The sequence below is a fragment of the Musa acuminata genome, chromosome BXJ1-3 (assembly GCF_036884655.1).
Source record: "Musa acuminata AAA Group cultivar baxijiao chromosome BXJ1-3, Cavendish_Baxijiao_AAA, whole genome shotgun sequence".
Lineage (NCBI taxonomy): Eukaryota > Viridiplantae > Streptophyta > Magnoliopsida > Zingiberales > Musaceae > Musa > Musa acuminata.
The window spans coordinates 33,245,861-33,302,309 of NC_088329.1; the positions used below are offsets into that span (position 1 = coordinate 33,245,861).

General features: G+C 40.1%; 6 protein-coding genes and 1 long non-coding RNA gene across 16 annotated transcripts; 4 read left to right on the top strand and 3 right to left on the bottom strand.

Annotated features, from left to right (window-relative positions):
- Positions 1 to 7,596: 7,596 nt before the first annotated feature.
- On the bottom strand, positions 7,597 to 9,315 carry LOC135638651 (uncharacterized). Its single transcript, XM_065151900.1, has 4 exons — positions 9,040 to 9,315; positions 8,403 to 8,808; positions 8,082 to 8,346; positions 7,597 to 7,987 (listed from the first exon to the last, which is right to left on the bottom strand). The coding sequence occupies exons 1-4, from the start codon at positions 9,313 to 9,315 to the stop codon at positions 7,597 to 7,599; spliced, it is 1,338 nt and encodes a 445-aa protein (XP_065007972.1).
- A 1,909-nt stretch (positions 9,316 to 11,224) lies between these two features.
- LOC135625085 (probable serine acetyltransferase 1) lies at positions 11,225 to 12,505 on the top strand. Its single transcript, XM_065129400.1, has one exon. It carries the CDS (start codon positions 11,338 to 11,340, stop codon positions 12,235 to 12,237), a length of 900 nt encoding a protein of 299 aa, XP_064985472.1. The 5' UTR covers positions 11,225 to 11,337; the 3' UTR covers positions 12,238 to 12,505.
- A 5,650-nt stretch (positions 12,506 to 18,155) lies between these two features.
- LOC135625062 (hexokinase-2-like) lies at positions 18,156 to 24,322 on the top strand. Its single transcript, XM_065129352.1, has 9 exons — positions 18,156 to 18,724; positions 20,626 to 20,776; positions 20,859 to 21,041; positions 21,804 to 21,878; positions 22,008 to 22,163; positions 22,279 to 22,377; positions 22,458 to 22,588; positions 23,489 to 23,570; positions 23,660 to 24,322. Exons 1-9 carry the CDS (start codon positions 18,453 to 18,455, stop codon positions 24,011 to 24,013), a joined length of 1,503 nt encoding a protein of 500 aa, XP_064985424.1. The 5' UTR covers positions 18,156 to 18,452; the 3' UTR covers positions 24,014 to 24,322.
- A 414-nt stretch (positions 24,323 to 24,736) lies between these two features.
- On the top strand, positions 24,737 to 36,912 carry LOC108952382 (uncharacterized). Of its 6 annotated transcripts, none has more exons than XR_010491900.1 (5): positions 24,737 to 27,361; positions 31,175 to 33,352; positions 33,539 to 33,655; positions 34,255 to 34,932; positions 36,682 to 36,912. It is a non-coding gene; the product is annotated as an uncharacterized LOC108952382 (long non-coding RNA). The 6 variants fall into 6 exon arrangements; XR_001977226.2 differs by lacking the exons at positions 34,255 to 34,932; positions 36,682 to 36,912 and having other exon boundaries at positions 24,747 to 25,558; positions 26,363 to 26,419; positions 27,298 to 27,361; positions 33,539 to 33,816; XR_010491897.1 differs by lacking the exons at positions 34,255 to 34,932; positions 36,682 to 36,912 and having other exon boundaries at positions 24,748 to 26,419; positions 27,298 to 27,361; positions 33,539 to 33,816.
- LOC135625078 (auxin-responsive protein IAA6-like) lies at positions 28,790 to 32,636 on the bottom strand. 2 transcript variants are annotated; one of them, XM_065129384.1, is made up of 6 exons: positions 32,330 to 32,636; positions 32,081 to 32,246; positions 30,967 to 31,229; positions 30,577 to 30,715; positions 29,274 to 29,337; positions 28,790 to 29,040 (listed from the first exon to the last, which is right to left on the bottom strand). In XM_065129384.1, exons 1-6 carry the CDS (start codon positions 32,634 to 32,636, stop codon positions 28,999 to 29,001), a joined length of 981 nt encoding a protein of 326 aa, XP_064985456.1. In that variant the 3' UTR covers positions 28,790 to 28,998. The 2 variants fall into 2 exon arrangements, with proteins under 2 accessions (XP_064985456.1, XP_064985465.1); XM_065129393.1 differs by lacking the exon at positions 29,274 to 29,337.
- On the bottom strand, positions 36,364 to 44,984 carry LOC135625067 (tryptophan--tRNA ligase, chloroplastic/mitochondrial-like). Of its 3 annotated transcripts, XM_065129359.1 has the most exons (15): positions 44,872 to 44,984; positions 44,629 to 44,769; positions 43,064 to 43,151; positions 42,488 to 42,529; positions 42,183 to 42,272; positions 41,970 to 42,092; positions 40,713 to 40,784; positions 40,369 to 40,481; positions 40,242 to 40,263; positions 40,065 to 40,130; positions 39,801 to 39,857; positions 39,011 to 39,057; positions 37,381 to 37,462; positions 37,145 to 37,234; positions 36,364 to 36,911 (listed from the first exon to the last, which is right to left on the bottom strand). In XM_065129359.1, exons 1-15 carry the CDS (start codon positions 44,940 to 44,942, stop codon positions 36,777 to 36,779), a joined length of 1,239 nt encoding a protein of 412 aa, XP_064985431.1. In that variant the 5' UTR covers positions 44,943 to 44,984; the 3' UTR covers positions 36,364 to 36,776. The 3 variants fall into 3 exon arrangements, with proteins under 3 accessions (XP_064985431.1, XP_064985438.1, XP_064985445.1); XM_065129366.1 differs by lacking the exon at positions 39,801 to 39,857; XM_065129373.1 differs by lacking the exons at positions 36,364 to 36,911; positions 37,145 to 37,234; positions 37,381 to 37,462; positions 39,011 to 39,057 and adding an exon at positions 39,108 to 39,691.
- Positions 44,985 to 45,231: 247 nt separating this feature from the next.
- LOC103978453 (probable inactive ATP-dependent zinc metalloprotease FTSHI 2, chloroplastic) lies at positions 45,232 to 55,263 on the top strand. Of its 2 annotated transcripts, XM_009394245.2 has the most exons (12): positions 45,232 to 46,632; positions 48,419 to 48,591; positions 48,880 to 48,981; positions 49,083 to 49,247; positions 49,908 to 50,048; positions 51,043 to 51,201; positions 51,530 to 51,615; positions 51,797 to 51,875; positions 53,503 to 53,625; positions 53,701 to 53,757; positions 53,842 to 54,080; positions 54,696 to 55,263. In XM_009394245.2, the coding sequence occupies exons 1-11, from the start codon at positions 45,309 to 45,311 to the stop codon at positions 54,055 to 54,057; spliced, it is 2,625 nt and encodes an 874-aa protein (XP_009392520.2). In that variant the 5' UTR covers positions 45,232 to 45,308; the 3' UTR covers positions 54,058 to 54,080; positions 54,696 to 55,263. The 2 variants fall into 2 exon arrangements, 1 of the variants encoding a protein (XP_009392520.2); XR_010491903.1 differs by lacking the exons at positions 53,842 to 54,080; positions 54,696 to 55,263 and adding an exon at positions 52,589 to 52,713 and having other exon boundaries at positions 45,243 to 46,632; positions 53,701 to 53,754.
- Positions 55,264 to 56,449: the final 1,186 nt, after the last annotated feature.

Consider the following 56,449-nt stretch of genomic DNA (forward strand, 5'->3'; position numbering starts at 1 on the left):
CAAGTAGGTTCGCATCACTTCCACTTTCGATTGGTATTTTGTTGGGAAATGAAGCGGATAATCTACTCTCAGTATCACTGATCACTATTGGTGAGGATTTGACAACTATTGTCTTCCATTATCTTTGAAGGGTCTTTGAACATGTGCAGAGGTCTACTGCTGGATGGATAAGAAAATTGGGGTACTCGGTTTCGCCCAATCTCTTAAGAGTTGAAAAGGCAAAGGTTACTTGATTTCGCCCGCCTCCTCGAGGCTGTACTCCATTCATCGAGCTGGTCACTGGCCTTCGCCTGCTCTTTGCTCACACTTCTAAAGCACTTGAAGTGTTTGCACTCCTTGCATTGAGTTAGTTACTGTGATTCACCTTCTCAATGCCATCGAATTTCTGGAATGCAGAAAGTTTTCACCCCAACTTGGAGTGATTCTCTCATAGGTTTGGTCGCCTCTGGGATTGTACCGTCTTCTCCATCAACCCTGCCGCCTACTCCACTGAGTAGCAAAGGTACAGCGCCGCATACTGCCTGCTTCGTTCCTTGGTGATGCACTCTTGCCTGACCCGAAGTCTTGATGAGAAGCTCGTTGACACCGGTCTTACGAAGATCCTTGGCCTCTGCCCTTCAGCCTTGTCTCGGTACTTGGAGTTTGCCTCTGCATGCTCCACCTCCTCGGCCCCTTTCACGACCAAGCGCTCTCCCTCCATGAGAGCAAGGGATTAATGACTTTCACGGAAGTCCCGCCTCTGCGGTACCATGGCGCTGCCATGCCCATGGCCCTACTATCCGCCGCCTCGCATCTGCATCCCTTTTCTTCACGATCAGTAGATATATCTTTGTGGCACTCCTATGAGTCCACCTCCATTCTAACTGATGCTTGATTTTGGGTAGCTAAGTCCCTCTGGACTCGTCGTCGCTTCCTCGCCTCTTTCGACCCCCTACTTCAACACCTCTGTGTTCTCCAAGCAGCTCCCTTTGGTCGATGGAAAGACAGACTGTAACTCCCATGCATGGCCTCTGCCATCGCATTATAGGGTTTGCATCGATTTTGTTCTCCTTAGCTTCCTTGGTAGCAACGTTCGCTTACTCGACCTTATCCTCTGACATGCCGGGCTCCCTTAAGTGAATATAAGCTCTGGAGCAGTCCAACACTCCAGCTGCTTCGATCATACCTCTATATGATCAAGTCCCTCCCATGGGACTCACTAGTACTTGCATTTGAACTTTTCCCTTGGTGGAACACAACCCCCATATACTGATGACCAAAGCTTTCATCCGATGCAAAATTCGATGCACGCACAGAAGACCCGCCTCTGCGGTACCATGGCCTTCACTCCTTGAATCCATAGCCCTACTTGCCGTCGTGTTGTTCACCAAAGTGGAGCTTCCAGTAGCTTCCGATCATACCTCTGTATGATCTAGTCCCTCACGGGACTATGTCGTGTGTATCGCATTGCCACGAACTGTTCCACCACGATCCGCTACACCATGTCGCCTCCTGGTGACATCTCTATTGCATTCTGATCCTTGTGGGATGAACTCGAATTGTGAACCCTTCATGTGTGGCCTCTGCCAATACATCGTAGGGTCTCTTCCACCTTCAATTTTGTTCGCTCCTTTGGCAATCGACCTTCATCCACCCACTCTTGGGTCACACCTAGATGAAGCACCACTCTATGACAGTTCGTCGCCTAGTAGCTCCCGAAGTCTCCCCAACTTCGCTGCAATTAGTGCCCCATTGTCTGGATCCTAGGCCTTTGCCCCTACCAGCACAATCTCTGCTGCGCACCGCTTCCTGCCTAGCAACTTGATTTACAACACTGTGGCATATTCTTCAAGAGTACCAACCTCTGCGTCCTCTTGCCCCGTGTTAAGGCCTTCTGAACCCAACTTCGCCTCCACAAATTGAGTTGCCTTAGTTCCTCCATCAAATGCTTTTCCGAGATAAGGTGCATGTGCCCAGAAGCTCCCTTCGTCTTTGGCACCATGCAAGATAAGTTCGCTCTGTCAGAATGAAGGACCCATGGAACAACATGATCCTACTCTTGCCTCTACAAGAGTTCATGTCCTTGACCTTTGTTTAAGGAAAGCACTGTGCCTCTGCTCCATGTTCCAACTTCTATGCTGGCTCCCTTCATGCGGCTTGGGTACTTCGCCAAGTTACACCCAAGTTACTCCGCTCCTCGTTTTTGCATTGAGTCGATGGTAGCCCTCGCGCCCACCATTCCACAGGTTAGCCCTCCCTTGAGTCCGATCTCCATATCGACTCCAAGTGTGCCTTCATTTGAGTTGTTTTGGGTTGCTCCCCCACTTGATCTCGCAATGCATCCATCAATGCATTCTCTCAAGCGAGATCATGCGATGACTCCTCGCCGCTTGCTCGGACCATTGAGCTTCATGGAGTTATTGTTTGTTGAGGTACTCCTCATCAACATGTGTAATCTATTGCACATGATTCTCCCTCTAGAGAGCCGAGACTTATCCCTCATGGATAACTGTCCCGTTGGAGCAACATCTCTCTTCGTTTCGGAGACCACCATCCCCTTGGACTACTCCGATCTGCTGAACAAACTGTGCATTGTTCTGCCTCCTGCAACTTGCTAGATTGCGACTCCATGTCAATACAGCCCCCGCTGCATCACTCAAGGCCTAGCAACATGCTGAACTCGTTGCACCCTTCAGCCTCCTATGGACGTATCCTTCACATGCCGAAGAGAAAGATTCAATGCTCCATGGCGCTGAGTTTCGATCGCCTTGGGATGGCCACGAACATTCCATCGTCCGCATACAAGCCCATGCATAAGTACCAAATTCTTTGAGTTAGCAATTCCCCTCACCTCTGTGAGCTTTGCACAACTCTTTCAGTCGCTGAACAACTCATTCCACCTTGCATGGTCTCATCCTTTACCAAGCGCCTCGCTTGTCTTGAGCACCATCAAGTATAGTTGTTAACGTTGAGCCGTAGCTCAAACTCAGCCATCCCAACCTTTGTGCACTCTGCATTCTTCCAAGCTTGCATATTCTCGTGGTGCCTCTTGCGCGAAGGGTTGGCCATTCCTCTGAATGTCAATGTCAGATGCCCGCTCCTTCGAGCGACTCCTTTTCCCTACATCTCCATGCCCGTTTTCCCCCAAATGGTCGCGCATGTGCTGACTGCCCTCAACGCAGCCCCGCTAGGTCCCCCACGTTTGCATGCTAAGTGTTTCTATAAGTGCTTGTCCCGCTCTGATACCATCTGTCACGGACTTAGCTGGTTTTGCCTAAGTCGTGCGGCACCCTTGCGTGTCTGTCCACAAAGGTCAACCTCCCCAAAGCCTCCCATTGTCCCTTAGGACCAACAAAAGAGAGAACGGGTTACAGAGAATGCCTCACTCGGGATCCACAAGTAAACATCTCCGAAAACACTTCATAGACAATGCAAATTACAAACAGACTTTACAAGCTCTGAATAGTTACACAACAAAGGGTAAAATGGTCCATTACAGACCGACAATCTCTCACACGTGTCCACATGACACAACCTTTATTTACAAGCCTAAAGCGGCCACCAACCTAACTAAAATGGGACTATTAAGCCTTCGACCGTCCCTCTACATGCTGTATAAAGCATGAACATACCAAAAGATATGGACATACATAAGCATTACATCAAACATCCTGTTTAGAAGTTTGTCCATGACATAGTGGAGCTTTTATTGGATTAGATGCATGTTATTTTGTTCCTTCTATTATCAAAAACATTATCTCCATTTCATGTTTGATAGTTAGTTGATATAAATTAGTTTTTGAGAATAATGGTTGTTCGATATTATTAGATGATAAGATCATCACGAAAGGAACATTGCATAATAGTTTATTTATGCTAGCGACTACTCCGCATATCATGAATATAAGTATGTCTAAGAGGAAACGAGATGAGGTGAACAGTACATACTTGTGGCATTGTAGGCTAGGTTACATCCATGAGGGAAGGATTTAAAAGTTGCTAAATGATGGATATTTAGATCCATTCGACTATGAGTCATATGCAACTTGCGAGCCTTGCCTTCGTGAAAAACTGACCTACTCTCTATTTGGTGAAACTGGAGAGAGAGCCACTGAGATGCTGGAACTCATACATAGTGATGTATATGGACCCATATCAACTCATGCCATTAATGGTTACTCCTACTTCATTACATTTACTAATGATTTCTCAAGGTATGGATATATGTACTTAATGAAGTATAAGTCTAAAGCTTTTGTGAAATTCAAATTATAAGAATGAAGCGGAGAACCAGATTGGAAAGAGTATCAAGACTCTTCAATCAAATCAAGGAGGTGAGTACTTAAAGTATAGAGTTTACTCAATTCCTCAAAGACCATGGGATATTATCCCAATGGACACATCCTTATACATCCAGCTCAATGGTGTCTCTAAAAGGAGAAATCGTACGCTATTAGACATGGTACGATCCATGATGAGTTTCACTGACCTACCCATCTCATTCTGGGGATATGCCCTAGAGACCGCAGCTTACCTTCTGAATAGAATTCCAACTAAGTTGGTAGTGTCAACACCATATGAGATATAGAAAGGGAAGAAGCCCAATCTTAAGGTTGTTAAGATTTGGGGCTGCCTTGCCCATGTTAAAAGACACAACCCCGATAAGTTAGAATCGAGGACAGAGCAGTGTAAGTTCGTGGGATACCCTAAGGAAATTTGTGGGTATTATTTCTATCATCTCGAGGACCAAAAGGTCTTTGTATCTAATCGAGTAGTGTTCCTTGAGAAAGAACACATTCTTGGCAAAGATAGTGGGAGTATGATAGAGTTGAGTGAGGTTGGAGAACCAAGCTCAAGCACCGCTCGATAGCTAGAGTTTGTTCAGGTACCTAACACACAATATTCAATTTTATGTAGATCTGACAGATAGATGTGAAAACTGCATTCCTCAATGGGAACATTGAGGAGGAGGTGTATATGATATAACCTGATGGATTTGTGTCCAAGAACTGCCTAGATAAGGTGTACAGGTTGCTTAGATCCATTTATGGACTAAAGCAAGCTTCCCGAAGTTAGAACATAAGATTTGATGAGGCAATCAGATCTTATGACTTCGTTAAGAACGAAGATGAGCCTTGTGTGTACAGGAAGGTAAGTGGGAGCGCTATCATCTTTTTAGTGTTATATGTGGATGACATCCTGATTATTGGGAATGACGTAGGAATGCCATCCACAGTAAAGGCTTGGTTATTTAGACACTTCTCTATGAAGGACTTAGGGGATGTATCATATATCTTAGGGATTCAGATCTATAGAGACAGATCCAAGAGAATGCTTGGCTTGTCCCATTCCAAGTACATAAAAACCATTATCAAAAGGTTTGGCATGAAAAATTCCAAGAGATGACTCATACCGATGAGACATGGGATATCGCTTTCTAGGAGTATGTCCCCAAGGACTCCAGAAGAAAGGGTGAACATAGATATGATATCTTATGGCTTAGCGAGAGGGTCTATCATGTATGTCATGCTATGTACTAGGCCTGATATAGCGCATGCTCTGAGTGTCATGGGCAGGTATCATGTGGATCCAGGCTTGGAGCACTGGAAAGTAGTAAAGTGTATCCTTAAGTACTTGAGAAGGACTAAGGATCTTTTACTAGTATATGAAGATAGTAGCCTCAGGGTTGAAGGCTACACGGACTCAAGTTTTCAGTCTGATGTCGATGATAGCAAGTCAAATTCAGGGTATGTGTACACCTTGAATGGAGGAGTAGTATGCTGGAAGAGTTCTAAGCAAGATACTACTACTAACTCGACCACAGAGGCGGAGTACATTGCTGTAGCAGATGCAGCAAAGGAGGGAGTCTGGTGAAGAAGTTCATCACAGATCTGGGAGTCGTGCCGGGTAGCGAGGAGCCGATTTCCTTATATTGCAACAACAACGAGGTGATTGCTCAAGCGAAGGAACCCAGGTCTCATCAGAAATCTAAACATGTTCTGAGGAGGTTCCACCTGATCAGAGAGATCGTAACCCGAGGAGATGTAGCAGTGGAAAGAGTTCCATCCGAAGATAACATTGTAGATCCACTGATAAAGTCGTTGTCTCAGATTATCTTTGAGCGTCACAGGGGTTTGATGGGGATCAGACACATAGATAATTGGCTTTAGGTCAAGTGGGAGATTGCTAGTCATAGATGCCTAACAAGTCAATCACGTGAGTGATGGCACGTGTAACTTGACACGAAATCTTTTTACTTATTATATTTTGACATTTATCACTTTATATTAACTATTGCATGTATATATTGTGATGTCCTTGGATCTGTGCAATAGGAATCGGATCGTGATGAGATCACAATAATGAGATCAATTCACCTTTAAACACAGATCCTAAATAATCCTGGTCATAGGTTACTCGAGAGGGACATCATGATAACCGGATAAACTGGTATGCTATATACCCATCCATATGATGGATACAGTTGGTCTCATAGCTACTCGTGTAGGGACACTAGAGATACAGTACAGGTGCTCATTGGAGAATAAGTTTACCGATTGATCCGTTTACGGAATGCTGGATGGTTGATGATGCCTTATTGTCAGACAACGATTCCGTAGTCCTAGTGGTGTATCTGGTCTTTAGACTTGAGACACAAAGGATATCCTGTATGAGTGATCCACTATTTGATACCAGATTTATAGGTTTGGATGTCCCAGATCTAGTACAGCTGGTCATTGGGAGAAGAATGCATCCATAAATGTAAGAAGTTCTCCTACAGTGGCATCGACCAACTGGTCGATTCTCGGGAGTAAATAGCAGTCTTTGGGGCATGCCCGGTTGAGATCGGTGTAATCAACACACATCCTCCAGCTTCCATTTGGTTTCTTAACGAGGACTATATTTGACAGCCACCGAGGGTATTTTACCTCGGTAATAAACCCTACCTCTTTAAGGTGGTCGACCTCATCACCGATCGCCTTCTATCAGTCAGGGGCGAACTTCCTTGGCCTTTGCTTCACTGGCCTAGCCTCGGGGTCGATGTTGAGCTGGTGCTAGGTCACGTCTAGGCCGATCCTGGGTATCTCCTTGGAGGACCATGCAAATACATCGGCATTCTCTCTCAGGAAGTCTATGAGCTAGAGTTGATTTGCTTTAGGGAGTGCCATCCTGATTTTTACGATCAAATCGGGGCGGTTCCTTTTCAAGAGTACCTCGGTGAGTTGCTCGGGAGGCTTAGACGCCTCGACGCTATAGCTCCTTCTCGGGGATCTGGGACTTGACGGGGGCGTGACTTCTCCGGGAGAGTAACCACTGTAAGATAGCATCGCCTCGATTCTCCTAGGTCGCTTCGGGACTCCCCGATCCCTACCGAAGTTGGAAACTTAATGGCCCGGTGGTAGGTGGACACCACTACTTTCAACTTGTTGAGTGTTGGTCGGCCGAGGATGATGTTATAGGCCAAGGGCAGATCGACTATCATGAAGGTGGTCATTATTGTCTTGGCTCTCGGCTCTTCCCCGATGGTGATAGGGATGATGGTGGTTCCGAGCAGGGAGATAGAATCCCCGATGAACCCGGTAAGTGTCGACGCTATGGGGGTGAGGTCCTCATTGGTTAAGCCGAGCTTCTTGAAGGCGTCAAGGTGTCGGCCATTACTCTTTTGACCCAAGCGTTGGCCATCCGGATGGAGATCGCTAGAGCATCATTGTGATGGGAGCGCTCAACCTCTTCAGTTCTGAAAGTGATTTCGGGCTCGAGCTCGGGTCGGGGACATTTCTCGACCGTGCTCCAAGCATAGGCCTTCCTTGCCGTGGAGTTGCTGCCGTCGGTAGCCGGTCCTCCAGAGATGATGTCGATCTGCCTTTCGACAGGTCCCCTAGGGCGCGGAGTTGCTTCCCGAGGTTCCTTGAGATAACACCTGAGGTGACCTCTTCGGATCAGGTCCTCGGTTTGATTCTGGAGGTCACGACAGTCTTCCATGTCATGGTTGTAGTCTCGGTGGAACCTGTAATATTTGGACCAATTTTTGTGAGTAGCTTTCATGGGGTTGGGCTATCGCAAGAGGCCCTTCTCCCTGATTTGGAGGAAGATCTTGGTACGAGATGCATTTAGAGGGAGAGGCGAGGGCCTCGGGAGTAGCAACTCTTGTCGGTTGGGCCTCTGGCGGGGTTGCCCTGGGGCTACTGAGGTCGTTCCTCGGGATTATTCTGCCCTTGGCCTCTTCTCGCCCATGCGCTTTCCCGCTACCAGAGCTTCGGCGGCGATGTACTGGTTGGCGCGCTAGAGCATCTCGGGGATGGTTGATGGCGGCTTCTTGATCAATGGCTAGAAGAACCTTGAAGGCTTCAAACCCATCAGAAATGCCTACATGATTAAAGAAGGATGAGCATCCGGGAATCCTAGGATTTTAGTAGCGAAACGTGCCACGAACTGAGAGAGCGACTTATTTTCGCACTGGGATAACACGAGCAAAGTGGCCATGGAAGGTCTGGGATGCATGCTGGCAAGGAAATTCTGCTCGAACTCCTTGGCGAGCTGGTCGAAAGACAAGATCGAGGACGGGAGTAGCCAGTTGAACCACGCTCGTGCCGGTCCCCTAAAGGTGGTCGGCAATGCCCGACACATCAGTGCATCGGAGGTGCCATAGAGGGCCATCTGAGCCCAAAACACGGCGATGTGCTCTGCGGGATCGGAGCCACCGTCGTACGTCTCCAGTCCTTGCAGCCTGAAGTTGAGGGGTATAGGCTTGTCCTGTATTTCCGGAGTAAAAGGGGATCCGCCTGAGCTACCTTCGCCCGTCTCGCCCCGTGACTTCTGGAACTCGCACTAGAACTCGTCCAGGCATTAGTTGACCCAGGATAACTGGATCCATCAGGGTGCGGGTATGCTCTGCTCGGGCAAGCCTCTCGGGTCTATTATATGCTCTCGGGCTTCTCCCGTCCCAACTTGCTCCCTGCTCGATCTTTGTCATATCGGGTCAATCGGGGGAGCCGCTAGTCGGATGATCTGAGGAATGAGTGGGACGATCATCTACATCATTCCCGCCATCACATGCACTTGCTTGGTTAGGCCGAGGAATGCTTCGGGCGAGACGACCGAGGGTCCCATGGTAAGCCCGGGGGGTGACAACTCTGGGTCATTGAATAGGTGCCAGTAGCGATATGGCATCGAGGCCGGGATTCTCTCGTCTCTGAGGATGGGGAGGGGTTGATCTCCAGGCCCGACAGAGGGGTGACCGGTTGATGGTTCTTCCTCTGGGAGGGATCCTGCGTGATTCTCCTGCAACATGTCCCTCTTTCTAGTGCCAAAAATATTGGTGAACTGATAAGCCATGGCTGATGAGTCAGCACAGCCTGGTCCACGGGGCGATGTCGGGAGTCTTCGGTCAGCTTATCTGGATGCCGAAGCCAGTCAAGCCCTTCAATTGGTGTGTTGGCATCGCAATATTGACGTTTCTTCGTCGGGATGTTGATTGGCGCGTTGGTATGAAGGACGCCTATATTGATCGGGATGGCCTCGCCTCGGACGTTGCCATTTTCCTACACAAAAGGCCCCGTTGGGTCATTATCGATTGTGGCCCCTCGACAGGTAAGCCAGTGTGGGGTTCTGCTTTCTGCCTCCTTTTTTTTCTCCTTTGGCCGGATGCCGACCAAGGGCTTTTATACTACTATACGAGGGTCGGTCGTATGCGAGTTTGACATGACAGTCGATCATTGAGGGATGAGATGGTACCTTTGTGCGGCCGTCATCCTGGGACGTGCAGAACGACGCCATGCGGCACCGTCCCGGGCTTACCGGGATGGGACATACTGAGTAGTATCTTGATACGATTGTTGGCTCGGCGCGTGGGGGTGCTTCTCTTACTGACTTGGCTATGATGTGGCGTGACATCGATTGTGACTGACCGAGGCCCAAAGTATACCTTATAACTACGTATTATTCATATCACAAACTAATTGAATTTTGAGACAAAATTAAGATGATTGATCAGAATTACATAATTAAATTATATGGAATTGAAAACCTTTTATGCACATGTGATTGGTGGCAAACAGCTTAACTAATTTGCCATGTTTATATATTTAAAAAATACATAATATAATTTACTTTTGGTTTCACTCATATCTAACTGCCTAATAATCTGTCATAAACTTTATGGCTAGCACAATATAAATTTTGGTAATTGCAATCGCCCAACTAATCCATAAAAGAAATTAACGAGAGAAATTTTTTTAAAGTGATTTTCTATAAAAAAAAATCATTTTTTTCTTAATTATTTTTTGAGAGAGGGATGTCTGTTTTCAAATTTTTTACGGAGTACGTCAACCTTTTCAAGTACCCTCTCGGCATGATTTATCTCGTAAAATGGATTTATCTAATTTTTTAGGTATAAGATTTATATTATTAATTATAATATTTTAACCAAAAATACTATATTTTAAAACATTGTAGCTGAGACAAATTGATCGAAAATTCAATAGAAACTAAGTTATATATATATATATATATAAAAGATTTCAAATAATTATCTCTATCAGTTTAATAACAAGAATGACCAAATAAAAAGACTTATATTTCAATTATAGTGTTTTTAAATATATTTATATTATCTTAGTACCTCTGCTAGGACACAGTAAACTTATTCAAAAATATTATTACTAACGTAAATGGACTCAAAACCTAATAGCAATCAACCTATATGCAAAATGAAGTCTCAAATAACTATCCTTATTGATTTAGGAATAAGAACAAACAAATACATAGACTTCTATATTAATTATAATATTATGATATTTTTATTAAAATATTATAAATATATTCAAAAATATTATAACTGAAATAAATGGACTCAAAATTTAGTATAAACCACCTTATATAAAAATTATAATTTTAGATATGTATCATTATTATTTTAGAACCAGAACAAGACTTTCATATTAATTATAATATTTTTAAAGATATTTATAATATTTTTTTAAAAAAAATATTATAAACAAAAATATTGTCAAAATCCATGGACCCATTTATTCATTTAAAAAAAAAGAGATATTCCGATATTAAGAAAAGGTGATGCACCCCTTTGAAAAATCCGGAAAATGGGTTAATAAAAAGACTTTTCTCGCCCATTTTCTGAATTGTTCAACAAAAGGCTTCCTACCATTTCACGAAAGTGTGTTGCGTATTTATTATTATTTTATAAATGTAGATTTTTATATTACCTGTTATCGTTCCAGAGACTGCCACGACACAACTTGAAGGTCATACACGCACATTTGTCCTCTGCCGCCGCCGCCGCCTTCTCCTCCTCTGGCTTTGCCATCACGATACTCGCATAGAGAGAAGAGAGAGAGAGAGATGCCGGCGGGCCAGGTGAACCACAACGGCGTTGGCCCTACGGCCGCGATGGTGCCGACGTACCCACCGCCGGAGTCGGAGACGGAGGAGTCGTGGGTGTGGGCGCAGATCAAGGCGGAGGCGCACCGGGACGCGGATTCGGAGCCAGCGCTAGCGAGCTTCCTGTACGCGACGGTGCTGTCGCACCCCTCCCTGGCCCGCTCCCTCGCCTTCCACCTCGCCAACAAGCTCTGCTCCTCCACCCTCCTCTCCACCCTCCTCTACGACCTCTTCCTCCACTCCTTCTCCTCCTCTCCCTCCCTCATCTCCGCTGTTGTCGCCGACCTCCTCGCCGTCCGTCACCGCGACCCCGCCTGCGCCTCCTTCTCCCACTGCCTCCTCAACTACAAGGGTTTCCTCGCCGTCCAGGCTCACCGCGTGTCCCACCACCTCTGGACCCAGAACCGCCGCCCCCTCGCCCTCGCCCTCCAGTCCCGCATCGCCGACGTCTTCGCCGTCGACATCCACCCCGCCGCCCGCATCGGCAAGGGCATCCTCCTCGACCACGCCACCGGCGTCGTCGTCGGCGAGACCGCCGTCATCGGCAACAACGTTTCCATCCTCCACCACGTCACCCTCGGCGGCACCGGCAAGGCCGTCGGGGACCGCCACCCCAAGATCGGGGACGGCGTCCTCATCGGTGCTGGCGCCACCATCCTCGGGAACATCCGCATCGGCGAGGGGGCCAAGATCGGGGCCGGATCCGTCGTGCTGATCGACGTGCCCCCCAGGACCACCGCCGTTGGGAACCCCGCCCGACTCGTCGGGGGGAAGGACAAGCCCGCCAGGCACGACGACCTGCCCAGCGAATCCATGGATCACACATCCTTCATCCAGGAGTGGTCCGACTACATCATCTGACCTCCTTGGTTGTGCCCCGTCTCTCTTCTCTCACCTTCATCTTGTTGCTTCTGATGCTACATCGTAACAAGTAACTGGCTCTCTTCCAGCTATCATCCGCTTCTGTTTCTTCTTCTTATCTACATATGCTGTCAGACTGCCATGAATTACTTATATGAGGACCTGTACTAGGTCAAAAGTAATACATTAGATCGTTGTATCTTCTTATTGTGTTTTGCTCTTATCTGGGCTGGATAACTATAACATAATTAAGTGATCTTTTGTATCAGGAATATGTTTAAGCTTGTTTTTTTTCTTTGAGAAATTGTGTTTCTGATCGCGTAGAGCATGCAGCTATGGTCTTTTTCTTCAATTTTGTTGTGTTTTCTTCCTGCAACTGCAATGTTGAGAATTTATTTGGCTTAACAGTGATGTAGATGTATTAGGGTTTATTAGATATATCCTCCAGAATCGACTAGCTTTTACATTTGAGATTTTGCGTTTTTGCTATGTTAGACTGTTCTTTTTTTTGTTTCTTTTCTTTACCTTTTGCCAGTGAAAAGTAGGTAACTGATAAAAATACTCACGAAAATTAGAGTTTCTGTTTTCTTAATTTAGATTTTGCTTGTCTCTAAAGAATTGGGAATCATGACATGGTCGAGAAGGAGAGCTACTTGTGCTGAACACCTTTAAGAAATTATCATGTGTAATTCAAAGTATTAGTTCAACATAATTTTGCATTTGATGAAAATTGGTCTCAAGTAGAATGCAGGCGGATGATAGAAATAACAATTGATGCTAAGGAGATTCATATCGAACTGGCTATGACAAGGCAACGTCTGACAAATAGATTATTAATTTTGGCGTTTAACCGACTAGAATAGGGCACACGACGAGGCAAAATCTTTAACATAGATGAGAAATAGGTTACTGACGGTCCGCTTTATTACCTATAATAATGGTTACACTTTGAGAATGACTCAGCTGCACCGAGGCCTTTGATCCTCAATATGGAAGAATGGTTCCTACAAGAAGATGTAAACAAGTGTCACACTTTTTCATTTGCCTGTACTCTTTAGTCGCTCATCCCCTCTTATTTTCTGTGATTACATCCTACGCAAAGCAAAACCTTCTTTTAATCAAGAATGACTTTAGTAGTAATTTGATGCATCAGTAACTTCTCAGTTATTATCTTTGTTAAAGCATGTAAACCCTTGTAGATTTTTGCTCCTTTAATTTAGATCTGAATGTCCATAACATTCCAATGGCTAGGCAATGTCCAACAAGATTCCTTTCTGATTAACTATCCCAAGCTATATGCAACATCACGAGCCTTCCTTTATTGCAGTAATTCTCCACTATTTGATCTCACAGACACCATTGCAGTAATTGGCTTCAAGAATCATGTAACAACAGGAATTTACATGCTATACGTCTATCTTCAAACATCCAACACATAGGAAAAATCGAGAATGATCATGGCATCGCGCTAAAATTAGTCAAGCTCATTTTCTGATTCTCCTCCCATTTTCGTTCACTTTACTACCTGTTGTATTAGTTCTATGGTTTCTTCTTTTGTCTTCTCTAGTTTAACATTTTTCATCTCAGCTAATACTCATGGTTAGTTTGTGAACATGTGATTTTTTTCACTGGCACCTCATAGCAAATTCATAAGCCATTTTCCTGTGGCATGTTAGGAAAGATGACTCAGGGCCCGAGTAAACATAGGGTAGAACTTTTTTTTTATCTCTACTGCATGTCGTGATGTTTGTGTTTTACATGGTATCAATATTTTCTTCTGGTGATCTATTAAGTTGTCATGAACATCTTGATGTTTCTTGTGTTGACATACGGAAGAAGGAAGAAGGATAAACACATGCTTATCTATAGTTGGTGTCCCAGCAAGGGTTAACATCCATGATTCATTTTTTTTTGCATTAGACCGAAGCTTATTTTTTGCTGTCTTTGCTTAATTTCAAGAAAAAATTTCTTGTGTCTTTAGCATCTATTAAAGCATTTAATCCGTCTATCGATGTTTTTTCATCCTCTGTTTATCCATTTGTTGGTGAATGCTCATCCTCCCCTCTTATAACAACAAATTGGCTTATACTTTAAAATTCAAGGGTTGCTATTTCATCAGTATGTACACATCGGCAAAGACATATTAGCTTAAAATTTCTGGTAATACCTGTCAGTTGCCTTCAAAAACATGCAACCAATTTTGCTGTATTTGCTTGTGTATTTGCTCCCTCATGCATGCCTTATCATTGAGCATAGATCTTTTTTCTGGTATTATTTAATCAAATTACTATGTAAATGTTTTAACATGCATGCATTACCATCAAGTACAGTACATTTTTTGTATTCAGTATGGAATGAAAGGGGAGTGTTCATTTAAGTTTATTGTTGTCAACTCCATTCGTTTAGTTACAGCTTGCTGATTGAAGCATTGCTCAATATAATGGAAAACTATTGTCATCACCTGAAAGGAGAGTGCTTTGGTTTGCTTCAAATGTGTTGGTGTTTTACCACCTTAACTGAAGAACTTAGTACACAGGGGAGAAAAGATGCAAGGGGTTTCAGGGAAGCCAATAAGCCGCCATTGCGCCAGAATAATTAGAAATCTGGCATCATGAGTAATGATTTCCTTCAGTCCTAGTTCTTTCCTACATTGCTTCTATCGTGTGATCAGAATATTCTAGGTATGCTTGTAACGATGAAAATATTCTGTCAAAGTGAATCCTACTTTAGATGATTGACCACTCACTATAACTCTAGCTGTTTCATCAGCTTAGCATTATGAAGAATCAACAGTTCACCCTTCTTGTTTGGAATGGTAGATTGGAGGTTGTGTAGAAATGGCAAAAGTTAGAGATATTGAAATCAAGGTCTGTCATATTGAAACGTACCGCCCGTACCGGGCAGTATGTACCGGTCCGACAGGTTACCGGTACGTAGACCGTCCGATATCGCTACAGTGCTACAGTACTATATTGTAGTACTGCTATAGTATTAAAAAAATAAAAAATTGTTCGATACACCAGGATGTATCGCTCAGTACGCTCTGATGTACCGTCCAGTACACCGGTACCGTACCATACCGAGCCCGGGTCGAAACGTCGGTATGGTACGGTATAACGAATCTTGATTGAAATTGTAAATGACACTAGTACCCTTGTCAGTTTAATGTTATGATGGTAAGAATATAAAAAGATTTTTTTTATATGTTTATACATCTTTTAATTCAAACATGATAGTAACTTTCCATTCTCCACTCTTGCTATAATTTACCAGTGAGATGCTGTGTAAATAATTCCTTGGCCAATCTTACATCTGTGTGAGCCTTCTTTCTCTCCTGAAGCAGCTACTCTGCTTGTGTTCTACTTCACCAAACCACATGCTACCCAGGAAATAATTCCTAATTGGATAACTTAGTTCTATTAAAGCATACTTTGAGTTCTTTGTTCTGCTGTTCAAACAGGAACAACAACAAAAATGTCCAAATCAAGCAATGCTTTAAACTGAAAGCCAATTCAAACAATGGCTGGCCCACTGCTTTCGGTGTAGCTCTGTGTTTGAGAGGCATGAGGTGTCTGCACACAAAAGGTGACTTCCTGTGCCATCGGCAGACACTTGTGCAGGTGGGTCTCTTTTCGCATGCACATCTCACCTTCACCTCGGTCAGGTAAGTCTCCGCTCCATCCAATCTTCTAGACAGCGATATCTATGCAAAGTCCAGTTGCATCAATCACTTGTTGCTTTCACAGTGGCATCATCTATCGAGGGGTTTAAGTTACTGCACATCTTTTACCATAAATGATATCTATGGGTTGTCTCAAATTCCCCAAATCTTTGATTTAAGCTTAATCTGTTTATGTTACAAATCAATCATTTAGGAGCAAAGTGACTTTATTTCAGTCTCATGTTCTTTTGCTGATTTTAATTTGTATCTTGGGATATGGTGTTCTTGATTGAGATTACTCTGAAGACCGAGAATATCCAAACTTTATTTGAATCTTTCCGCTCATACTTAATTTGATGAAGAACGTATGTTATTTATTTTTGCTCCAACAGATATAAAGATAAATTGTTTATGTTAGGAATCAGTATATAATCTCTAACATATATATCTCTCTCTGCAGCAGTCTCCTTTTCCAATATTCTCAAGGACGACAAAGGGGGTATGATAAAGTGGATTCAATCCATATCGGTGCTCGAACCTGTCGATGGATTGTGTGGCCCGAAAACAATAATATAAAGGGCCGAACTTTGAGTCTGGCACGGCTCAATCCGCCGCAAAAGATTCGTCGAGCAATCCTACCCATTCCATGGCGTCAGCCGCATCGCGTGTCTCTCTTCCATGTCAATGCACGTCGTTGTGGAATCGTATCCTTTCCGAGGCCCAAACGGCTGCCAACATTTCTCCCTCATCTTTGCCTCACACTCACTTTGTTCTCTTTCGGACACTTGCAGGGTTGAGGACACACCAACTTTTGTGCTGGTCTCCCTCTCCATCCCTCATCCGTGACCCAAGTGGATATCTGTAGTTTCGTCGAACACGTCGTGGGGAATCAAGATAAGGTTCGGTCTAATCATGGCCTAATGCATTGAGCACCCACACAAAAAGAGGTCTTCTTGCGTGTAGCCTAACTTTTCCCCTTGTTACTTACGGATGATAAGATAAAATACAATTATGTCTAAAGCCACGAGGTCAACAAGTAAATTATGGTATTTAAAAAAAATAAAATATTAATTCTTTTCGTTTATATCAATATGATTTTCTCTTGTTAGAAATCAACTAATAACGGAACAAAATGTTTCTACATGTCTATCCTTATATATTTTGAAGATAATTTATTAATTATTATAAATTTTAAAACAATATATTTGTTTGCCCTTCCAAACATTATCAGTCGTCGTTTCGATTTCATTTACACATCAAACCTAAACCGATTTGATTTGTTCATGACAGGTGATTGTGAAGTATCGATATTGATGTAGCGGATGAGGTGTGTGATGATGAGGCGCCATCGAGGTGTACAGGTGGTGCTGATATGGCATATATATATAATTAAATAATGGTTATAAGAATCCTATTCTCGCATTAAAAAAAAAGAGGAAAAAAAAGAGGGGGGGCATCAGCGGTTTTCCCAACTACGTGTTGGCTGGCTATGTGGACCGAGTCACGTGCCTGTAAGCGCGACTTCAGTTCTTGAACCGATATCCAGTCACGTGACCAAGACCACCGTCTTGGCTTCGCCCGCCGTCGAAGTCACCACCGAAGCTATGCGGCCACGCGCCAACTGCCATCCCGCCAGATCAACTGCACAAATTTCTATGACCAAAATGCCCCCCCCCCCCCCCCACCCATCATCTCCAAGCAATTAGTATCATCTTAATATAATACTTTATATCAAATTAAAAATTAAAAAAAAATTAGCCTTGTATTATTTCCTTATAATCTTAATATTTTTATGATGATTTCGAGGAACTAGCTAAATTGAATGATTTTATAAAAAAATGATGTCTTTGCGAATACATTATTGTGGCTAGTTTTAATTTATAAAAAAGTGTTACTTGGATTTATTCAGAGGAGTTTAAAGAAAATGTCAACTACTATATTACATAATAGAGCTTAAACAGATGTTGCAATCTTTCTTGTTCTAAGTTTGGGAACTCGGTCGGTCATAACATTAAAAATGTAGAGTGAACAAATATGAATACGAGTATCATATAAATGTCCTGATATTACATGCAACTGCTCGTATGCTTTCATGTGATTTTATTTCCCTTCCGGTTGATCGACGGCTAAGATTGCACGTGTCTTGATTTGAGGCCATTATGGTAAAATCGGAGGATTTATTTATTTATTTTTGAGATAAAAGAGTATTTTAATGCGCCCAACGAATGCTAATACAACGAGCTATAAATCTCTGTTAATATGCGGCTTTATCTTCCTCCCGCTATATTCTCCGTCATCCTCCAGGAGAAATGGCTGATCCTATGTGAGTCTGGCGCCGGCCTCCAAGATCCCTCCTTGCCTCCCCTTAATCGATCCCAACCAGGGTAAGGCAGCTGCCGATCGCTTCAAAATCCTGTCTTGGTCTCGTGATCTCGATCGTTTTTGACGCCCAAAAGAAGGATTTTGGAAGACGGGGCTCGGAGTCCTAGGTTGTTGGATCGATTGGGAAGGGCGGGGGATCGGCTTGGGGCCCTACTAGCTCGTTCGCGGGGGCATGGGGAAGGCGGCAGTGACGACGGCGGTGGTGTGCGCCGCGGCGGCATGCGCGGTGGCGGCGCTGGTCGTGCGGTACCGGATGCGGAGCTCCGGTAGGTGGGCGCGGGTCGCCGCCCTGCTGAAGGAGCTTGAGGAGCGGTGCGCCACGCCCGTTGGGAAGCTGCGACAGGTGGCGGACGCGATGGCGGTGGAGATGCACGCCGGGCTCGCCTCCGAGGGCGGGAGCAAGCTTAAGATGCTAATCAGCTACGTCAACAACCTCCCGACCGGGTAGGGGTTTTCTTGATGCGAGATCAGCTCCACCTTTTAATGGATTGTTGAAATTTTTGGCGTGTTATTTGGTCCCATTTTTTTCGATTTAATTTATCTATATTTATACCAAATTTTGGGTGTTGGGGTGGTGGTCTTCATTTCACTATGTTTGAGAATAGATTCTGTACTTCCTTCGTATAATCTTTTTCTCGCTTGTTTTATGAAAGATTCGATTTTGATTACAGTTTTCTTTTCTTTACATCTCTTCTTCATCTTGCAACCATCCTGTGTCGTTGTTAATCTATTTTGCTATGGTCTTCCTTTTCTTGAAGAGCTCCTTGGAACCTTTTGTGACCACTAGAATTCTTTGTATAACCCACTTGCTTTCTCCCGGTGAAATGAAAATAAGTATTCATTACACTATTTTTGTATTAGATTTTTATTTTTTATTTTTTAATAATATTTTTTCGATTGATGGATTGTGCTGTCGAGGGAACTTCTGTGGTGGTGGGCGATGCCTTGGGAGCCCACATCACCTGTAGAGGATCATGGTCATGCATCTGTACATGTGATGTGCGTCTTATCTGACAAGGACATGGGCGATTTAGGTAGGGATAGATTAATGACTAGGCTGGACTTTGATCAATATGTGATTGATCCCATAGTGGAAGATGCTATTGGAATAGCAGGATAATGTTTTTCAAAATTTTTCATTCCGTAGCTCATTTTATTTTGCATCAGTTGACTTTGGCTCAAGCAAGGTGTTTGCATTTTTTTTATAGCCTGTTCTTTGTTGGAAATATAAATAGTAGGATTATTGGGCCAAACATTGGTTCTATCTTTGCTTTAGAGGCATTCGGAAATTAGTGCAGTGTAAGTTTAAGCCGATAAAATGTTTCGATTGTTACTCATGTCATGTATTTTGATTTGAAAGATAACTGCCTTAAGAGCAACACATGCAGTGTAAGTGTGCACAAGCGTCGGCATAGGAATTTTGGTTAAAATGGTAACTGCATTAGAGCAACACATGCAGTGTGTTGGAGGGGAAAAAGTTCAACTTTATTCTGGGATTCAGCAATATAGATTTTAGTCAGTATCTATCTAGAGCTCTGACATGTGTATACATATTATTGTGCGTATATGCAAGTGTAGGCAAATAATTCTTAGTGACGACATTTCAGATGGATGCTTACTTACTAAAAAAGGTTAAAGTCTTTGAAAACCAGTAATTTTTATTTTAGTTTGTTTACTTTTATTTTATTTGTTGTCTTTCTTGTCTCATTTCACTTATTTCCTTATTTGTTTTAACTATGTATTTGTTTGACAAAAAAATTGAGTTTTTTGTGGGGGATTGTTGGAACCTAAAGTAGAAAAAACTTAGATTCCCTTTAGTCATTTCCAGCTTAGAGCTTTCTCGCTTTAATCTCTCATATATTCACTAGACCTGTGACGGACATGGTAGAGGGTTGAAGAGAATTTTATTATCTCTTTTCCTCTGAAGATTTTTTTTTTTGTTACTGCATGGATCGTCTTCGACATCCCCACGTTTGTGCATGCAGGAGGATGACTCTCAATCGTAACTTGGGGCAGATTGACTGCCAGTTGTATTGGGGCGGATTTCTTGATTTCAACCTGCACGAGGGTTGAGAAATAGCCTTAGGAATTTTGAAGTATGTCGGAAGAGAAATATGTTCTATGGGCTATTAGGCATTACAACAGAATGGCCATTTGGACTTTAAGATTTGCGGTTTATATAGTTACATGTAAAAGTTATTTTCATTTGACAATCAGTCGACACAAAACACACACCTTAAGGATGGAAATTTGACCTGTTGCTGTATATTACTAGATATACAACTTTGAGTTTTCATCTATGGTCTAGAGTTACATTTTGATTTCCTCAAATACTACTTTCACAGGGAGGAGACAGGGTTGTTTTATGCTTTAGACCTTGGCGGAACCAACTTCCGCGTCCTACGTGTGCAACTGGGGGGTAAGGAGAGGCATGTACTAAAGCAAGAATTTGAGGAGGTCTCCATTCCACCGCTTCTAATGGTTGGAGGCTCAGATGTAAGTAAAATGATTGACTGTCATGTTCTTTATCGATATTATGTATGTGGGGCATCTAAGGTGATTATTTCTCTGTTTTCAGGAACTTTTTGATTTCATTGCTTCAGCTTTAGCAAAGTTTGTTGCTTCTGAAGGTGAAGATTTTCACCTTCCTGTTGGTAGGCAGAGGGAAATTGGATTTACCTTTTCTTTTCCTGTGAGACAAATCTCTATAGCATCAGGCACCTTAATTAAATGGACGAAAGGTTTCAATATTGATGAGACGGTAATTTCTCAGCTTTTTTTTTCTCTTGAGAAGATGTATTTGATTTTGTTGTGTGCTGATTAGCTTTCTCCAAAGCTGTCATAGTAGTCACAAATAGATGTAGTTTTGTTGTTTATGTTTTTTGCATATGATGTTACATAATGGAACAATTATTGTTATATTTTTGAGGTAAGTTTTAGGGAGAAAAAAAAAGCTTTCTTCCCCCTACCGATGCTTAGTCTTCTATGTTTTAGGCTATAATTGTGACGACAACAACAAAAATTCCTTCTTATTTTGGTTTCTGTCAGGTAGGTGCTTTGCAATTGTCTATGGTTATGTGTAATCTTAACTTATTTTAAAATAATAGTTGGTAAAGAAAAAAAAAGTAATAGTAAAGACACTACTAGATTGTGTTGATAGCAAAACAAACTCCCTTATTAACCGAGTCCCATCCTTCAATGCATATTTAGGTTTCACATTTATCTCTTTATCTTGAAGCTAATAACTTTGCATGCCTATAGTGTCAAATTTCTTTAAGGACTTCTTTCTTGTATTAAAATGTCTTAAACGCAAAACTTCAGACAAGGTCATGCTAGTGTGAAAAAAATTATACTTAAATGTTAATTGCCAGTAAATGTTGATGCTCCATGGCATGTCAAGCAATTCAGACATGGTCGTTTCTTTTGATGGTTCATCAGGTTATCATGTAGTTAGTTTGAAAATGAATTTTATGTTATGTGAAAGGAAGTTTGGGACCTCATGGCTTGTTGTTGCTTAAGGCAGGTTGGGGAAGATGTGGTGGCTGAATTGACTAGGGCCATAGAAAGACAAGGTCTTGATATGCGAGTATCAGCTTTGGTATGCTCCTCTTTGCATTTCCCATCTTCCAGTTCAAAGCATAACTTTATCCATAAATGTTAATGAATGATAATTTTTTTAATGGATTCAATTATCTGGATGAGATGGACATATATATCTATGATGTAGATTAATGATACCGTTGGAACATTAGCTGGGGGGAGATATCATGATAATGATGTAGTTGCTGCCGTGATATTGGGCACCGGCACAAATGCAGCCTATGTAGAGCGTGCCCACGCAATACCTAAGTGGCACGGTCTCTTGCCAAAATCAGGAGAGATGGTAAGAAACCCTATTCTTATTTCTAATTTTTTTTTTTTCCAACTTCCTGGTTTATGCCTGTTGCCAAAGCTTGTTGACATCGTATAAATTGTTAGTGAATTGTATTGTTATTTAGGTTATCAACATGGAGTGGGGAAACTTTAGGTCATCCCATCTTCCTTTAACAGACTATGATCAAGCATTAGATAATGAGAGTTTGAACCCTAGTGAACAGGTGATGTATACATGGCTAGACATCTTTTCATCATGAACATCTGTGGGGATGCTATATATTCAAATAGTTTGTCATGACAGATTTTTGAAAAGTTGATCTCTGGAATGTACCTGGGAGAAATTTTACGACGAGTCCTTTTGCGGTTGGCTAAGGAAGCTTCCCTTTTCGGAGACAGTGTTCCTCCAAAACTTGAAATTCCGTTCATGCTACGGTAAGTTTCAAACTGCTATCACAGAAATAGTATTTTTATTTTGCATACAGATCTGGTTAATTTATTCTCGAGGTTAATGTACTACAATTGATTGACCATGTAATTATTCTCAACATTTTGTTGTTGGAACCGAAAAAAATTATCGTGTCAAGTTCCTTCAAGGATTATATGGACTAAGTGAGCGATCGAATATTCTAAAAAATTAACAACTCCTCCAGATTGGTTTGTTCTATTCTAGGCCTATCTCATTACAAGGTGCCGTCAGGGCCCTGATTTGTAAGGATTAATCACTCAGTATAACTCAAACTTTGGAATATATTAACTCTTCCTAATTTATGTAATTTTATTTCTTTTCATGATTATTATATCGGTGGAGGCTTTCTTACAATTTATCATATTTCGGTATCCTGTTGCCCTCTGTTTTTTCATCTCCCAGCCTCCAATAGCAGACATCAAACTGCTCTTCTTACCGACAAAACCCTTACTAACTTGTCTTGTAGATTGTGGCACTTTTATATTTTGTTTGAGAATATTAAGTTGCTAGTTGAAATTATTTATTCTTCCTTCTTTTTTTAATCTTTCAACATGATAGAAGAAAAAAAAACCTAAACTGACTTGGGGAGTGAATGAAATGGAAGATAAAACTAGAACTCGAAGCTATGTTTCTCATACACCGATTTTGAAATATCAAGTGTTTTGGTGTCCAATGAATATATAGCATGAATTCATTCGAAAATTTCATTGATCTTTCTGGACAGAGGATCTTAGTTGAATTTGTGATGATCAGCAGCTTGACACCATTATTCTCGAGCTTGAATTGGATGTATCTATGTTTCTCTTCCAGATTATTGCAACTCAGTGTTCATTCTAACACAAACTTATCCAATGTGAGATTTGCAGGACTCCAGTCATGTCAGCCATGCATCACGACACCTCGCCTGATCTTAAAGTTGTTGGCGCCAAACTGAAGGACCTCTTGGGGGTATGATTCTACTCTTCATCCTTGACTGACATGGTTGATGTCTGATGCCTCTCAACCTCGAGCACTGTCTGCTTCTGCTCCAATTCCAGATCCCCAACACCTCTCTCAAAGCAAGAAAAGTGGTGGTCCAGATCTGCGACATCGTCGCCAGGCGTGGCGCTCGCTTGGCCGCCGCTGGTGTAGCCGGCATCCTGAAGAAGGTCGGGCGAGACACGGCGGTGAAGGGCGGAGAGAGCGTGCCAAGGACGGTCGTCGCCATGGATGGTGGACTCTACGAGCATTACACCATATTCCGCGAGTGCTTGCAGGCCACCTTCGAGGAGATGCTCGGAGCCGAGGCCGCAGCTTCTGTCGTCATCAAGCTAGCAAATGACGGATCGGGCATCGGCGCCGCCCTCCTCGCAGCTTCTCACTCTCAGTATCGAGAACTCGAACAGTCCTGAAGGCGGCGTCTAATAAGAAGAGCTCAATAAACCCATATCAACCTCGACGTCCTCTGGTTTCCATGGAGGAGGAGGAGGAGGAGGAGGACTTCTTCCGTCTTAATTCATGTCCGCTGCTGCGGTAGCATATGATAGCTGAGGAAACGACGAGGCAGTCGCCTCAGAGAAGGAAGAACAGCAGAATCTCTGCAAACCTTCCCTGCGTTGTTGGCATCTCATATGTCTTCTTTTTCTTGCTCTCCTTTTTGCTGCTGTCACTCGATCATTGACGAATAAATGGAGGGGATTCGAGAACTCCTTTCGAAGACACATCACTTGGAAACCTTCCAGTTGAGGAATCACGCCATGGACGTCCTCGTTGAGCTCTCCTTGCAGGAGCCCATTGACTGTGCCCTGCGTGGCTTCATTACGTGGAAACGTATGCGGTAGTTAGTTTATATTATCTAATCGTTTATGACTCGCTGTTAATTTCATATTTTTAATCTAATAATTCCTTGTTGATTAATATTTTCTTCTTATAATTTCATATTTTTAACATTAATTAAATATTACATTAATTTATTATTCTTATTAATTTAATGATTTGATATTTTGTCATCATTTATTTAATTCTAACGTTGCAATTTAATATTTCTCTATAAATTATTTGTGATTTAATATGGAATTACAATTCAAAATCCCTATTTGGTAATTTTTTATTGTCATGTTCTCATAATCAACGATCGGAATTTCCATGCTTAAATTGGGAATTATAATTCCTAATAATTTAATATTTCATAAACTAAGCCTTTTAACAGACAGGGCCTCAGAAAGCTGGGCCTGAGACGTGGGCCGGCTCGTACGTGAGGTGCAGAAGCGGCATTCGTCGGTGGGATATTTCACCGAGCAATTCTCGTGCGTCCGGTGGCTTCCTGCTGCGAAAGATGGAGACGCGGAACTTGCTGATGATCCTAGATGGGTTAGATCAAGAACAAGGGGTTTCTGGAATCTCAATAACAAGGGGTTTCTGGAATCACAGCGTAGGCCAAGGAAAGAGGCCGAGTAGCAGGAGAGTTGGGGCGGGCAGACATGGGGGAAAGGCGATCGAATCGTCAGTGCTAAAGGTGGTCGGCCAAGGCGTTTATGGTGTGCGGTTTTGCAGCATTGATGGTGGAAAGAAGGAAAATTCATGTTCCAAGTGTAGAAACACCAGAAAGCAGTGGAAAACAATCTTGAAGATGGCGGAGAAGGTGGGATTGATGGCCATAGAAGCATGATCAAGATATGGTAATCGAAAACTGACCTCATCAAGGATTGGTTCTTGATGCTTCTCCGTTGGAGATGGTGAACCGTGTCATGGCAGAGGGTCAAAGAGCCACTCTGTGGGTGGCTTTTGATGAGGTAAGAGACCTCAAAACTTAGTGGCCCTAATTAGGTCAGCAGCCTATTCCGTTGCAGCAGAAGGGTTGATCCTAGGGAGGCCCTGTTTAATTGTTTGAGCTTCTGTCTTGTAAGAACATGATGCAGTTCTTATCATCAGCTGCAAATGGTTGGCGAGTTCTTGAGGTATCAGTCTTGTCAAGAGCTGTCAAATTGAGTTATATCGAAGCAGATTTTGATACGAGGACATTTTGCATGTTTGAATATGCTCTTTAGATTGTCTCAGTTATCTAACTTTGCATCATTTATCATTGTGGAAGCTTGCTGATTTATACGTATCTTTGTAAAAGGGACTTGCATTCTTCAGAGGTTCAGATTCTGAATTACTTTAGAAGAACCCTTTTTTTTTTTTCAATGCAACATGTTTCACAAAAATTTTCTTACATTGTTTTGGTGGTTCAATATGAACTCTTATCATGTTGCATTTTCACTTATAATGTGTTCTCCCTCTGGAGATCTTTTGGAGCTTTAATCAGTATGCTTTGGTCTAGGAAGTTTGGTTTGCTTGGTTCGAGACTAATTGTAATATCTAGGTTCTACATTTACCTGTCCAAACATATATTAACTATCTCTTATTTTTGGTTGAACTTGTCCTAATATTAGTTATTTGCTGGTAATCTTTTTAATATACTATGAATGTTGTTTTGGTAAGCTATTTTGTTAATCTTGGAGAAGTGATTTGGCATCATCTTTTTTTCTTCCTTTTGTTGCACCTTAAAATGAAACACAGACTTTAACATGTTACAGTTTGACAATTTCAATTCCCTGCATTATTTGCTTTCAGGCTGCCAGTTGACACTAACCTACTGAAACAAAGAATATCACTTTTGTTATTTCATGAATCCTCCTTTCATCAGACCTTAACCATGGAAATAACCCATAAAATTTCCTTTCTCTTTGCGTTCCCTCATTGTTATATATTTTCTGCAGTTTTAGTTGATCACATTTGGTTCGAAGTACTTGGAGAATTGCAATTCTCAACAAGTGGTATGTCTACTCCAATCTCATATGTGGCAAAGAAATCATAACATAGATCTGATGTTAAAGACCGACAAATAAAATGTGTTCTTCATGTTCGTCATGCCTGCATGGGTGAATCTTTTTGGCTTCTGTTGTTCTGCTTCTATCTGTAGTTCTTACATGCTAAATGTTTGTAGGACATTTTGTACTATTTTCTAGGCCATTTTGTTCTTCCTTTTTCTCGCCCCATTCTGCATTTTGACTACAATGTGAAATGACTACTGTTCACCTTAAATTCACATATAATTTCATTTTAGAATAACTAGCTTTTAGTATCTGGATATAATCTTACTACCAAAAGTTTTCCCATTGGTTAACATAGACTTCATTTCTCCGTTTCACCAACCAGGTATAGGAAAAAGGGCAGTTCTTTTTATTGGTTTTGGCAATAAAGCTGTTGTGGTGACCATAGTTGACAGTTAACTTAATCGATAGCGTTTTCCAACTAGTTCATGTCACTTTTTCCCTCCACTTTCAAGATTGAGGAAGTTAATTTTGGTGATTTTGTCAAAGTTGGATCAAGGAGCCGACCTAGTTCTTCTTTTTCTGGCTCAGTGTATCACTTGTTGAGGCTTTCAATATGTTTATCTGTCATGAAAACCAGTATCCGGCTTGGCCTGGGAATGCTACCAGCTGATCCTTCCACACTTTAGTTAGTGCTTGACTAAGATGGAGAAAAAAAACTTCTAGAGTTAAATTTCCCTTTCTTATACTGGAATTAGTTGAAGGATCAAAAGATTGACTTTTTATGTTAATTCACGACTGTTGTCACCAATGAATGGCTTTGACTAGGGCTATTGGCCTTGACCATTTTGATGTGTCTGATCGATGTGGAATTACCACAGGATATTGATGACCATGCTGCAATATGTCGGTCAGATGGGACGCAGCTGTGTGCTCTTATCAAAGGTCAGCAATCATCCCTCTTATAATGATAAATGTTACTTTCTATTCTAAGCACATGCACATGCCTTCTTGTAGTAATCTTTATTTTGCTGGAAGAAGTGTTCTTATTGTAGCTTCTTTACTTGGTCTCTTTGCTAACCACTCTATCAGTATATTCCATTTATCACATGAATGATTCTGAGCAGCTCAGTCTCTGTGGTCACAGTTAACCTTCAGTTTTTGCCCTGTGGACGGATTTGCCAACTCAAAGTTGCATGCTTAGGTCCACTTCGTTGACTTAGACCTACATTGATCGATAGAATAAGCAGTGAGGGATCTCCAATGATGGTGCAGGAAGTGTTTGCTTGAATAAACACCATTGGTCTTGATATCACAAGGTGTTTGATTGAATGCAAGTTAGGTTAGCTTTCTGTAGACTCTGAACTAAGGCTGCAGTAGATGACAGCCGCAAGGATCCAACAGCCTTGTGTAGTATCATCTCTGATGTTAATATCTCATGGGGGGGAGTTGAGAACAGGTGCTTCTTTGTCCACTTCATATATCTGCTTATCTTCTTACCGGCTTTATCCCCATAATCGCGACGAGCGATATCGCTGTAACCCTCGAGGGAGATTCTTACAGCAACTGCATGAGAAAACTGCCATATTCCTTTCGTGCACCAACCAAACTCTCATCCTTTTGCCTGTCTGGAGAGCAGGCGTGGCCTGATGAAAGAGACCTTTTCTTGTCTCCAGCATAAAATGGAGGGAACACCAAGCGTGCTTTCCCACCAACAAGATTCTTCTCTCACCTATGCAATGGACAAAGGGTTTTGGTCTCGTTGGACTATTCTTGCTTCATGCGCTATGGATAGCTGGTTAGCATATGGATGATTGGATGGAGATTGTAAGGGACAAGTGAGAATGAGAAAATTGACTGGCTGAAGGTTTAACTGCTGCAAGAGATTGACTGATTTTGTAAATGGTTGGACTTGACTTTAAATCTAGTGTTGCAGTAGAGAGCTTGTCATAGTATGGACAAGCTACTTGTGAGAGGTGCTTCTTAAGCATACGCTATTTTGAGAGTGACTTAACTAGATTTGGGACAATTTTACTTCTAGCATGGTCCGGGTTTGCTACCTGGACCATTAAGTAGACATGGATCAGCAGGGCTGGAACAAATAGCACAAGTGGAGGTCGAAACCACTTGTGACATCCAACCAGATAACAAAAAAGCACATCATACAAGTGGAGGGCGACTGGTTCAGCTTTCTCAGTCATTTCTTCAGCAGGCAATCTGCAACTGCTGTAGGATGGCCCTTATTAGGAAACAAGTGTTTGATGAACCTTCAGGGAGCCAAATTCAGGCAAGTATATCATAATCATTTATACTTGACACTAGGCAGTAAACTACTGTAATCTATTTCTTTTAGACTTCCAAAAATCCTTGGTGTTATCATGCAATTCAAACTCAGATAAATGAGTGATTATAGGAGTATGTACACTGGATTAACATTCGATTGCACCGATACATGGTTTATCAGGAATATGAGTTCAACAACCCCCAAAATAGTTAGGAATTAGTCCAGTTGCATTAGCCAATAACATCCAAAGATGAGGAAAGATGGATGCATAACCCAAACTTTGTGTTTCTCATTCTACTCAACTTTCAGTTGCTGTTCTTTTCCTGCTGACTGCTCCTAACTGAAACAAGGAAACATAATAAAGGTAATGCAACCATAAGATTAGAATTAGCCCTTTTCCAAGTTATGTTGAATCCAATTACAATTAACTTGATAAACTTATCATTGTATGCAGATAAACCTCTGAGCAACATGATTTTATGTTGCATTCTTTAATTATAGCATCGATGGTCTTTCACAACTAGCATCAATGGTCTGATATACAAATGTTGTGATTCAATGAAGTGGACTTACACGTAATGCAGCGAGATCAGAACTTTTCAGCACCCTCAACCGTTTAACCGTTGAAACAAACATGCTGCAAGTTTTAGAAAGTGGTCAAAACTTCTGCCTATAGGATTTAGTTGATGTGATACTCTTTAATCAAGTGAAGTTTGCATTATGCATATAAGATGTTCTCTTAGCAGTAAGTAAAGAAGAAACTATATCGTTAGCAATAAATCCATTGTGCATATAAGATGTTCTCTTAGCAGTAAGTAAAGAACATATTTGGGCTCCATTGCCTGCAAAACAATACAAGCATGAGGTTCTTATCTTTTTCTTTTTCCTAGTTCAAAGATAGTAATAAATTCAACTATCCTTAAATATCTATATCGACTTTTAAAGTGTCAACAAAGTCATGTTTTTCATTTTAGTGCCTAGTTGTGTGGTTCGAGGTTCAGGTAAGTTGGCCTCTAATTTGCAATACCCTGCAAAATTATGTTTCCCCTTACCTTATTTACACTAGTTGAACTTTAAGCTGGGGGTTACTTGATAGGCTGTGAAGGGAAATAAAAATAGGCACATAGACACATCCAGAAGTGAGTAGGTGGTAGTTCATTTGACTGGATCATCAGCTCATACTAGTTAGTCATCAAGTATTCAAATACTAGTTAGTCATCTACCATGGCAAAAAAAAACTCCTAATCTGTTAACACTTCATCTTTGCAAGACAGCAAGCAACTATTCATTCTTGATCTAGGGTTTCTTGGATTTAGTACAATGCTTCTCAATTAGTAGACTAGATTCCACTCAATGATAGTGAACTTTGGATATTTTTTATTGTAGTTTAGAACCTGACTGACACATTGCTATAGGCAGTCATGTCATCAAAAGCATGCTCAACTGTTTTTGTTGGCTGCCAAACGATGAACCAACTCAACCACCCCTTTTCCAGATGAGGAAAAGACATGATACTTGTCAACACCAAGTGAGCAATTGGCATAATAAAGACCGACAGACAGTTCTCAGCTGTATATTCCAAACCTTCGAGTACAAGTTCAATGTGCTTTTAGTGAAAAAGTTGACATACTCCAACTAATTTCTTATATTGAATCTTGCAAGTTACTATGTTAACAAATTTTAATGGGATCCATGTGTAAGTTTATTAACACACATGTAAATTGGTCAAAGGTATAATTTGATGCCTGTTGGTTGATCATATATATATATAAGATGCTAATATGCAGTCATCTACAAGTTCCTTTTTCACACATTTGTGAGACTAATATCACAGCATCAGGTAATTAAATTAAGAACAAGGAAATTAGAGGCTTACTCCCATGGAACATCCCCGACGAACATTTTGTCACCTTCATTGTCTTCATAAACCAAAGTGTATTCACCGGAACCATCTAACAAGCCTACGAATGCTTGTTTGGCTGCTTCATTCTCATTTTCAGGGGTGTCCCTTTGAGCTGCACATTAGTTGAAAGAAGAAAGACTAGGAAGTCAAGAATTACTCTAGGGTTTTACATATGGGTGGCCTTACTGGTTTAGAAAGCAACTTATTTATCTCCAGATGAGTCAGAATCTAATGGAAGAAAAGTGCAGCACGAACAATAAAAGAGAAATCACATACATGAAAGCTAAAGTTGCAGTGATATCTAGCCACCCTTATGCATATAATTATAATCTATCTACTGTTTAACCATTCTGTCAGATATACCTGCAAGAAGGCCAAGGAAGAGCTCTTTGACAGCTAAAGAGAGCTTCTCATAATTGTCATAGGCCTTCAGGTCTACTTTTCTTCCGATGGGGATACCATCCATGTTGATCTTTACGAGCAAGCCTTTCTTGTTGTTATCGAACTTCTGCTTCATCTCTACATTGTCATTCTCCAACCCAACTGATGGCTTGACCGAACTACTTGACAGGTTCTTCCTGAAGGAGCGGATAGGAGGCCAACCAACAACAGGAGCAGGCGCAGCTCTGCATTTTTGTTGAGGAGTAGGAAATATCAAGTAAGAAGTGTTAAAACAAATTACAGAAAGGTTAGATAGAGGAAAATGCAATTGAATCACGATGTCCAAGACCAGTCGGTTTCCATTTCTTTAGCAAGGAGATCAACAGTAAGACTGCTCTTCCACAACCTACGATGCTTATATTTGGAGTCAGTATAAATAATGTTTTTGCTTGTAAAGGTAAAGTTACTGCATGTCTTGATCTTTGTTAGACTTGAATCCTTTTATTTAAATAGCCATACTTTATTTATGAAGATTTTGATAAATGCTATCATCTTATAGATCTAACTTCAGATTTATGCTGGTGAAGATGATACTGAAATCAGTATTTTTAGAGAGGTTGGACAAAATCAACATAGCAAGAACCTTAAAATTTTGTGAATGAAAGAGTAAATTGTAACAGCACAAAAAGAAGTAGAGAAAACTAAATCTCTTTTGAACTGTAAGTCGGTGGTGTGAAGTACTTAAGCAGCAGCAGGCAGCAGCAGCAGCAAACTTCTATTAATTAGGAAGTGTAAAACTATACCTAGCAGCCATGGAAAAATTAGAACCCAAAATATAAGGGAAAAAAAAGATAGATATGCTGCATGAAATACTTAATTTTGCAACTGGGAACACTGTTTAGTGAAATTATTAGCCCCAGTTCTATCAGACACTAAAGACAGGCCATCCAGCTGGGCTGGGCATTTAAAGTCACAGTGAGCATGATATCGAGACAAGAGACATCAAATAATGTGCAGAAAAAGTAGCAGATACATTGATGACACACAAACAAATGCAAGCCCGAATGAGATCATGGCACATGCCAATCATGGTTACCTTGTCTGGGAGCTGGTGTTGGGTCCAGCTGCACCTCCGGGAGCAGCATGGCTTTGCTGCAGATCAGCCTTCCCACCAGCCCAAACTGCCTTGTGTGGCCATTCATTCCCAGACTCTGCTCTGCTCTGCAACTGGAGGAACCCAGCCTGCTGCTCTTGCTGAGGACCTGAAAAGGGAAGAATATGGTGTAGGAGTCGATAAATCCCAGGAAGACATGCATGACCTTTGGCGCTTGAAAAAATATAGTACCTTCTGATTTGGACTCTGCAGATTCGAAGAGCCGTCTTCTGGCTCCAGTACAGGTGGTGGTGGTGGTGGTCTTTGAAGCCTTGGAGAAGAAATCAAGACAGAGAACAGCAGCAGCCTCTTCTTCTCCTCCTCCTACTCCAGGGAGCCCAAGCTTCAGCTCCAACTTTTTGTCTTCCGAGTCATCTAAGCCGCCGACTCCTCTTCCTCCTCCTGATGCCTCTGGCGCCATCATCCAGTCGCTCTCATTTGGAATCAGATCGAGCAGCTGAGGACATGCACCTCCTCTGTTCTCGAGATCTTCTTCCATGGCAAGTTCAAAAGTCGAGGATGAACGACCAGCAGCTTCCTGTTTCAACGCTCAAGTTGGGAGAAAGCGTCAAAGATGAAATTTTTTTTTATGGACAAAAGCAGTCGCCTCTTCGGAAACATTATCACCTACAACCATGCTAGCCAAAATGAAAGACTAGAAGAAGAAGAAGAAGAAGAAGAAGATCAGCCGTATCAGCATAGTTGATCAAGAAGAGGGGAAGGAGACGACACACGGCTAACCCACCTGCACTCGAGTTCCGGGACGAGAAGTAGGATCAGAGGAAGGAAAGCTCTGCTCGCTCCAGCCACTGAAGAAGCCAAATCCTCAAAACCAAATCTTGGAGGGAGAATTAGGCCAAATACCACTCAGTAAATAATGAAAAAGGCTTCTTTTTTCACCTACACTCCTCTTCTCATCCTTCCTTTTTCTCTGTCTTGTAGGAGAAGTGGTGCTTAAAAAGGGAACAGCGGCAGGGATTCCATGGCTGGGAAAGGAGCCCGAAAAAGGGACAGTGGGATCGAGGCATTCCCATCCCATCTCTACTCCTGCACGCTAATCCAAGCAGGTGGAACAGGGACGTGACACTCTCTCTCTACAATCATATTCGTATTGTTCCCTCCCTAAGAAAAATTGCAGAAAAGAACAAAAGCTATACAACTGTAGCAGCCATGAGCCATACACAGTATCGGATACTCGGAATTCTTAATACACTGGTGAGTGGGCTTTTATCCCTTTACTTGTAGAGTTTTTAGCTGGTTGCTTTGGCCTAGCACGGTGGTGGGAGGGAGGTGCTCCTGATTTCAGTCGATGGATCAGTGGTCCTCAGCTGATGAAATTATTTTTTTTGTTTTTGTTTATTGTTTCAGGGATTAATTTCTTTGATCATTTTGGATTTCCAGGTCAATCAGAATTCGGCTGGTTGCTTACGCCTAACAAAGTGGGAGGGGGTAATGATTGGATCAGTGGTCCTCCTTTTAACTCTTCTTCTTCCTCTCTTTGTGGCCAACTTAAACTTGGTATTGTGATTATTTCTTTCAAGAATTTTTGTTGGGTGCTCTTCTCTAACATCTTTTATGGATTAATCGATCAGGTTCTTCCTAGAATTCCATCCATCCATTTGTTCATGTCAATCCTTTTCCATCTCCATAATGAAAGTATTCTCTCTTTTTTTCTTTTTCGTAATTTTCTTTTCATTATAAAAAAATATTACCAACATTATTATCTAGTCATTCAACAGTCTTTCCCACTTAGAAGCTTAGGTTTTTAACTCAGAATCCAAAATTATACTTAATCAATCATACATGAGATGAGATGAGATGAGATTCAATTTGGTGGTGACTTTATACATACTTTTAATGTGCTTCTAGCTTTGTTCATCCATGATAACTTTTCCTGTTTAATATTGAATCAGTTCTGATTACCAATTAATCATGTTCTGATCCAATGACAAAAACATTTATTTATTTCATGGATCTAAACTATTGGCATTAATACAACTTTTATCTTATTCTACACGTAATCAATATCCATCCATGCTCTCAAATAATATAAGAAAACAGTAGCAAAGAGAAAAACAGATCATAATTCTGAATTTTGTGATCATGAGGTTTTGTAGGCGGATCAACAGTCCATGGAAGCTGGAAAGATGCACACAATCATCACCGAATCTCTCTCTCTCTCTCTCTCTCTCTCTCTCTCTCTCTCTCTCTCTCTCTCTCTGTGTTGGTAGTACTGTGACATTACCAAATACATGAAAATATTTTCTGAAAATGAATGAAGCCTGCAGAGTGAGTGATACTAATGTAGGCTATGAGCTAAGCCTAATGTCACGCAGCACAACACAAGGGAAATGTGACAGCAGTAGTTGGGGACCTCACAAGAGGAGGAGGAGGAGGAGGAGATGGCTGTGGCAGGCATCATGATCACAGTTCCTGTGGAAAAAGCTGGTGGCTCGCTGGAGGGAACTGAAGAGGAGCTCCGGAAAAGCACTCGATTCAATGCATCGGGAGGGCGGGCGGGCTGTAGGCGGCGGTGGGCGCCCGAGGCGGTCCACCCTCGCGTGCTTAGGCCACGGGCGTGCCTCGCAAAGTCTATGGTCAAGGCTCACTCTCCGTGTGGTGGTCGATCTGCTCTGGTCCCCCAACTGTTTGACAAAATGCCTGTGTGCGCCATAAATTGTAACTTGTCACGAGGGGCGTTTAACCTTCATCCGACTCCTCCTCAGGACCAGAAGCGTCGATATCATCATCATCATCATCATCAGCAGCAGCAGCAGCAAATTGGCACATGAATGGTTAGTTCTCGGAAACCACTTTTATATTTTTCTTATTTGTTTATTTATCTCTATTTTCAAGTTATTATTTTTGATGAAATAATAGTAGAAATGGTAACGATGATGATCATAGAGATGATGATAACAATGACAAATAATACTAGGATCTTAAGATAGATAGCAATGATAATAATGGTGGTGTCATCAAAGCAACAAATTTTGGGCTGTGTTTACTCCCAAGGAAAATAGTGTTGTAACCTTCATATTTATTTTTGTCTCTATTTTTAAGTTATTATTTCTTTTGTGAAATAAGTACAATAACATGTTTGATAGTGGGCGTAATAACAATATCGATAGTGATGACATCGATGATGAAAACTACCGTCGCCCGCCAAATAATGATAATGATAGTGACACGAAGAAGATATTCAATGAAATAACTATCCATGGATATCCATGATGATGACAATAACAATAAGATAATTGCATGAAGAATGCTGCTATTATAGTGACAACATTAAGTGTTACAATAAAAACAATGATCGCTAACTAGTAAACTTTTAACTAAGAATAATTCTACAATTATAATATTACTTCAATTGTATTTAGAATTACAAAAAATATTTTTGTAACTAGAAAAATATATTATTTAAAATAAAAAAATGATATATATATTATTTCAATATGAATTTAAGAAATTCTCATGAAAATGAAATGAAAGTTAAATATTTACCTATTGAAATATGAAACCCACCCACCCATTAGTAGTCAATTAAAACAAGGGCAACAGGCTACTCTATAGGTTCACACACAATCCTAATCCTTTTAGACGTTATCCGAACACGAGTGTATTTGCACATGGCATGGCATCTCACGTCTTCATAAAAGTTGGTCACCTTCGTTTTCGCCACAAACTATTCCTGTCTTCCTGCCTTGCTTTTTCTAGCTAGATCATCGAGGGCAGCATCTCTAAAAGTGGATGAGGAAGTACAAGAGAAGACATCTTGTTGATCCATCTTTGTCAAATGATAGGTATCGAACTTGTTGGCCATGTTAGGATTTGAGGGTTGGAATAACTCCAAAATTTTCCTCTCCTTATGTTTTAGATTAACTCAAATAAATAATAAAAATTCTTATTATTTTTCAATTACCGAATAAGACTTTGAACCCACCCCCAACTTTTTTTACATGCAATATATGTGCAAAAATTTATTGGATATGATTTTTGAACATCAACTTTTGTTGCATCTAAGTTTCTTGTTTTCATCCGTTTTTATTTATTTTTCCACTGCTCAAAGCTGAAAAAAATAAAGGAAAAAAAAATCTTCTACCCACCATGCTGGCGCACAGGAAGAGATTTTCGATAGGGATAAAATTCTTGTCAATATTTACTGCACATACTGATAAAAGTTGGGATATCCAAAATGAAAGCACCATTACAATGTCCCCAAATTGTAAAACAAAATATCCAGTTTACAATTAATAAACTGAGGCAAAGGGTTCAATTACAGAATTGCAAGTACCAATACATATTTCCAGCTAATTCCGAGGATACAGCTTTTCTAGGTTAAAAATCACAAGTGCCTTTCTACCAAATAATTTATGGAATGACCCTTAAATTTTGATAATTTTACTTATAAATTACTGCTGCATCAAGTCAAACACAAAACTATGATTATCAGTACACAAGAATTTTGTCATCTGCTGTGGACTAATCATGAATGCTGCTCTTTGTTCGAAGAATGAGAGGATAACTCAGCACTTATGCAGTGAATTGCCTGGAGAATTCAAAGCACGGTCACAATTTAACTTGACGGTTCCCCTTCAAATGCATCCGAAGCTACTGAAGTTATCTTGGAACAAAACTATCTCTGCAGGAACCCCATAGCTTGATAGACATTATTGAGAGTGGTTTCTGCTATATCGGCTGCTTTTCTAGCCCCCTCTGACAAAATCTGATCCAGATATGCTGGATCAGAGGTGATCTCCGAGTACCGAGCCTGGGAAGAGAACCACAATCAGTAGTTGCGTTCGAGCTCATATTTTCTACTCAATGCAAAAATGAATCATTCACGTGAAAGAAAGCATTTGTGCATCAGGACTTATTCACTATCAGAAATCATTTTCACGCACGAGAACCTTTTATAAGTATTGTGACAGCACAATATCATATATAACTAGATATGTATGCAATGTCGTACCAAACAATTGTGTAATGATATCCAAATGTAACCTGAATTGGGAGTAGATGATCAATTAGAGCATCTGCGAGGGTTGCTTTGAATGTTCCCCAGTTCATATCTCGGCATTCATATTCAACTTCCTGTAAATATGGAAAAATTGCCAATACGTTACATGAAAATTTCTCACAAACACTAAACTTCCATACATATGGCAATAAGAGAACAGAATATGCACATTAAATATAAGATTCAGGTAGCTCTACCATATACATATATGACAATTTACCTCTTTCGTCCTCCCAGTAATAATCTGATAGATGGATAGAAGATTATTGCATTCAGGTCTTTCTGGATTATCAAATTCCAATCTGGAAGTTGGTAAGACCAATTAAATTTGTCTCAGATTATTAATTGGGATAAGTAGAAGGATCTATATCGAGCATAGCATTAAGTCATTATACAAACATGATCATCCATCATGAGGCAAATATATAAATGTAACATATTCCCAGTATCAAAAGTATTAAAGCAGTGTAAGTATTGGACTTTGAGCATTCATTAGACAGCTTCATCTATTGTAAGATGGAAGACATAATTGTGAAAGATTCAGCAACTGAAGAATGTAGGCAATTATCAAGGATCTAGTTGTCAATGAACAACAAACTTCAACTGAATGACTGGAATAGACCTCGAATGTATGATGATCCTAGTTTGTTGCCAAAACAGCCTCTGCCAGAAGCCGTACTAAAAAAGGTTCTGAGAAAACAGACTTCTGCATTAAGATGCCCATCCTCTACCTACCAATCCAATAATTTCTTCTGGTCAATAAGAAGCCCTGAGTATCTTACTATTTTGAAGGAATTTTTAGCATTTTGTCTGGGTTTGGTAGTCAGTCCTAAACCAAGGAATGTGTCTGCAAACAGAATCAGAGATTAGCATCTGGCAAGACAACTTTGGTTGGAGAAACTTTATAGAATGTTTATTGTTGACTCGATATATATAATTCAATCTTAATCTATGGACAAAGCAGATTAGATATTTAAGATTGTTAAAAAGATAGGTTCTGTTTGTTTCAGAAAATTGATACCAAGTACAATGGATATCATGGTACATAGAAGGATTTTTTTTTTGTTTTTGTTTTTGGTGGAGAAGAAGAGGAGGTGGTGGCAGAGGTGGAAGAGAAGTACTGATTCGGTAGAAGTGGGGGCTGCGGGTGATAGTGGCTGATGACAGACATGGGTTAGAAGGCGGTAAGGCTACAAAGGATACATGCATGAGTACATGAGAGAGAGGATTATTTTTAGGTTTTTTATTAGGTAAAAAGACATACCACCTGGTCCAAGCTCATTACCAGGTCTGGACCAGACAGTACGCATGATTCACCAAGCTTACTAAATAGTAAACCTTGTTCGCAAGTGGACCATCCAAAATCCTATGTTGGTCCACAGGCGGACCAGTATGCACCAGGTGATATGTACTGCTCCACCTGGTTTGTCAAATCGTGATTGAAGGTTTATGTTTAATTACCCATATGAAGCACTTAGATCTGTTATCTCTTTCTAAACAAGCATTGAAGATACTTTACAACTAACAGGAATTCTAAACTCATTAATAGGCACAAAAAATCATCAGTAACAGTATGCACCAAGGACCTTGACCTTGCCCACTACCATACAACAAAAAAGGCTTGTTGTAAACAGTAGATCCGTAGTCTGCCATAGAATGGCCTATGCAAATTCATCTACAGGGACATCAATCAGGAACATAGGAAAAAAAACAGAAACAAATTCAGGCTTCTAACAAGAATTAAAAACTGAAACAAGCCAAAGTCCAGTTGCTGGTGTTGATCACACAAGGAAATGCATTCAAGGGACAACTACAACCAAATAAATTTCAGAAGGTTTTATGTTCCAAACCCAGGATGTGAGTCGGTCTTGCAACGCTTTATCTTGTTTGCAATTACCTAAAAACAAAAATGAACATTTCTGAAATCATAGAAGGAAAATAGACTACTCAAACTTTCAAAGAGGCAACAAAATAAAACTCAATAACAATTATGTTTAATAAAATACTAGTGCTACATGGTTATTCAACATCACATTTATGTTAATTAAAAGGAATATGAAGAAAGTAGAAGGCCAAACGAGTCTCAAAATTTTATATACATGTTTTTAGTCCATCCATTTATTGGCGTGAAGATAAATAGCTTATGTTGAAATTCCAGTCATCTACTTAACGTCCAAACCTATTAATCTGACATGATGAAGGACCAAATGTGATGCTCCCTTTAGAAGTTATTTGAAATTATTGCTAGAAATAATATTGGACAGGAAAGGAATATGCACACTTTAAACACTTAGAATGCTTCAGATTATGCTTGTCAATAGCTCACAAGAATGACATGAATAAGACAGAGAGCAAACCATGAGCTGTGAAGACTGAGTAATGAGAAAAGGCAGAAGTGAACTCCAACAGTAAATATGCCACCGAAGTTCTTCAATGTCAGAACCCTTATCGTGTGTTCTACTTCTATGTTCAAGCATATGTATCATGTTTTCTTCCAAATGCACCTCTAATTCATCAGCATTTCCTCTTTTCTTAGCAGACAAGAAATATTAAATCATCAATTTAAACTAGCAATGAGAATGCAAGGCAAGATACAGCTCATCAGTAAGAGAATCATCCTATCTGGCATCAATTCCTTACATCTTTTGTGTCAAGAAGATTGATCCGAGACTGATCTGAAGGAGCAGACTTCGACATCTATCAACCACAACAAGTGAAAATCATAGATTTTATATCACACTACAAGCAGAGAAATAATGGAGGAAAACCAACAGGTCTAAAGGGTCTACTGAGTATCAGCAAATAAGCTTGAACCCATCTGAGAACATGGGTACCATTTGTCTAACTTGATATCATAAAGATTGTTTCATAAGCCTTGTTGAAATGCTTTCAGAAAATTTTTACCTTTGAAAGACCATCAGTCAAGGACATCACCCGGGCCCCAGTAGGTGGAATAAGGGCTTCAGGAACCTAGGAATAGATAGATGATGTCAAGAAAATTGATACAGGAAGCAACGAAGACAATATGCTCGAAAGCTCGATGTGAAAAATTCAGTTCCATTAAGAAAAAAAAAAAGAAACCTTGAACAGTGCACCACCTCTCCTGCAAATAGTTTACTGACCATCAGATTACGGTGAAAATAAAAAAAAAGAAAAAGGTTCATTGTTGGCACTGAATTAAACGTGTTAAGCAAATAAATCTTACTACCCGCCCAGTTTCTTCCACTTCCTTCCTCCGTATAAATAATTTATGCGTTCAGCTAGTTCACGAGTAAGTTCCAAATGTTGTTTCTGATCCTCACCAACTGGTACCAAATCAGTCTGCACGAACATGACCAAGAATAGTGTGACAGATCATTAAATGTCAGATTGATAGATTGATAGCACGTTGTCCAAATTGAAAAATTCTAGGAATAGAACCAATTAGCTTAAAAGCCAAATATATAGTATAATATAGTCTCAAAATCCAACAGAGCTAAGTCATTTCCAACTACATATTATTATTCATAGTAAAACAGCCCCTGAAGATATACAACTGGGACGATAATTTACCTGATATAACAAAATATCTGAAGCCATTAGGACAGGATAAGTTAAAAGTGAAACTCCGACATTCTCATCACCCTACCAAAGAGTAGTAAGTTTAGTTCAAATGCTTCAAGAAAAAAGCAACGTTTATCTTATTTTCATACACAGCAAAGTATCAAACTCATGCAATTTTTGTGAAATGGAGAATGTAACATATAGATATCCAGAAGATTGCTTGAAATATATAAATACAGATTCATATATTTGCAAAAGGAAGTCCGCATCCATATTGGGCACAAACTTGCATGTGGGTATGCAATTTTCCTAAAATCACTGTCCTATTCTCCAGATATCAAACCAAAACCATTCACTTTTCAGATACAGTTTTATGCATTTTCTGGATAATGAATAGTAGTACTTGAAAAATGCATAATATGTGATCAATATGTATCAATAGGAACTCAGTATCAGTTCTTAAAAGGATTCAAAATGAGTTAAAATTGTAGAACAGTCTCAAACTTAGGTCTTCCCTTCATTACAGTTACAGAAAATGCTTGAGAGACTCTTCTTCCTGGACCAGAAGCAACTTGGGTATGTGATGATCACACCTAACTTATGGTTTCCTCTCAATGATTCCACAACAATATTCTTAAACATGCATTGGTACATGCAAACCTAAACACATCTGTGCTGGTTTGTGTTTCTGCTAAGTGAACATAAAGTAGCAAGATCTCTTAAGGAACTACCAAAAGAAGATAAGACATTTCCCTATGAATAGAAGAATGACACTTCACATAGGTATCAGATTTGAAGAAGCAGCACATAAAAATAAATAAGGGTTCCAAATATATTTCTCCGGTGATTCATTAAACAAATAGACTAAAAGTTCTGCACACTCCCTCCCTCTCCCTGGAATGCACATGAAGTCCCACCCCACATGAATTCTACTGTGCACCACATATATGGTGCATGATATCCACCTAAGGACTCAAAAGATGATACTAGGATTTGGAATGCCTGTCTAGATTGTCAAGCAGCTTCTCTATCTACTGTCATATGTATTCATATACATTTCAGATAATGGGTCACTAATGAAAGTAAAATTTTCACCATTAAATATAAAATTGTAACTGATATTTGACATGTAATTATTGTAAACAATAAATCCAAATAGATATGTAAAAATAGTGAAGTTAAAATAAGTAAAACAAATTAGTAGAACGTTATATTAGAAAAGAAATTTTTTAAAAAAGTGATAAAGCCTGTGACAGCGGCACACACCGCCTTCCGAGATTTTTCTTTAAATTGGATCATCCTGTTCAGCCAACCAAGTGGTGTAGCAGAACTGAGTAGCCACATCAACTCCACATGAGCACGGACATGAGATTGCACAAATATTGAAGCCTGAAAATGCAGACAGTACCTCTAGAATGCTGGATGGCAAATGAAAATAACAAAAGATATCAACTATGTATAGTAAAGACATTCATAGACCTTGAGTGGGTCGACACCACAAGCTAGATATATAGCAGCTGTACTTCTTGTTGCTTTCAACAACTCTGGGGTATCATATGGTAGAGTGATCTGTAAAAGACATCAAAAGATCAACAATTTTGAAATCAGCCAAATTTAAGAGAAAGTCTTAGCAAGGTAAATGATATTTACGTTAACAAATTCAGAATAATATTCTACAACAAAAAAGGAGTTATAATTGAGATATTAGATACTCTTATACTAGACCAAGTAGCAGTACTAAGTTCATGTCATGATTAAAAAGTCAAGGATCCAAGGAAACTTACTGCATGTAAGTCTACAATGAAGAAGAGTGTATCATAAGTATCCTGCAACAGATAGCAAGATCAGGAAAATAACATCATTATGCCAACATGTAAAAGTATTGAACAATGGCTCTTTCTTTTAAGTCATTCAGAAATTCTGATCTTCAAAACATACATGCTTATTGAAGCAGCAGAAAATTAAAAAAAGATCCAACTTTAGCTGCCATACCCTACACCATTATCATGTGACCAATACAAGCCAACAATCTGCAAAAGGGTGTATTGGCATACACTTGGCAAAATCATGGACCCATGACAATGATAATGTACATGAGAACAGAAACTAAAATCATGACCAGGAGTAGTGTAATGCTGTTAACCATGCAAGGAAGACTGCGGAAGTAACAGAAACTAAAAGTACTAAGCACTGTAACACATAATACATACAGTTTATTTTGTGTTACAGAATTACTAGAGCAGGAAGCATTGATCCTTTATCATTCAACAATATTTGTACCATATGATCGAATTCCATATTCGGATTTAAATTGAGTAATTTAGTGAGATTAAGATAATAATGAAAGAAAGTGAAATAACCTGAAGGAGAATCCAATTTTTAATTGCACCAAGGTAATTTCCAAGGTGTACTGATCCCGTAGGTTGGACCCCAGAAACAACCCTTTTCCTGATTGTTAAAGCATTCAGAAACCAAGTTAATCGCACAATACAGATGCAGCACAATGTACTTCAATAGGTTACATGAGAAAGTAGCAATCACAAAGTTAATCACACATAAAAGATGCAGCAAAATGTACTTCAATAGGTTACATGAAAAAGTAGCAATCTCATGGTATATATGATAGCCAAAGCTGCTGCTTTTCATCAATATAAACAAGAGAAAGTATCTAAATTTTTTGCATTTGTTCATGCATAACACTAGCATCAGTTTTACTGTGTCATTTTTCATCATAATGCCAACAATTCATCCTCAAGCTACTAAAATTTTTGTGATTTCTGGATAGATTTTTGTCATTAAAATTTTAAACTATAATTCATAATCGAGCTGCTAAGTATACAGCAATGAAATAGATTTTTCAATTTTTCTGTAAGTTCAGGATTGGTTTTGTCATTAGTTTTTTAAACTACTTGGGAACTATATAGTCTTCTTAAATCTATTTGTTCTCTAAGATTCTCAATATGATCCTAGCATAGGTTAGACAAATCATCGAAAAGATTTCTCAGTTCATCATGATAGATCAGGAGAACAATTGCTTAAAGTTATATAATTCCTATGATGATGCTGTTAACAAACATTAGTATCCACTGTGATCTCACTGACTAAACATGTCAAGCAGAACCAATGTTACCTTGCAAAAGCACCAAATCTATTGGGTCCTACATTCTTGCATCTCAAACTTCAACAATAGTTTGCAGAAAAGAAATGCTTGTAAGAAAGAATATTGAACATCTCTAAGTAGAAACATCGACGGAATTCTCTCCTTATGATACTAAAGGTCAGAAGACTATTCACTAGAGAAGGTCAAAGAGCAATATACTGGTGCATACAATGTCTGAAGCATCAAGAAAAAGGCAATCAAATTAACCCAGGTGAAATGCTGAGATTTACTGATTTAGATAGAAGTTAGAGTTCTTAACACTGAATAGTTCAAATATTTGATTATTGGAATTGGATATGACCAGAAAATTATGTTTGCATCAATATAGTTAATAGTAGAACGTATTATATAATAAGATCCTACTGACTGACTAGATAAATAAACAGACATATACGGAGACAAATTGTAAGTACATTACCAGAATGACCATAGTCAAGACATTAAAAGATGAAACGCTATAAAGATGGCGAGAATCAAAACTGAATTAGGAAAGCTTCAATGAGCCCAAGGAAGCTCCAAATTGATTCCTTTGGAAAGAAATATTTATCGATTAAGTTCATCAGTCACTAACCACTAACAGTCCATACGACTATAAACAATTGACTTGATTAGACCAGAAAAAGCTCTTCTTGGATCAAAGTTTAGACCTTTTTCCATCGAAAGGCACCAGGAAGCAATGTTAATGTTAAACCGTAAAAATCACATGGGACGCCTGGAACAGCATCTGAGCAGTCCAACAACAAAGATAATATCACAAAGGTTTACCTAATAGGGCTGGGAGAAACCCCCGGGGCCTCGGCCACAGGACAGGAAGCGGTGCAGTTGCATCTAAAGTCCAAGCCGGGCAAGAGAGGGAAACGAGACGGGACAGCTCCTCGGGTTCTTGTGAGATCTCGACCACGGCCGCTGTTTCGATTTACCAAGAAATAAGTTCACCGACTCGGAAGATCGAAATCCGAAAAGACAGAGAAGAAACCCAAGCAGACGCAGTAATGGCGAAGCACGGACATGATCGATGTGGAGAAGCGAGGGGGGCGGTCGGAGAGGATGAGCAACTGAGATAGGAGAGCGCGAGCCATCGACAATCCTCGTAGCGCTAATCTCTCTCCCCTTATTCCCACCTTACTTCTCCCTCTTAGCGTTACGAGGACCGTTAGTAATATCGGATATATCGGATATTATATAACGGTCATATCAAACAATCATGAATTATGTGCCGTTTTAATATAATGTAACAGATACATAAAGAATACCGTTTTGAAACGAAGCGCGTTCTTTGACGGGGCCTTTGATGGGCCGGGCCCAACGTTTAAAGTTTCCTACACGAATCACAGCGAGCACAAATGGCTGTGATCTATCCGCAGCCGTTCCCATCCTTCCTCGGTTGAGACGCTATTGCTTCGTCGATGTGATCCAAACCCTCTTCTCCGTGCCCCTCCTGGACCATGGAGCTCGCTGCATCGAGCTCTCTCCTATTCTCCTCCCTCCCCCTCGCCCCATCCCCACCAAAAGCCCCTTTCCGCTCGATTCCGCGAAAATGTTTCGTTCCACGCAATTCCGTCAATCCACCGCTAGATGACCAGAATGAGGAGGAAGCCAAGAAGAATTGCACCATGTTGCTCCAGCTCTCCGTCACCATGACCGTCATCTCCTCCTCGCTTCCGCTGCCACGTGCTCACGCTGGGGTCACCGAGAAGAAGCCGAGGCCAAAGCGCCCGGCGGAGACCCTTTCCCCTGAGGAGCTCAAATCCTGGTCCCGCGGCCTCCCCACTGTCGGCGACCGTATTCCATATACCGAAATCTTGACCCTTAGGGACGAAGGGAAGCTCCGGCATATCGTGAAGCCACCTTCCGTCACCTTGAAGCTGCGGCCGAACCTGGTGCTCGTCGTCCTCGATGATTCCAGGGTCCTTCGGGCGGTGCTGCCGGCGGCCGAGAGGGATGAGAGGTTTTGGGAGTCCTGGGATCGGCTCGAGTTGGATTCTTTTTGCATCAATGCATATACCCCCCCGGTCCGGAAGCCGGAAGTCCCCACCCCCTATTTGGGGTGGTTGGTAAACATTCCAGGCCACTTTCTGTCAATGGAGAAGCCCAAACCCAAGTCAAAGCGTGTGTTGGAGCTTGAGAATGCACGGAAGGAGCTGGCAGAGAGGCGGAGAGAAGAGTTAGCAAGAGTGAGGGCAGAGAGGGAGGCGATGGAGAAAATTATGAAGGCACAGAAGAAGGCGGAGGAAAGGAAGAGGAGGAAACAGATTAAGAAGGCCAAATACGAGGAGTCGCTACGGCAGGCTAGAAAGAATTATCAGCGGATGGCCTATATGTGGGATGATATGGCGAGGGACAAGAATGTTGCCACTGCTATTGGGTTCGTGATATTCTACGTCTTCTACAGAACTGTTGTGCTTAATTATAGGAAGCAGCAGAAGGATTATGAAGATAGGCTGAAGATTGAGAAGGCAGAGGCAGAGGAACGGAAGAAAATGAGGCAGTTGGAGAGGGAAATGGCAGGACTTGAGGGACCAGGGGAAGATGAGAGCGAGGAGAGAGGAGATGAGCAGAATCCTTATATGAAGATGGCAATGAAGTTTATGCAGTCAGGTGCTCGGGTGAGGCGAGCGAATAGTAAAGTACCACAATACTTGGAGAGGGGAGTCGATGTCAAGTTTAGCGATGTTGCTGGTCTTGGGAAAATAAGGCTAGAGCTTGAGGAGATTGTGAAGTTCTTCACATTGGGGGAAATGTACAGGAGAAGAGGCATCAAAATACCAGGTAAGGGTCCTTGTTTAGATTGTTATAGTGTTTCTTCTTAATGCAGATTATAGTCTGACAATCTCATTGGAGTTACACTAGGCATGTATAGTCAATGTCTTATTCAGTCTCTCATTCTGGAACAAAGTTCTGAAGAGTGCGGCTTAAAATAGTTTTCTTCACAGGTTATGTTGAGCTAGTTAATCCATGTATAGTGGCTTATGCCACAGACTCATAGTTACTTGGCTTTGATTGGCATTCTTTATGTTGAATTCTTAAAATAATAGTTAACTACAGGATAATTGCTTGTTACTTGGTTAAAAGATGCATCAAGAACATGCATGATCTGATACGGATGCTATAACTCATAATCTGCCTATTCCTAAGTTTGAAGCATGAGCACATAAATTTGCTTTCCATTGTTGGTTTTTTTCATTTTGCTTATGGTCTTTATGAAATATTCCACTGACCCAAAGTTTACATGATTCTCCATGCTGTATCACATTACTTGATTTATGTGTTGAGGTTGGGTATGTTACCCCAAATAGTTGCAAAGATGATATGTCGTTGTTGTTATTGTTATTATTGCTGTACGTTGTGTCTGTTATTATTTTTCATGGTTATATGGTTATACTGAGAGAGAGCACTATGTCATAGCATGATAATCGGTGCATATGCTATCATAATCCTGTTAAGCACATATTTCTTTTACTTCTCTATTATTGTATCATTTGTTAGTTCTTCTACTGTGTAGTCATCTGTTTCTTTAATATTATTCCTTTAAATTGTCATCTGTTTTGTAGTCACATGAATGCATGAAAAGTGCTGGATAAATGTAGTTATCTGTTTTGAAGCCACATGGAAGTATGACAAGTGCTGGATAAATGCTTTGGATGGATTATATTACATTAGCACTTGAAACCGTGAATAGGTGTTCTGCTTGTAGTTGCTTAAAGCGTCTAAAGATTTCTCAGCAACTTGGAAGTTGCTTAAAACAAATCTGAGATGACTCGTTCATCAATATTTTGCCAGTTTGCATAACTGGAAAAGCTGGTGAACTCAAAAATTTCCTAAGCAACCTGGATATTTAGGGCAAGACTTGACCATTAATACAAAATTTGGAGTATTTGCAAACATATTTATCTCCCATGGTTTTGCCAATTTCTGCATATGTTGTGAAGTATAAAAGTTTAGTATCCTGAAGAGATTGAGCTTATCAGGTAGAACCTGACTATTTTCTCGCTGAATCTCTGTATGCAAGTATCTATTTTCTAATTTGAGGCATCTACAACAGGTAATTTCTCTTGAACTTGTCAAGCTAGTTGGTGATGTGTTTTAGGCCGGATCAAAAAATTGAGTCCATCTGGTTCTTGTTGGGTAACTACTTCAGATTATTGTTTCATCTTTTTTTTTTGGATAGGGCATGCCCATTAATCACATGTGATTCTTTGATGTGGACTTGATATTGATTATTCCTTTTCGCCCTTTATGATTCACCTTTTCACCTAAACCAGACGTAGGGCAGAAACAGTAGGAACCAGTAAGAATAAAGGAAATGGCCTTAGTGAATATTTACAAATTACAACACTCTGAAACTATTTATTCTATTTTCTATATCAGAACTTAACAAATTATCAGATACTGAAGCTTCAAAGTTTGATTTTATTAATTACTAAATGATTATCAGACACTACAGGTCTTAATAATTCTTCCTTCTCCAGAATTGTAACACATACAGTTTATTATGTATAAAAGCCTTCATTCAACATTATGGTCTCATATATCTGCTAATACTGCTATGATATAGGTGGCATACTTCTGTGTGGGCCTCCTGGTGTGGGTAAGACATTATTAGCGAAAGCTGTTGCTGGTGAGGCTGGTGTGAACTTCTTTTCAATTTCAGCTTCACAATTTGTGGAAATATATGTTGGTGTTGGTGCTTCTCGTGTTCGTGCACTGTACCAAGAAGCCAAGGAAAATGTAAGCCCTGGCGAGTTGCATTGAATCTTCTTTCTAACAATTTCATATGCTCAACATAGCAGTAAATTATAGTTTCCCCATGTTTTTAGTTAATCTTTTTAGTGTTATTTCTTATCTCTGTATACTATTTTGTTTGTTTGTTTGTTTACGCTTATACTACATGTTTAGTGTAAAAGTGCTGTTTATATGCCGAGATGCTGATCACTTTACATTTATTTGCTATTTGAAGTCTAATGTTATTGCTGGCCTCAGTTTGACCTTAAAAAATATTTTCTGAATGTTTTCTAGGCTCCTGCTGTTGTGTTTATTGATGAACTAGATGCTGTTGGAAGAGAACGTGGTCTTATCAAGGGTTCTGGTGGACAAGAACGAGATGCCACACTCAATCAGGTAAAAGAAAGGAAATGGTGAACAGCTGCTATTCTTATTATAGTTGATTATCTTACAAGTTTAATATATTTGACATCCTTATCTTCTTGTAATCACTGAAGCTCCTTGTATGCTTGGATGGCTTTGAAGGAAGAGGCAATGTAATTACCATAGCTGCAACCAATAGACCAGATATCCTTGATCCAGCTCTTGTGAGACCAGGGCGGTTTGATAGAAAAATATTCATACCAAAGCCTAGTCTAATTGGTCGAATTGAGATTCTGAAGGTATTAAAGTCTAATTTACTAACTGTGATAATTCATTTGACATGAGATGTTTAGTCAAAAGTTTCTATGGGTTTTCCAATGACCAGTTTTCCTTGTAGGAGCTTCTGCCTGCTTACCTATTCTGTATTATCTGTACATGCTCATAGGGTTGGCCTTTTAGCTTTTATGATTCCTATGGCAATTCATTGTTGAAGAGATTTGTATTTGCAAAAGCCAACAGCCCTAGTTTTGAGCTTTGCATTACAAACATGATAGAATCTGCTGCATCAGTAGTGTATTTTCTGTAAAAGTCATTTTATACAGTTTTTCTTATTTTGGCTTGAGCCTGCAAATGTCTGTTTAAATTGGTCATTTTAATGTTTCTTCTTTTGAGAATTTCAAGGGAAAGCTGAGTCAAATATTTAGGTTTTTGTGCTCTCCTAATTTTGTTTGGCTTTATACTCTGAGTGAAAGTCTCTTTTTTTCAGCTTTTTAGATGCTTCATTTGTGTAAATTCATATGTTCAGTTCAGCTATATATGTTCTTTTTATTATATTAAGCACGCAAACATGCAGCACTCAAACTATTTTTTTTTTATAGGTTTTCTGCCGAAGCAAAATAAATTAAAAGATTTTATGTTCTTTTTTTGCAACGAAAAAACTTTGGCTTTGTTCCTAACAGGTTCACGCTCGGAAAAAGCCAATGGCTGATGATGTGGATTATATGGCAGTTGCCAGTATGACTAATGGAATGGTTGGTGCTGAGCTGGCAAACATTATTGAAATTGCTGCCATTAATATGATACGTGATGGAAGGTCTGAGGTAAACTACCTCTTGCAAGTCGGTCTAATTCTTTGATGATTCTAATATATATTAAGTAGTTAACTGATATCACTCTTTTTGGTTGCACAAATGCATCCTGATATGAGATGTTCATTGTCTAGGATGACTATTTAGTTTGTGAAATACTGCATTAATACAGTGGTTGGATAAGATTATTGTCGGATGAACTAACAGTTTAGTTAATGCTATAATTATATTATCCCTTATAAGCTACTCTGCATTCAGACCATTAACTTTCTGGGCCACCGCATGGACATCACTGGTCAAAAATGAACAAAAAAGAGAAAAACATCCTACTTTCTCTAGTATTAGTAAATTTCATTTCTTTTTTGTCTTGTGTAGAAATAAGGAGAGAGAGAGAGAGAGAGAGAGTCTATTCTACTCTCCAGCTTTTCTGTTCTGTTGTATGTTTCTCTAATTAACGGAGCTAGATGATCTAGTTTAAGTTGTTCTTAAATTATTGTCATTTTGTATCTTGTGAGAATTGCATATATTACGAGCGACTTGTCTCCAACGTTGCAAAATTGATGTACATTTATTGTATTTGTTTTAGCATATATTATTAGTATCACTAGCTGTTTGCTCTCTCTCTCTCTCTCTCTCTCTCTCTCTCTCTCTCTCTCTCTCTCTCTATCTCTCTCCCCCCCCCCCCTATCATGGGGATGTTTAGGATTGATTTCCATCTTGTGTAATCTGCACATTTTTCCCACCTTTGTGGTTGATCACTCTGACAGCTGGGGCTTGGAAGGGTATAAAAATGCTCTTGCACCATATTTCTTGTCTAGATCAATTAAAAAAATCAAATTGTATATTATTGTGGAGTATAAAAGAATGATGGACTTGGCACATCAAGGATGTCACTCAATGCTAATATCTGATTGTGATTGCACTTCTTGATGCTTTTCTGTTATGGTTGCTATATTTTATCAGGGTGTCCTTAACCTATTTTATTAAATTATTTGCACTGGTCCAGATAACAACTGATGACTTATTACAAGCTGCACAAATTGAAGAAAGAGGAATGCTTGATAAAAAGGATAGGAGGCCAGAGATGTGGAAACGATTGGCTCTAAATGAAGCAGCTATGGCTATTGTAGCTGTCAACTTCCCTGATCTAAAGAACATTGAGTTTGTACTGTCTGTACTCTCTGCTTTATAAATTGACGCATTTCTGTGCAGCACTTTTTCATGATTACTCACAGGATCAATTCATTATATTTATTTAATCATGCATCCATCTGTCTAGAATAGACACTTAGTGATCATTATGCCACTACTAATTGCAGCTATGATCTTATTATGAACTATACTGCCGATTTGGCACTCGCACCTGTCATGGGGACATGTTTGTATTCTTACATGTTTATATGCATAATAATCTTCCTGAAGCTAGTTAGAGTCATCAATTGAAGCTGCATTTATATGATTTTTAGTAGTTGAAGCCTTGTTTCTCCATCCAGATAACCATTGCACCTCGAGCTGGCAGAGAATTGGGTTATGTGCGAGTCAAGATGGATCATATTAAATTTACAAAAGGAATGCTTAGGTACTTCTTTCTTTTGGAACCAAAATTTTTGTTTCTTGGTGCATCAAGTTCCAATATTGCACTTTAAATAGCATATGGGGTGTAAAAATTTTGGCAATAGAACCTGAATTTAGCTGTATCTTATTTTAAGTTGAGCAATTTTTTTAAAATGATTGGCTTATGTGTTTTTTTATTTTTACAGCCGCCAGTCCCTGATTGATCATATCACTGTTCAGATAGCCCCTCGGGCTGCTGATGAAATCTGGTTTGGTGAGAATCAGGTAATTGAAGGTGTACCATATTTAATTTTCTTGTTTGGAAGGACACATTTGTTGAAAGGGACTAATCCGTTGTTGCTTGTATTGTTGTCCTTTTACATGATATATTATAGGAAGTAAAAACCTGCTATACTTGATTCTACGAATTCACGATTGATTTGTACTTGACTTGATTGATTGTCATAGTTGTGTTAACTTTGATTCTGCTAGTTAAAAGGTAATAAAGCATAAATTTTATTTTTGCGGGGTTTGTTTCAATTGTAGATACGTAGTGATATCTAACTTAGAGTAAGTTAGCCTGTATCTGTTACGCAGCACTTCTTACTCACAGGTCTTTTGAGTTGGAGTAGCCCTGGTTCACAAGGTCATGCTTTATAGTCAGCCCCTGTTTGTCATAGTTCTTTATGGTTCATGCTGTGTACCATGCCACTGGTGCTGCACTATGCCATTTCCCTGTTTATGATCCACTGCATGTCGATGCCATATCTGAGACAATTGTGTAGCATGCACTATGCACTAGCATAGTAAATCCTTGGTTCTTCTAATTATGTTGGTTGCACATAATGTATCTATTGTTTTGTTCTCTATTATGCTTGGCCTTGAATCAGCATTAATTATGTTAATGCTTCAACGGGAAAGAGAACTCATTCTTGCAAGGGATGCTAGGGCTCATTGAAGCCGTTGAAAAATCTTACATGCAATGACCATTCTAACAGGTCGCAGATATATTGTTCAAACAAGTTGCATGAAAATGGCCTGGTGCTCAGAGCTTACTTTAGTAGCCCAGTACTACTATCCAGCCATGGGGTGGCAATTCTGGACCCACCACAAACACGACATGGTAAGAGAGGCCTTGGGTTATATTTAGGTTGACAGGATTAACCTGATTAATTAATGGTCTGATTTCAAGCATTACGCATTGACACGATTGATCCAAATTGATGATGACAACAACAACAACTAAGCCTTAAGTCTCAATTATTTGGAATCGGTTACACGGATCTTTTGCCATCATTCAGGTCCGTAAAGAGACATATGTTTAGAGTATTAAAATCTTTATTTATTGTTTTCTCTGCCTCCTCTCTTACTACTAACATTAATTATTTCGCTTCTTATCGCAAATTGACCTGAGTGATAAACTAAGTTATGCGTGTTAAAACTATCATTACCAAAAACAATGTGCTGCTTACTACTGCTGAGTTGATTAGACAGTATATGACTATATGTTGAGTTTAAGGTCAAATGTTGTTGAAAATGAGTTAATTGTCTGATAGTATGATTTGAGTTGACCTCTTTATCAAATGGATTGCAGGCTGGTTCAATTCACATGTTATATGTTTTGGGTGAAAATGAAATTATTATTTTTCAGTTTTCTTTCTATACTGGATGTCACCAACTTGATAATACACACATCATAATGGGCTTTCAATTGGTAATGACTAATGATATATATTTTCCTTGTTTCTTTCTGAATATGGTTCTTCAGTTTATCTAGTACTCAGGCATTACCAACCGGTGTACATCTTTAATGTCGTTAATATAGATTGGTTAGCTGTGTTAAAAATTTAGTTCCTCAGTGTCCCTTGGAACCAATGTGACTAAGATGAAAATGTTGTACATACAATTACAGCTGAGTACAATTTGGGCAGAAACAGCAGACAATGCAAGGTCAGCTGCACGTTCCTTTGTTCTTGGTGGCCTCTCAGAAAAATATCATGGACTGTCCAACTTCTGGGTTGCAGATCGGATCAATGTACCTTCTATAATTTTGTAATTTTTGAATGCACTGCCAAAAGTGTTGTATGTCTGACAATGAATATTTAACCAGGATATTGATCTGGAGGCACAGCGGTTACTGAACAATTGCTATGATCGAGCAAAAGAGGTATTTACTATGTTCCTGTAACCTTACTTTTAGTAAATCTTAGTTATGTGGATTAAATTGCATAATCGAATTGATATTCTGTAGATATTGCGACGCAATAAAGAGTTAATGGATGTGATAGTTGACCAATTAGTTCAGAAGAAAAGTCTCACCAAGCAGGAGTTCTTTCGCCTGGTGGAGGAATATGGTCATGTTGAGCAGATGCCGAAAAATATTATTGATATAAGGAAAACGAAGCTTTTGCAATTTCAACAAATGATGATGGCTGGGAAGGAACGAGCTCAGGGAAGCCTTGTCTGATATGCTAGAAGAATTATCGTTAGGTATGCCTAAAATCAATGGCTATGTGTGCTTGAATTGCTTGTTTTGTTCACAATTTTAATGGTTCTCCCACTTTACCATAATTAGTTTTTTCGGGGCAACCATTGTCGGAAAGATCAGACCACCTTTTTGGTTGTGGTAATCTTTGCAAAAGCAAGCAAGAATCTGCGACATGTTATTGTTTTCCAGGACTTTACGCCATTCTCTTTTAGATCTGAAATATTGGAGATTTTCATGTATAAAAGTTGCATTCCTTTCATTATCCGGCATCATAACCATCAGTTCACATCTATCAAGCAAATCATGTAGTCTTATATTATGCTGAAAGTGTCAATTTTAAATGACTGTCATATAAAGGAAATTTTTATGGTTGACACTGGACACGGCCCTATGGTTGCTCCTGCCTTTAACAAAACACCAAGAGAATGGCATCTCTTTTCTGCCATGGCAACCATTCAACAGTAAATGGTTTGAGTAGTCTTTGCTAAATAGCAGGCTTTTATTGCCATTGATCATTTCCGTTGCTTGATTTTCTCATCCATATGGTTTCATCTTGGTTTTTCAATTCACTTCATGTTTATGGACTGAATTAAACCCATGATATTGTTTCTTGATAGATGCCTGCCGCAGTATTTGGGATTGGCACATATGGATCAGTTATTATCCTTCCAATTTGCTGTGCTCAGAATCAGTCCCTGTTCCCGAGTTAAAAATTGGAGCATATTGTTACAATTGGCGTCATCACTATGGTGCCGATATCGTCTTCTTAGCAAGATAGCATCACAGCTACTTCCCATTCTGGTGGTGCTGATACTTTGGAAAGTCTCGAGCTTTTCTCATGTTTTTCTGATGGCATGATGAGTATCCATGTGATTGCACATGCAGAGTTGAGATGGTTGGAAGATGTCCAAATTCCTGATATCTGATTTGGATCAGATTCATAGCGGATAGAGGTAAATCAAGAGGTTCCAACCTGCAAATTTTGTGCCTTGCTCATCCACCACCAACTAAAAAATTCTAAGCCTTGTAGCGCTCTGCTGTTATTTCTTTTGATCATTGAACTGTGCTTTTATTATGTTTAGGTAAAGTGATTTCTTGATTCTGCTCCATAGAGCAGACTTTATTGTGGACAAAGCCAACCCAAAATAGATTCATTGGAAGATAAATCGGACAAAGTGCAAGTGAGAGTAAGCGTGTTTCTAAGCAATGCCTTTACTTTGTATTTATTCGATTATGGCTAGGAAGGAGTAACATGTCAGATCAGCAATGATATCAGCATGTAACATTTTTGTTTTTGTTTATTTGTTTTTCCCAAAGAAGTGAAAATTATATTAAGAAGCTGAGCACAACCAATCAATGGTTCCCATTCCCATCACAACCAATCAAAAGAAAACACATTACAAGTAATTAATTTCTCGTCCCTTAGTACATATAAGATTTTAAATTTCAAGAAAGATTGGCAACTATATCTTGAATCAAACTACGGATTCTTCAAGGGAGAGAGAGCAGTTTCAAGTGTCACGAGATCCATCGTCGTCATCCTCGAGTCTCTTTCAATGTGTATCTTATAAATCTCAGTTGTTTCGTTGAGAATAATCATTCCTTTATTGCAGTAGCCTCCGTTCAAGTTCCTGCAACCATAAAATAAGGAAGCAGCGTCACTGTTTCTCAGAATGACCCTCTCTTGCAAGAGGCTCTCCGAAGAGGGTTCCAAGTAACTTTGGATTTAATTTACCCTATCCTATCATTGGTTTTATGTAAAAGCTCTTGAAATAAAGCCATAGCCCGATAATACACAGATTGAGGCATTCAAGTTATACCTAAAAGAGTGTTAGGATATAATATTCAAAATTGACTTTGTTGATGATGAAACCACTTGATATATGTTTATATTTTAATCTGCGTTTTGAGTGATGCAGGATGCTTCGATCTGGATGAGACAATTAAAGCAGGAAAAATCATGTTGTACCGGAGGAACATGTCAGAAGATTGGACGTCGGGCCGGTGGATCGGTCGATGTATCGACAGAAGGCTTCGGACTGTGGACTCGGGCATCGGGCCAAAAAGAGCGGGTATTGTGCGAAGGATATCGGAGTTGCGGAGTTGCGGAGTCAACTGGCCGATTGGGCAATAGGCCGCAGGAGAGGACGATGCGGTGAATAATCGGACGAAGCGTCGAGGGACCAATGACATGCCCTTGGTTAATTACTTAGGATTAATTATCTTAATCGAAGTTTTGTTTTACATGTGCAGGATTAACTACGATGGAAGTAAGACATGCAGCAGGAGTTATGCCGGAGTCAAGACTATGATCACGTTGGGAGTTCGAGAGTTCGACGGAAGTCCGGACGATCGTTGGAGGTTCTGCGGG

Bases quoted from the DNA above. Each gene is read 5' to 3' on its own strand.
- LOC135638651 (XM_065151900.1), bottom strand. From the start codon at position 9,315: ATGGCTTATCAGTTCACCAATATTTTTGGCACTAGAAAGAGGGACATG. The intron at 8,809-9,039 runs GTGCATGTGATG...GACGAGTTCTAG, and splicing joins TCCTCGGCCTAACCAAGCAA to TGCGAGTTCCAGAAGTCACG. The intron at 7,988-8,081 runs GTACCAAGATCT...CAAATATTACAG, and splicing joins TCTCCCTCTAAATGCATCTC to GTTCCACCGAGACTACAACC.
- LOC135625085 (XM_065129400.1), top strand. From the start codon at position 11,338: ATGCCGGCGGGCCAGGTGAACCACAACGGCGTTGGCCCTACGGCCGCG.
- LOC135625062 (XM_065129352.1), top strand. From the start codon at position 18,453: ATGGGGAAGGCGGCAGTGACGACGGCGGTGGTGTGCGCCGCGGCGGCA. The intron at 18,725-20,625 runs GTAGGGGTTTTC...CTACTTTCACAG, and splicing joins GTCAACAACCTCCCGACCGG to GGAGGAGACAGGGTTGTTTT. The intron at 21,042-21,803 runs GTAATTTCTCAG...TGCTTAAGGCAG, and splicing joins GTTTCAATATTGATGAGACG to GTTGGGGAAGATGTGGTGGC.
- LOC135625078 (XM_065129384.1), bottom strand. From the start codon at position 32,636: ATGGAAGAAGATCTCGAGAACAGAGGAGGTGCATGTCCTCAGCTGCTC. The intron at 32,247-32,329 runs GTACTATATTTT...TTCCCTTTTCAG, and splicing joins TGCAGAGTCCAAATCAGAAG to GTCCTCAGCAAGAGCAGCAG. The intron at 30,716-30,966 runs GTATATCTGACA...ACTAATGTGCAG, and splicing joins CTTCCTTGGCCTTCTTGCAG to CTCAAAGGGACACCCCTGAA.
- LOC135625067 (XM_065129359.1), bottom strand. From the start codon at position 44,942: ATGGCTCGCGCTCTCCTATCTCAGTTGCTCATCCTCTCCGACCGCCCC. The intron at 40,131-40,241 runs GTTTCTTTTTTT...ATCTATTCCTAG, and splicing joins GAGGTGGTGCACTGTTCAAG to GTTCCTGAAGCCCTTATTCC. The intron at 39,858-40,064 runs GTAAAAATTTTC...TGTGGTTGATAG, and splicing joins TGACTGATGGTCTTTCAAAG to ATGTCGAAGTCTGCTCCTTC.
- LOC103978453 (XM_009394245.2), top strand. From the start codon at position 45,309: ATGGAGCTCGCTGCATCGAGCTCTCTCCTATTCTCCTCCCTCCCCCTC. The intron at 51,876-53,502 runs GTAATTGAAGGT...ATACAATTACAG, and splicing joins TCTGGTTTGGTGAGAATCAG to CTGAGTACAATTTGGGCAGA. The intron at 53,626-53,700 runs GTACCTTCTATA...ATATTTAACCAG, and splicing joins GGGTTGCAGATCGGATCAAT to GATATTGATCTGGAGGCACA.